The following is a 72,089-nucleotide window of genomic DNA, read 5'->3' on the forward strand; positions in this document are numbered from 1 at the left end:
AGCAGCGAGGAGTTTGCGTGGGCGGTGGGGAAACTCCTCGCTGATGCCTGCCAAGAGGGGGAAGACCTAGGGAAGCCGCCCAGCAGCTGATCTGCCCGGCGCCATCTACGCATGCGTGCCCATAGAAAAAAAGGGCACGCATGCGCAGATGGTGTTTTGACTTCCGGGTTCAAAAATCGCAAATTAGCCTGTTCGCAATGGTCGGGAACGCAATAACCGGGGGATCACTGTACCACGTTTTTTCAAAAATATTAATTAAAAAATACTTTGCAGTTTCCCCTATACCACGGTTTTTCCCGCCTGATGACGTCATATGTCATTGCCAAACTTTCGTCTGCCTTTCAAAAACATTTCTTTTAATAAACTTTAATAAATAAACATGGTGAGTAATAATCTAAATGGTTGCTAAGGGAATGGGAAATTGTAATTTAGGGGTTTAAAGTGTTAAGGGAAAGCTTGGGATACTGTTCATAGCCAAAAATAGTGTATTTACTTCTGCATCTCTACTTCACGGAAATTCGACTTTCGCGGGCGGTCTCAGAACGCATCCCCCGCGAAAATCGAGGGAACACTGTAGTCTTCTTCATATAACTAACTACAATTTAAATTTTAAAAAAGAGAGCTTTTCTTTATATAAAGTGTCAATAGACAACTCAATTGCATGATTTAGGCGAGTTAGGAAATAAGGATTAGTCTTGAGGCAGTCGAGCTGTGTTCTACATCACAGAAACATGTTAATTGTATCTTAGATTTGGTCAGGTAACCTTACATTCTTCAAGGCTTGGAGGCAATGGCGAAGGGGGAAGGGCAATGGCAAGGACAATGGTAATCACATGTGAGAATTGTAGTCCTCAATAACTAAAAGAAACCAAGTTGTTTATCCAATTCTGGATACAATTTACCATTGGACAAATACTTCAGCACTGCTAAAGCAATGTATTTGTGTAGAATTACCAGCAAAAAAAAAAAAAAAGCACCGCGAAGCTCTGCTCTTTCATAATTTCATTTCAAATAGCAGACAATAAAGAACAGTCTTCTTCATTACCACTTTTTCTGGAACTGTTCATTTGTTTCCTTCTTTCACCACTGAAGATTACCATCACTTCAGCATATATATCGCTATGAGGCATATTCAGACCACACAAGCACGGTCCTATTTGACAACAAATTGTCCACCTTTCTAATCAGGATTTAGTTCAAAGCATGGTTGTATTTCAGTCTGTCTTTTCAGATTTCTCTTTTTCTGTCATGCAACGGCGAATAATTCTGTCAAAACCTGCTATAAAATACAGGCTGACCAAGCGAAAAAGGCCCAGGAAGAATATCTGTGAGAGAAAGAGTAACATTTAATTCAACATAAAATTTTATTTATTTTAAATGCAAAAACCACACATTTCATTATATGCAAAGGAAATATATGACATATTTTGCCTAAATAGGCATTTCAATTGAATTCAATTCAATTTATTAGATTTGTATGCCGCCCCTCTCCAAAGACTCGGGGTAACTCACAACAACAATAAAAAACAGTATAACAATGGAACAAATCTAATAATAAAATTACATTACAAAACCCCAACAATTTAAAAACCATACAACACATACATACCAAACATAAAATATAAGAAAGCCTGGGGGAGATGTCTTAATTCCCCCATGCCTGGCGATATAGGTGGGTCTTGAGTAACTTGCGAAAGACAAGGAGGGTGGGGGCCGTTCTAATCTCCGGGGGGGAGTTGATTCCAGAGGGCCGGTGCCGCCACAGAGAAGGCTCTTCCCCAGGGGCCCGCCAAACAACATTGTTTGGTCGACGGGACCCAGAGAAGGCCAACTCTGTGGGACCTTATAGACCGCTGGGATTCGTGCGGTAGAAGGTGGTTCCGGAGGTATTCTGGTCCAATGCCATGAAAGGCTTTAAAGGTCATTACCAACACTTTGAATTGTGATTTTACCCAGCGGTTTCATGTAAATATTAAATAGACAATTTCACAATTCTTACAGATTAAATCAGGTGTAAAGAAATAAAAGCCAAGAGATTAATTTAAATCCCAATTTCCTTGGTGAATTGGAAGATATTATACTAAGTAATATCTATATCTCTATGCATGACTCTTTCAGTTATTCTTTCTTCTCTTGTACAGATTAAAAATACATGGCTAACCTTCTTGGTTCTGCCCTGTACATGTTTTGTGCAGGAGAACCCTGGGATGGATGGAACAATTCTTAAGTGGAGAGGAGAGGCCTTAACCTACAAAACCAAATATTCTATTTTCCTGAATTAAGTGATGGTGTTGTTGCTAAAAATAAAAAATAAAACTGCCTCAATTGCGGTTGAGAACATATTTTATAAATTTGAACTTAATTCAATCAAGAATAAATGGAGCACCTTATCTTTCACTGTAAGCTATGAACTACTACTTGAAAAGATTCAAATTAGAGGAAACCAAGAGGAGGTTTCATGAAAGTTAATAAAAAAGATCAACCCTAACTATAAATGCTGGATTTACTCCCATCATTAACTTCGACCATTACAAAGCATCACAATAATTCCAAAAACAATGCTTCTATCTTGATTTTTGTTTCTTACCGACTCTAGGATTTCAGCAATGGAAGAAGCTGGGGCCATTCCGTTAGTCAATATTGTTAGCATGTGACCCTCAGCACCAACAGAACTGGTAAATTTTCCTTTCTGTGGGAAATCATAAAACCAAACAAAACACCAATACATTATCAAAACAATTCCGTTATCATATGAAGAACTTTGCTACCAGTTTGCCTTGGTTCTGGAGAACTGGTAGCGGCAGAGGGAGAGTCTGCCCTCCCACCTGGATGTGATCATGGATGATTTGCGCATGCACAGTAGCGCCAAACCCGAACAAAATACAGGCACACGACATTCATTCATAGTTTCGAACCGGTAGCGAAGGTAAGTGAAACCCACTACTGGTACTCCTCCTTTGATATTTTTATATATTAGCTTTTGATACCCTTTGGAACAGAGAGTTTTTTATTTTTAACAATGTAAGACACTACATTTCTGATGCTACTCAATACTGTAGTATTAAAACCTTCAATTTTGATAGTTGAAGAGAAATGTTACTATGCATGGAATCAACTTTTTGTAAACTATAATTGTTTTGTTTTTTTCCCAACTAACAATCCACTCATGTTTGCTCGTCATCCAGGAAAAATGCAGTATTTTACTTACAACAGCATCCTTAACGATAACTTTGCCAACATGGTCAGGTTGACAGATTATTGATGATTCTGAAATAAGCTTGGTTTCTAACACCTAAAATAGAAACACAAAGATCATATGTAAATAAATAAATTTAATTTAATTTATTTGACTTCTATGCCGCCCAATCCCAGTGGAACTCACAGTGGCTTACAACAATAAATAGTACATACAATAAACAAGTCAAATAATTAGTAATAATAACATTAAGAAAACCATAATAAACCAAAATAATAATAATTATAATAATAATAATTTATTAGATTTGTATGCCGCCCCTCTCTGAAGACTCGGGATGGCTCACAATAGCAATACATAATATACAAATTCAATATTAAAAACAATTTAAAAACCCTTATAAAGAACAATCATACAACCAGACAAACCATACATAAATCAGAACAGCTAGGGGTATATCAGTTTCTTCATGCCTGGTGACATAGGTGGGTTTTCAGGAGTTTGAGAAAGGCAAGGAGGATGGGGGCAGTCCTAATCTCCAGGGGAACTGATTCCAGAGGGCTGGGGCCGCCACACAGAAGGCTCTTCCCCTGCGTCCCACCAGATGACATTGTTTTGTCGACAGGACTCGCAAAGGCTGACTCTGTGAGACCTAATCGTTTGCGGGTATTCATGTGGCAGAAGGCGGTCCCGAAGGTATTCTGGTCCGACGCCATGTAGGTCTTTATAGGTCATAACCAACACTTTGAATTGTGACCGGAAACTGATTGGCAGCCAGTGCAGGCCGCGGAGTGTTGACGAGACATGGGCATATCTAGGAAAGCCCATGATTGCTCTTGCAGCTGCATTCTGCACGATCTGAAGTTTCTGAACACTTTTCAAAGATAGTCCCATGTAGAGAGCGTTGCAGAAGTCGAACCTCGAGATGATGAGAGCATGAATAACTGTGAGCAGTGACTCCCTGACCAGATAGGGCTGCAACTGGTGCACCAGGCAAACGCCCTCCTCACCACAGCTGAAAGGTGGTGCTCTAATGTTAGCTGTGGATTGAGGAGGACGCCCAAGTTGCGGACCCTCTCCAAGGGGGTCAATAACTCCTCCCCCCAGGGTAATGGACGGATAGATGGAATTGTCCTTGGGAGGCAAAACCCACAGCCACTCTGCCTTGTCAGGGTTGAGTTTGAGCCTACTGACACCCATCCAGACCCTAACAGCCTCCAGGCACCGACACATCACTTTCACTGCTTTGCTGACTGGACATTGGGTGATGTACAACTGGGTATCATCAGTGTACTGATGATACCTCACTCCATGCCCTTGAATGATCTCACCCAGCGGTTTCATGTAGATATTAAATAGCGGGGGGAGGGGACCGACCCCTGAGGCACCCCACAAGGGAGAGACCTATAGGTCGACCTCTGGCCCCCCACTAACACTGACTGCAACCGACTGGAGAGGTAGGAGAACCACTGAAGAACAGTGCCTCCCACTCCCAACCCCTCCAGCCGGCGTAGAAGGATCCCATGGTCAATGGTATCGAAAGCCACTGAGAGGTCAAGAAGCACCAGGACAGGACAAGCCCCTGTCCAGGGCCCGCCAGAGATCATCCATCAGTGCGACCAAAGCAGTTTCCATGCTGTAGCTGGGCCTGAATCCTGACTGTTGAGGACCTAGATAATCGGTTTCCTCCAAGGACTGCTGGAGCTGGAGCGCCACCACCTTCTCAACAACCTTCCCCATAAAGGGAAGGTTGGAGACTGGACAATAGTTGTTAAGCACGGCTGGGTTCAGGGAAGGCTTCTTGAGGAGGGGGCGCACAAGTGCCTCCTTGTAGGGAGCCGGAAAGGACCCCCCCTCCTCAAAGAAGCGTTGACAATCTCCTGGACCCAGCTATGTGTCACCTCTCTGCTGGCCGAAATCAGCCAAGAGGGACTTGGATCCAGCAAACAAGTGGCGGAACTCACAGCTCCAATGGCCTTGTCTACTTCATCAGGTGTCACCAAGTCAAACTCCTCCCAGACAGGTGGACAAAGATGGGCCCCAGTCACCTCGACTGACTCGTTGTCAGCCGACACTGCAATCCAATCGGAGTCAAGGCTCGTCCGAATCTGAGCAACTTTATCAGCGAAAAATGAGTTAAATTCCTCGGAACTACTCTGCACGGGCTCCCCAACTGCCTCCCTGATTAAGGAGGGAGCGGGTCACCCTAAACAGAGCAGCCCGCCGGGATTCCGCTAATGCAATCAAGGCGGCATGATACGCGCATCTTGCTACCTTGAGCGCCACTTTGTAAGTCTTAATGTGAGCTCTTACAAGTGTTCGATTAGACTCAGATTTGCTTTTCCTCCATTGCTTCTCTAGACATCTCTTCTGGTGTTTCAACACCCAGAGTTCCTTGGTAAATCAAGGAGCCCTCCGGGGTCTAGTGCCACAGAGAGGTCGCAACGGGGCATTCCGGTCAAGAGCCTCTGTCGCAGCCTTGTTCCAGGCCACGGCAAGTGAATCTGCCGAACTGTGTAAGGGGGAACCTGGTAAAACCCCAAGTGCCGTCTGAAAGCCCTCAGGGTCCATCAGGCGTCTGGGGCAGAACCACCTAGTCGGTTCCGCCTTCCTGCGGGGGAGGATTGGAGCCTCGAAGTCAAGCCATAGTAGAAAATGGTCTGACCATGACAAAGGCAGAACACCTAAACCCCTTAGTCTCAGACCATTGCTCAATTGCTCCGATAGAAATATCATGTCAGGTGCGTGCCCCCCTCGTGAGTTGGACCCTGTACTACTTGAGTCAGGTCCATGGTGGCCATGAACTCCTCTGCCAGTCCAGAGGATTCACTGAGTGACGGTAGATTAAAGTCCCCCAAGACAATAAGTCTGGGGAGCTCTACCGCTTCCTCCTCGAGCAGCACAGGCAGGGCTGTTGACACACAGCTGGGAAGCAGGTACGTGAGCAACAAGCCCACCTGAACCCTTAGATCCAACTTCACAAAGAGGGACTCACAACCTGCAATCTCAGGAGCAATGAGTCTACATAGGCAAAAAAATCCACAATTAAAGATAAATGCATTGACAAATCTAGCCACAAAAAAACACCAATCTGAAATCTTTCTGTTACATAAAACAGATGCATCAAGAATGATCCAACAGTATATATCTCTAAACCCTAAAATATATTGGTTTTTTTGTAGTTTCTGAGAGTAAAACTAACAATGAAGTGTTTTATAGTGCCCACTGACCATTTCTATAATCATATACCTGTACTCAGGGATAATTCCCTTTTTTTGATTTGGCAAGCTTTTTTATTTCTTTTTTTTAAAAATAACTTTTATGTTTTATGGTAATTTTATTAAACCTTATAATTAAAAGTATAAACTAAAAATACAAATTCATTTTAAAAATAGAACCCAAAAAATAGAAAAAGCAGAAAAAGAAAAATAGACTCTGGCCTTTACAGTCACTAGACATGATAATTGTAAAGTGAGTTACCCATATGACCGACTGATTTCACAATCTTTTTGTGTATCAATCATTAAGCAAAGGTGGGGGGAGATAACATTTAATATTTACTATCAGGGGTCTGCAACCTTAAACACAAGTCATTTCGAGCCGTTTCCTACAGAAAACAAAACATCGGGAGCCATAAAACCTGCCACCCATTCACATGACTCCCCCCAGACACACCTATCCAGGTTTTGTGGCTCCGGTGTTTTCTGTGGTAAATGAGTTTGTCTGTCTGTCTCCCTGATTCCTCCCCTGCCCCCCTCTCATTTCTCTTTTTCTTCTCCCCAACCTTCTGCCTTTTTCTTTCTCCTACCTTCTCTGTTTTCCCATTCTCTCCCTCGAGTTGCCTCTCATTTCTCTTCCTCTCTCTATCCCTTCTCTCTTTTCTGTTCCTTTTTCCTTTTTCTCCCATTATTTTTCTCCCATTAACTACGGCGCCTAAAACACGACTTGAGTATTGCCCACAAGATCATATACTACAACCTCCTACCGGTCAATGACTACTTCAGCTTCAACCACAACAACACAAGAGCATGCAACAGATTCAAACTTAATAAGAACCGCTCCAAACTTGACTGTAAAAAATATGATTTCAACAATCGAGTTATTGAAGCGTGGAATTCATTACCGGACTCAATTGTGTCAACCCCTAACCCCCAACATTTCTCCCTTAGACTCTCCACGATTGACCTCTCCAGGTTCCTAAGAGGCCAGTAAGGGGCGTACATAAGTGCACTGGTGTGCCTTTCGTCCCCTGTCCAATTGTCTTTTCTTTCTCTCACTTATCATATATATTTTCTTTCTTTCATATATCCTCTCCTCTAAGTTCACTTTTACCCTTATATATATTACTACATGTCTATTTTTCTTCCTATGTATTTGTGTGTTGGACAAATGAATGAATGAATGAATAAATAAATAAATTTTCTCATCTCTCATTTCTCTCTCTTGTTTTTCTCTCCTTTTTTCCTTTCTTTCTCCTTCTCTCTCATTTGTTTCTCCCCTTTTCCTCTTCATTCGCTCCATCATTTCTTCATATCTCTCCCTTTTCTCTCACTCATTTCTCTCTTATTGTGCATGAGTGAGGATACTCTGGCTTTCTCCGAGCCTGATCCTCAGGTTGAGCGTACAAGGTTTGGCACCTTTCCCTGCTGCCCTGAGCTTCTTGGCCTCCAGCTGAGTGGTACCGCCAGCAGCATTGATTGAAAAGGGTCCTCCAAGCAGCTTTAAATCTCGCATGGGGAACTTTCGACGCCTGGAGGAAGCTTTTCAATTACCTTGCCAGCAGCACCACTCAGTTGGAGGAGTAAAGAAGCTCAGGGCAGTGGGAAAAGGATGCTGGCCCTGCAAAACCTCGCCCGCCTACCGCAGGGATCAGGCTCACAGAAATCCAGAGTGCCCTTGCCAAAGACTCTCACCTGCCCGTCCTGCGCTTCTTCATTACACTTTGGCTGAGTCCAGCCTCTCGTTTGAGGGTATCCCCGCTTGAGCATGCCATATCCCCGGCCCCATATCAGCTGGCCAGGGGATCACATGAGGACAAAGATCATCTTTGGGGAAGCCACCACCGTGGCTCGTGCTTGCTCAATTACAGGCTTCTCCCCTTTCTGTCGTACCCTCCTCCCAGATCCCATTCCCACCCTGCCAGCCCTTGCGTTAGTGAGGTTGGCATCGGCCATGGCCGGGTTGGGGCAGAGTGTTGGGGTGGAGAGTAGGTCGCGCAAGGTCAGCAGGAAGCTGTAGGAAATGGGTCAAAAAGTCACATGCAGCTCCGGAGCCACAGGTTGCCAACACCCTCACTAAGTGAATGGCAATAAGTTAAGGACTACCTATATAGAAAGCAAGTCTACTTCTCAGTCATTCATTCTACTATAATCACGGACTCTCCTCCATTTCTTCCTGAAAGTCCCATGCAGTGAACTTTCAATGCTCAGCAGAACTAAGTTGTCCTCTCCCTTTTCATGAAAAGCATTTTGTATTAACTTTCCTTATGCCCAACAGTACACTCCCTCCCATTTAATTAACACTGATTGTAGTTTTCTTTGTAATGTAAATACAACTTGGCGTGTTGTAATACACCCACTTGGGTTTTCCTCTCACAGATCCTACTGTGCATATTTCAAAAGTTATGTAGGTTAGGATCTCTGCCAAACAGAAAACTGAATAACCCAGAGATGAGGTAGAGAATGAGAGATACACATGTTATCAGAGATCTTGTCCATGCTTCGAGGGATAACCATCTTGAAAAGCACAATCTGTTCTAACCAAATACTTGGCTCGATGAGCATGCAAGCAGATCTGTGCACAGCTTCTAGCATGTAGAAATATAAAGTATCTCCTACTGTCTTTCCCCTAAAATAAGCCATCCCTGAAAATACCATTTCCTCTGGTTAGGGAGACAGAGTAGGAAATCAGTTAAGGCAGCAAGAGAATCCCCCTTTTGCTCCATACTCACCTCCCCAAAAATAAGGCCAAGTGATTAATTTTGGGGTTCAAACAAATATAAAACAGAGTTTTATTTTTGGGGAAACAGGGTAACAATATTGTCTTTTCAAATTCAAACACTAAGAATATGCTATTGCATAACCTAGTTCATCTGTGAACCATTCCAACACTGAAAAAAGCATAGCTGTACCTATATTATTAAACTTTATGCTATTACAGTAATACCTCATCGTACGAACTTAATTGGTTCCGGAAGTAGGTTTGTAAGGCGAAAAGTTCGTAAGACGAAACATTGTTTCCCATAGGAAACAATGTAAAAGCGATTAATGCGTGCAAAAAGAAAAAAAAATCACAAAATGGCGCTCCGCTAGGTGCCGCCGTCCGGCTGTCATCTTCTGAAACAGCCGGGGGGCTTCTCGGCGTTCTCCCGAACGCCGAACCTGGAAGTTCAGGTTCGGGTTCCGGAGGCCGCCGAGAAGTGCCCGGCTGTTTCAGAAGGTTACAGCCGGGCGCAGCCGCTCAGCGGAGCACCGTTTTTGCGATCAGCGGCAGCGTTTTCGGCCGATCTGGAGGCTGGAAAGGAGGTGGGGAATCCCAATAGGGAATTCCATGGGTGAAGCTTTGACGTCACGAAGAGTTTGTAAGAAGAGGCAAAAAATTTCTGAACCCCGGGTTCGTATCACGAGGGATTCGTATCACGAGGGGTTCGTATCATGAGGTTCCACTATATATGTTATACTCTTCACATCCAAATAATGAGGAGGGAACAGAAATAGCAATCATGGTCAGATGGATTGCAATGTATTGCTGGATTGCTTGGAGACTAATGGAATATGGCAGTGTATAAATACTGTTGGCAAATCAATATAAATAAGAAAATGTACTGAACTTCAAAAACTGCATCCTCCCTTTTAGCAGACCTGAAACAAAAAAATGGTGGAAGCAGGGACATCGGACTGTTTTTTAAATGTTTCATTCCCAAAAGGCATTTTGTGGTAAAGTTGCAGATGGATACACCAGCTACCATCTAAGTTGAGGACTATCTACATATAGAAGCAAAATACAATTTCCTATTAGTTTGAACTTTCCTACCCTTCACCAGTTATATTATTAGCCAAGATAGGTTTGGCTACCCTCAATATTTCAACAATCGAGTTATCGAAGCTTGGAACTCATTGGAACTCAATTGTGTCAACCCCTAACTCCCAACATTTCTCCCTTAGACTCTCCACGTTTGACCTCTCCAGGTTCCTAAGAGGCCAGTAAGGGGCGTACATAAGTGCACTGGTGTGCCTTTCGTCTCCTGTCCAATTGTCTTTCCTTTCTTTCACCTATCTTATATATTCTCTTCCTTTCATATTCCTCTCCTCTAAGTTTACCTTCACCCTCTTTTATATTATCACATGTCTATTTTCTTCCTATGTATTTATGTATTGGACAAATGAATAAATAAAATAAATAAATAAATAAAATAAAATAAATAAATAAAATAAAATAAATAAATAAAATATGTTAAAAAATAATCTACTTGTATATACAGGTCATATAAAATCAAAAAACAGCAGAGCAAAGGGTTGAGACTAATGTAAGGCGGTCCACTTAACCTCAGAAAGCTGGCCTGGCTGAGGTGATGTTTCCATTGGGTGGAATGGTGGATACTGAGGAGACATTTGCTCAGTGGTTCTCAACTTTTCTAATGCCGCAACCCCTTAATAGAGTTCATGTTTAAGCTGATTGGCAGGAAGGTCAGAGGGACACTCCCACTGTAAATGCCTGATTGGTCAGATTGTAAAAATACGTTCCAAAAGTGCCAGAATAGAAGCTTTAGTTCCTAACACCATGGGAAATTTGTCTTTTCCCATGGTGTTAGGTGACCGCTGTGAAATGGTCGTTCAACCCCCAAAGGGGTCCTGTCCCCCAAGTTGAGAACATAGAGGCAGAAAATACTTCTTGTCCTTCCCTTCCATTTTCTTATTGTTTTTCTTTTCCCACATTTATGTAGCTCTGGGAGAAGAGAAAATGGTATGTATGTCTGAAGTCTCTGCAGGTCTAATTTTTCTTTTTTAAAAAAAGTTTTATTCACTTTTTAATTTGCTTCACTTTTTCTGTAGGTTTTTTGTTGTTAATATATCTATAGTGGCCTCTAATTTTGTCATTATTATATATAATCTTCAGATTAAGTTTTTCTTGTCTAAATTAATTATTTTGTTAAATAATATGGAGCTTCAATTATAAGAAATATGTTGCTTATAACTAAATAATTAAATAAAATCATATATTTTTCTTTCTTTAAATATATAGGCTTTTGTAAATCGAGAATGTTAAAAAGAGTTGAAAGTTAGATATAGAAGAAAATCTTTTTGTTGCAAAACCTCTAAAGGTCAGGCATTTTTTTGGGTTTTTGCAAGAAAACTCCATTTTTTTCTGACAAAAAATATTTTGGGATTTTGGAACAGAGATACAGATTTGAATTCATGGTAGAACAGATACTTGCAGCTATTACAGTATACAGTTGTGGCACTAATAATGGGGGAAATTGTAATGTTCACTAATTAGAGATACTTAATATAATCTTTTTGCAAATCTTTTTATTTGCAAGTAAACCAAATACCTGTGATATAGGATTTTACTTTAGTTGTAGATTAATCAATCAATAAAAGTTTTCAGAACTGTGATGAATGTGGTCTACATAATAAGAGTTGTTATGCAACATAAAATGAGTTTGGAGAAAAAATGTTGATGTGTCTATCAGGAATTTGATTGAAAGAAACTAAGAACTTACCCTGTTCTGACTTTCCTCTGCAAAGCCAGGTGTGTCTGTATCTGGAGGATAGGCAATGGTCACGCATATATTATATGGCTTTACCTATTGAAAAAGATAATCAGTTATAGTAGTCTGAGAGTTCCATGCTTACTAACTTTACATAAAAACAGATGATGAAATGCAAGAAAAGGCATAAACTTGCCTCATATGTTAAGAATTTGGTAATACTGTACTCCAAACCTACTGCTTAGCCTACACTCTGTACAATTATTACATATTTTATTCTAATAAGACATTTGCTGCTACCAATCAAATCAGTAATGCAAGTAGGATAGTACTGGGGCTATAAGACATATAAATCCCACTAAAACCTGGGATGTTTACTGTAAGTTATAAAATAATACAGTAAAACTATGAACTTAGAGTTGAATGTGAACTATAATTTCAACCTATATTCTGCTTGTTTAAGAGGTTATATTGCATTCTTTTATCATAAGAAATGATGCTGACTTATGAGGATACAGTTATTCACAGTTATTTATATATTCTATAAAAAGAAAAAAGATCTTACTTTTGAACCTGGACATAATGTTGGCATGACTATTTCAATACATCTATAGAACAGGAAAAGCTTATTTTCATGCCATTAACAGCAACTACTTTTGAAAAGTCTCAATATTCTGTTGCCAGACTGAGACAATTAGCATTGCTATGGAATGCATAGAAGGGAAGAGACATAATTTATCAATATTCTGTTAAATGAACAACTAAATGAATTACATGGTAATTCAGAAATATTTCATAAATAGGATAGTTCTAGTCTACAGTATAAATTACTCTAAGCAACCATCTCCATCTAAGGATGCTATTTTGCTTCTGGTTTAGCCTTTACTTATTACTTGGTTCTTATCCTTAACTTCTGAGCCTTAAAAACTTCTGGAAAAGAAAGAGGGTTGATGGTCTTCAAAGTAGAATAAACTTCTACTTTGTGTTCACCATAAATCATTCAAGTACAACTGAAATAAATCAGTTTTGCTTTTAGCCATAAACATTTCAAAAAATAATATTCTTCAGTTAGCCTTACTCAGGGATGTACAACTCACAGCCTGGGGACTTGAAGGGAGAAAAAGTTCTGATAAATCACATGATGACATGAGTTTGACACCCCTGACCTAACTGTATCAAATGTTTTCACATTAAATGGTATAAGAGCTGCGGTGGGGCAGTGGTTAGAATGCCGTACTGCGAGCTAACTTGCTGCTCACTGCCAGGAGTTCAATTCTGAGCAGCTCAAAGTTGACTCAATGTTTCATCCTTCCAACGTTGGTAAATTGAGGACTCAAATTGTTGGGGGAAATGTACTGACTCTGTAAAGGTTAGAGAGGACTGTAAAGCACTAGGAAGTTGTATGTAACCTAAGTGCTATTGCTATAACAAGCTGTATCACTATTTTCTATAAGTACAACAGATACTGGTGAAAGATAATCATACCTCCATATATAAAGATTCAGCTAATCCTCGGAGAGCGTATTTTGTTGGAGAATAAGCTGAATAGCCATAAACACCAAGTTGTCCAGCCTGAGATGAGACAAACACAATTCTTCCCATTCTTCTTTCCTTCATTTTACCAAGTACTGCACGAGTTGGGTAAACACTACCCAGATAGTTGATAGCCATTAATTGCTGTAGATAAATATACATTAGTGTCAGCTGCTTTCATAATAACATTGGCACAGGTTGTATTAATGCATAGGTAGATTAAACAGGTGTGGTGCTGGACTGTAACTTCACATTTAGGTTTCAGCAATCTTAATCTAAATTACATAATGGCATAATCCTATAATAAAAAACCCACAAAATATTGCTCCATGCAATATGCTGACTTTACAATCTTGTAAAACACTGTGTGTTGCACTCAATTCTATACCCAATGGGGTATATATGTATGTGTGTGTATGTGTGTATGTGTGTATTCAACTTCTATGCAGCCGAGTCCCAATGAGACTCAGAGCAGCTTACAACAATATAAAAAATACAATACAATAAAAACAAGTCAAATGTTAGTTAGTAAACCAATAAAAACCCCAATTATAACACCCCCCCCCCCAAAAAAATAAACCAATCTAATATGCCATTCAACACAATTTGGCTGTGACAGATGGTAGTAGTCATGGCTCCCAGGCCTGCCTTTTGGAAGGCCAGTAGGATGGAAGCAGTACAGACACAGGGGGGAAGTTGATTCCATAGAGCTGGGGAAGCCACAGAGATGCCCCCCCCCCTGCCCGTGGTCCTGCCAATCTGCGTTGCTTAGTAAAGTTGATGGAACCTGGAGAAGGCCCACCCTGTGTGATCTTATTGGTCTCTGGGAGGTATGTGGCAGGAGACAGTCCCATAAATAGTCTGGTCTTAAGCCATGTAAGGCTTTACAGGTAAATAACCAACACCTTGAATTGTGACCAGAGGCTAATAGGTAGCCAATGCAGCACCTGGAGCATTGCTGTTATATGAGTGTGCCAAGATACACCCATGACAGCTCGCACGGTTGCATTCTATGAACACTCTTCAAGGGTAGCCCGATGTAGAGCGCATTGCAGTAATCAAAACACGAGGTGATGAGAGCCTGAGTGGCTGTGTATATATTATTGGGTTTTCTACCAAGACGAAGAACCTTTCAAGAAAGCATTTGAAAGTGTAGTTCTGGAAAGCCACTATTAGTCAGTTTCTCATGTTTATCGGTACAGTTACAAGCAGCCTAACTTCATTCTCGACAACTAATTGAAGCAATGTGAAAGTACTATACAGTGTCTACAAGGCCTCATCTTTTAAAAATGACGCTGTTATATTTTTTCTTAATTAATATACCACACATCCGCAAAACATTTTCAACAATTAAATTGTTGCAACACTTTACACATAAAAGTATCCAAGGTTATGTTACAATGTAAGTAGGAAAGAGTTGACCTTATTGGATATAAGTAGTAACAATAGAACAAATCCCAGATATGCTTTGCATCAGGCATGTCAAAACTTTTGGCTTGCCTGGGCTATATTGAGTGAAGAGGAATTGTCTTAGGCCAGATATACAATATAGTTCAGGGATCCCTGGGCCAAGGCTCACTATTGGGCCTTGAGTCTTATGGAACCGGGCTGTAGAAATGGTGGACGACCGCAAATGAATGCACACCCCCACCCACGCAAACAGTGGGTGACCACATGTGAATTCCCATCTGCGTGAAGAGTGGGCAACCGTGTGCATCCCCTCCCGTGTGAGCAGTGGACAATCACATGCACACCCCCAGTCGCGCAAATGATTGTGCATGTGTCTACTGCTCGCACAAATGGAACTGCGTGTGCATAGGACTATCCCCTCTCTCCCTCCCGTCAGTCTGCAAAACCAAAAAGATTGGAGAGCTCTGATATAGTTAATGTATATAAATACACATCATCATGTTAAAAGTTTACAATTGTGCGGGGCTCATTACTAGCTAGTAATCCACAGGCCACGGTTGGACATACTTGCTTTGTATAAAAATTAACATTCAATATTTTATTTCGTATAATTTAGATACAGATACATCTATATAAGTTATATTTAAGGTCCTTAGTTTTAATTTTTAGTAACTTCACTTCCATATAAGATATAGAGAATGCTGGCTGGGGAATTCTGGGAGTTGAAGTCCAGATACCTTCAAGTGGCCAAGGTTGGGAAACATTGATATAGTGTAAATAATCAATATAATGCAACAGAAAAGGATTTATTTAAGACTTAAGCTAGGATCACTTACCTCAAACGTAGAGGTATCAATTTCTTCAAATTTTCCCGTCATTGATGTTCCAGCACAATTAACAAGCATGTCAACAGGACCCAATCTTTCTTGAGCCTAAAAGACATTGGTGTCACAAATTATATGCTACCATTTGAACAGAATATCTCTAGCATAACATGAAAATATGAGTTTTATAAAAACCAGCAGGTCCCTTACTTGTTTAAGCAACTTCTCCACATTGGCATAATCTTTGGAAACATCGAGAGAAATAGAATGCACAACCTATATGAGAAAAAAAAATGAAGAATTATATGACACCATTCAACTGAATGTAATGTGGAATTTTGTTGATTTTATAATTTACAACCATTTGAAATTACCATTTTATTTGTTTTGAATTATTTCTACTTTCCCAAATGCCATATCATGTAACAAACTATAGAATTATTTGAATTAAAAAAGCCTCTTATAAAATATATACCGTATTTATATATATCGTACTATAAGAAGCACTTAAATTTTGAAGGGGAAAACAACAACAAAAATTTTGGGGCCTCCGTTCACCCCATTTTCGGGCCTTTTCCAGTCTTTTTCTGGCCATTCTGTCAATTTTTTCCTGGCCATTTCTTCAGTTCGTTTTGGGCATTTGTTTTGCTTGTTTTCAAGGCTTCTTTGGCTCATTTTCAAGGCTTTTATGGGGCCCAATTTTGAAGGCTTTTTCCAGCCCATTTTTGAGGCTTTTCTCAGGCCATTTTTGAGGCCTTTACCAGGATACTTTTGAGGGTTTGAGGGTTTAAAAAAAAAATGGCCCAGAAAAGCCTCAAAAACAGCCTGAAAAAAGCAAAATAATAATAATAATAATAATAATAATAATAATAATAATAATAATAGCCTGAAAATAGAATAGAATAGAATTCTTTATTGGCCAAGTGTGATTGGACACACAAGGAATTTGTCTTGGTGCATATGCTCTCAGCGTACATAAAATAAAATATACATTTGTCAAGAATCATGAGGTACAACACTTAATGATTGTCATAGGGGTCAAATAAGCAATGAAGAAGCAATATTAATAAAAATCTTAGGCGGTGTGTTAAGCCCCACCTCAAAAAAAGCTGGTGAGTGGGCGGGGCTTCAGTAATATTCAGTCTATAAAACACATAGACATTTTCATCCTCTTTTGGGAGACAAAAAAAGTACATCTTGTAAGCCAAAAAAAATACGGTATTTGGGTTACCATATTTAAATATGAAACAATATTTATTTGTTTATTTTATTAGATTTTTGGAGATCTTTTAGGTCAACCCACTGCTCAGGCAGGAAGTCCCATACAGTGTTGGCATACCTTTTAGAGATCGAGTGCTCAAACTGCAACCCAAACCCATTTATTTATCATAAAGTATTAACACGGTAATTAAACCCGAATTTTGAGGTTTTAGTTTAGAAAAAACAACTCATACATTAACATGCAAATAATTATACATTTACTATAAATTTAAGGAATGTAGAGATATAATCTTGGGACTGATTAAATCCTATTGACAACTGGTTTTATTGGTGTTTATAGAAAATAGAGATATTGAAAATGTGGCAAAACACTGAATAATATTTATAAAAGTAAAATATGAGTGATTTAACAGGGTTAATAATTACATCATATAAAGAAATGTTATTGATATACTTTTGGAGAAAATGATTAAAAATCACAAAGAGAGAATAGTATTGGTTAGAGATAATGAGGTGAATATAGAAGAACCCCAACATAAGGGAAAAATAAATAAGTATAAATTGGGAAAATAGTATAATATAAATTGATACATAAAAGAATATATTATAATTATAATGAGCACATTAAGGTTAGAAGTTGGAAGATAAAAATTCTGTATATGTTACTATACTGCTCAAAAAAATAAAGGGAACACTCAAATAACACATCCTAAATCTGAATGAATGAAATATTCTCATTGATACTTTGTTCTGTACAAAGTTGAATGTGCACAATAGCATGTGAAATTGATTGTCAATCAGTGTTGCTTCCTAAATGGACAGTTTGATTTAACAGAAGTTTGATTTACTCGGAGTTATGTTGTGTTGTTTAAGTGTCCCCTTTATTTTTTACAGCAGTGTATATTAGTACTGTGAGCACTGCGTGAAACCCAGTCATTACACTGTCTACAAACATGTTGGTTGTTAAAGGAAAACTTCAAATAAAACATATGCAAAAAAAAAGTAGCAACAGCAATGGATGGAAACTAATCAAGGAGAGAAGCAATCTAGAACTAAGGAGAAATTTCCTGATGGAACAATCAATCTGTGGAATGACTTCCCTCTGGAAGTTGTGGATGCTTCAACATTGGAAGTTTTCCATACATAATATTCCTTCTCATCCTATTTCCCCCACCCCAACAATCCTGTGAGGTGGTTTGGGCTGAGAAAGAATGGTTGGTCCGAAGTCACCCAGCTAGCTTGCATCTCTGAGGTGCAAGCATATGTCATTAATATACAGTGTTCCCTCGATTTTCGACTTCGCGAAAAGTCTCTACCACAGTTTTTCAAAAAATATTATTAAAAAAATACTCTGTGGTTTTTTTGCACACCAAGGGTTTTCTGGGGCTGCCCGATGTACAATACTGTGTGTTTTAACTCTCCTCCTCCTTGCCCCCCTCCACCTCAGCTGTCCTGCTTCTTTAAATAAAGGCTCCGTTTCCGCCCCAGCCTTCCGATCCCACCCCTTTAATTCTCGGAGCGTTGGTATGCTCCAATTGAAGCCGAGCCTTACTGCCGCCCCCCGCCGCCGCAGCGAGCACAGCAAAGCCCCCTGCTTGCTGTTCCTTTGCCCCTGTGGGTTCTGGGAGTAAGTAAAACCAGGAATGAAGGAGGGAGGGGGAGGAAGGAAGGAAAGAAAGGGAGCATCTCTACTTCGCGGAAATTTAACTTTCGTGGGCGGTCTTGGAACGTATCCCCCGCGAAAGTCAAGGGAACACTGTATACCAAACTGGCTTTCAAACAAACAGACTTTCAAGAAAACTATTTGTGGGTAGCAGATGTATGCTTCCCCAATGTGTCACTGATGAGTCACAAAAATTAACATTCATGCCTTGAACACTACTAAAACTAAGCTGGCATCATCCTGAGTCCACTCCTCCTTCTTTGAAAAACGGGTAAGTGTGGTAGCAAGCACAGATTTTGGCTAGTCATTAAGACATTAGGTAAAAGTATAAGCTTTATTTTATCTGGACGAAGATTTCCTGCAGGATGCAACTATTGTATCAATGAAAATCGCAGTTTTGAACAGCCTCCTGGAAATAGCTGCTGGGAAAAATGAATAGTAAGGTTTTATTATGTAGAGATCTTATTTATGGGCTTCTTATCAATGTAGGGCTGACCATTGTAGGAATTTTTATTAGATAGGGTTGGGCTAGCTCATCTGTTGTTCTTTACATGGCTAAATAACACATTTAATGCCAAAGTCATTGTAAACCATTCAATGCATTCTAAAATCAAGAAGCTCAGCAAAAGGTTTGCATTAATAGACAGCTATGAGTACTCAAATGTATAATGCACAGTGAAGAGGAACTAAAAAGCCCCTTGATGCGGGTGAAGAAGGAGAGTGCAAACATTGGCTTGAAGCTCAACATTAAGAAAGCTAAGATCAAGGCATTCAGCCCTCTCTATTCCTGGCAAATAGATGGGGAAGAAATGGAGGTAGTGACAGATTTTATTTTCCTGGGCTCCAAGATCACTGCAGATGGGGACTACAGTCAAGAAATTAAAAGACGCTTGCTCCTGGGGAGGAAAGCTATGGCAAATCTAGACAACATACTAAAAAACAGAGACATCACCCTGCCAACAAAAGTGTGTATAGTCATAGCAATATATGACTGCGAAAGTGGCACCATGAGAAAGACTGAGGGCCAAAGAATTGAGGCTTTTGAATTATGGTGCTGGGGAAAACTCCTTTGAGTCCCTTGGACTGCAAGGTGACCAAACTGGTCAGTTCTAGAGAAGATCAAACCTGACCGCTCTTTAGAAGGCCAGATCTTGAAGATGAAACTCAAGTACTTTGGGCACCTAATGAGAAGGAAGGACTCACTGGAGAAGAGTCTAATGCTCCAGTGAGGGCAAAAGGGGACAACAGAGAATGAGGTGGTTGGATGGAGTCACTGAAGCAGTCGGCCTGCAATTAAATGGACTCTGGGGGGTGGTAGAGGATCGGAAGGCCTGGAGGAACATTGTCCATGGGGTCGCGATGGGTCGAACATGACTTTGCAATTAAAAACAAGAACAACAAATATATTCTTATTTTTCAGGGCTCATTATTCAGGGCTTAAATACTTATTATTCCTTTTTCTAACTAATAAGAAATTCATGCCCTTAGCATTCAGGTAGCGTATTACAGCGCACACTTCGTACTTGGTGGAAAACGGAATGAGGATGCTCATCCCTAACCATCTCTGCAATGCCAGTCAATGATCTACTGACCATTGGCACTGGTCGTTCTCTTTCGCTGGCTTCCCGCCACACGATAGTAATACCAACTTCCCCCATGAACATTCCCCGTAAGAACTATGTGCCTTGTAACCTTACTTTCTGGATAACCCTCATATTTTAATAAAGAAAAACCTTCTTTAAAGATAACAGGTTTTTGTAACTCTCCAGAAGAATCACTCTCCCGTTTTATATTGCTGTTTCTTTTACTGTATTACAGCTCTTCAATTCCTGTTTATTTCCTTATCTTCTCCTCTCTAATAATCTCATTTTATTATGCTTTATTTACATACTTGTCTTCTTTGTGTTGTCTCCCTTTTCTTTATTCATCTTGGCATCCAAAACATATCATTGTTTCAACAATCACTTAACCATTACTATACATACAGTACATATTTGTTCTGTATGTATAGTACAAGTTTATGCATCATTCTAAAACATAATTAGAATTGAATAGAATTATTAGATTAGATAGTAGATTAGAATTGCCCCCACCCTCCTTGCCTTTCGTAAGCTACTTAAAACCCACCTCTGCCGTCAGGCATGGGGGAATTGAGATCCTCTTTCCCCCTAGGCCTTTACAATTCTATGCATGGTATGTATGTATGTATGTCTGGTTTTTATATTAATGGGTTTTTAATCGTTTTTAGTATTAGATTACTATTGTACACTGTTTTATTATTGCTGTTAGCTGCTCCGAGTCTCGGAGAGGGGCGGCATACAAATCCAATAAATAAATAAATAATCTGGATTGTGTAAGTGTGATTCGTCCAGCGAACCAAAAATAAGGCAAATTATGACTTTTTACAATATAAAACCAACCACCATGCATTACACTGATCAACTGAAATGGAACTGGGCATTTTATGGCCTGCAGGCCACATCTAGCTCTTTGGTTGCCACTGTCTGACCTGCGGTGGCAAGTGGCAGATGGAGTGGTGGGAAGGCAGTGGCAGCAGAATGGTGGCAGCATCCTTCCCGATTTCTCATGTGGCCCTTTGGGAAAATTAATTGCTGATATATAATGTAGAAGAGGTAAACTACAACTCGAGTAAATAGAGTGAAGCCTTCCTGAGGTCATAGGAAGTTACCTACCTATCATCAACTGCACCTTGACCAATAATCAAAAATTGTAATTCAGTGAAATAATCAATAACGAACGAATGAATGAATGAATGAAACAGTGAATAATGAAAAATAGTAATCCAATGAAATCTAAGAGTCAGGGGGTTTCCTGTTTCCTTTGAATTACATGTATTCATGTAGTCATCATCCACTATATGCCACTGTAGATTACTCTGCTGTACTCGTTGATTCTGCTTACAAGGAATGTAAGAATTGACTAATAAATACCTCTCTGATTTCAAAACATTTATTTGGTGGATATAAGGTAGTAAGCTATGAAGATCTCCAAGGTTTTCTGCCACCCACATGACTGACTTGTGGTACTTATTATGGGTTATTCATTCCAAAGATATAACATAGGTTAGCCTATTACTTCTGCCATGAATAATATAATTATTCTGGGAACGCCCTATGCCTTAAAGACATTGACTGAAGGATGTAAATCCCATTAGTTTCAGAAAATATACTGCTATGAACTTTTACATGTCTCCCTCAAAATAAATGTGTATTTCTACCTTCTGGCTGCTATATAATTAAGGACTTCCTTTTCCTTAACAAACAAGCTTCAGATTATCTGTGAAATCATTTGCCACTTATGAGGAAACTATTCCATCAAATTTCATCTACAATATCTGATAGTTAAGGTAGCAACACTTCATTTATAAGTGTGTGGAGGAGGAGGAGGAGGAGGAGGAGGAGGAGAAGAGGGGAGAGGTGTGAATGGGAGAGGTGTATTGTTAAAAGTGAAAGTGGAAACTTACCTGCTTCTCATTAACTGAAAATGACTCAATTTCTTTCTTGGCCTCCAATAGACGTTTCTGGAAATTAAATAAGCACATCTTGGACTTGCAAACATTATTTAAATTTTTATATTTTAAATTATTTTAGAAATTACCATCTACTGTGTTTCCCCCAAAATAAGCCCTACACCGCAAAATACCATTTCCTCTGGCTAAGGTTAGGGAGATAGAACTGGAATATGGCAATAGGAGACCGTCTTGCTCCATGTGCCCCAAAATAATAAGACCTCCCCAAAAATAATGTATTGCATGTTCTAGGTCAGTGTTTCCCAACCTTGGCAACTTGAAGATATCTGAACTTCAACTCCCAGAATTCCCCAGCTAGCGAATGCTGGCGGGGGAATTCTGGGAGTTGAAGTCCAAATATCTTCAAGTTGCCAAGGTTGGGAAACATTGTTCTAGGTAACGTCTTCAGCCAATTAGGACTAAATCAACCATTTAAATCCATTTTCAGAAGTTTGACAAGATATGTCTACATTCATGTGCAATACCAGCCCTTCAATGCATAGTCAGAAGTTTCATTGTGTTTCATGGGAGTTATTCAGATGTAAAAGTTTACTGTAGTAGAGTAACCTTTCTTCTTAAGATCTCTACTTCCCAACAAGAAAGACATCATCATTAGGCATTCACATGACATATGTCATTCCAATGCCAACAGAAAAGTAACAGAAATGCAGGAAGTGGTAATTGGCCCTTTAATTAAGAGTCATTATTATACCTGAACCACATGCTTACATCAAGGTAAACATTGAGGTAGGACAATGGCCTTTGCAGAAGTCATGGTATGTTCTCGGGACCTCCTTAACTCAAATGGTTTCCTGGGCTGATGTGGCTACCTTCTGAGCCCAGGAAGTGATGCACCTACTTCAAGCAATGCCAAATAGTGAGATGTACTGTACATCTCTTTTTTATTAGTCTGTAAACGACACAATGTCACCAACACAGGACTATAGCAAATCTGTTAAAAGCTGGAATTCTAGGCAATACTGTTCAAGACTTTTTTAGAAAAACAATATTTTATTTTTTATTTTTATTTATTCGATTTTTATGCCGCCCTTCTCCTTAGATTAAGGGCGGCTTACAACATGTTAGCAATAGCACTTTTTAACAGAGCCAGCATATAACATTGTAGCATCAGATACACAACAGTGCAAACAAAAAACTTTTACATTTCATTTTAACGTTTTTAACTATTTTATTTTCAGCTCTTAAATTGTTACATTTGTTTGTGCTTTTGTACTGATGCTTGTTCCATTATTAATGTTTTTAATTAAAGTACATTTGTGCTTCTTTGATTCAATCATAAAAAGCTGGAGGTTGCAAAATTCCGAAATAAAAATTAAAAATATTTTTTTTAATATATAATGCACAGTAAGTAGCTGCATAACACTAAATGAAGTCCACATAATGTTTTCAAACCCACAAAACAGCATACTGTATTTTTGGAGTATAAGATGCAGCCAGTGAAGGGCTACCAAACTTTTTACCACCACATTGTGGGTGTGATTTATGCAGGATGCCCTGCATTTTGTTTCAACATCTTTCTGTGCAAATTTGGTTCTCTGGGGGTGGAGCTCCATTTTCACTACCTCACTGTGTTCCTCCCATCCGGGCAGCAGCCCACCCCTGGATGCAGTTTAGTTTTGGGGGAGGAATTCTGCCTACCAATGTTCTTAGTCTGGTCAACTTCAGCACATTAGTTCGCTGGTTGTTATACAAGCTATATACTCACGACTTTACATTGTACCCAAGTGTCATTTCTTCAGTGTTGCCATATGAAAAGATATAATTAAATATCTACAAAATGTGTGGGGGAATACTCTCTTTTGTGACATAGTGTCCATGTTCACTGTCATGAAAGCGGGATAAAAATCTAATAATGAATCAACCTTTTCCAGGTTTTGTGTTGCAAGGGGAGATGCCATCTATGGCCTTGGAACAGATTCCAATGTTCTTTGATGGTTTACTATATAGAGACTAGATAAGGGGTGTCAAACCCAAGGCCTGCAGGCTGAATCTGGCCCGCGGGGTGCTTAGATCTGACTTGTAGAGCCGCCCTGGAAACAGCAAAGGACTGGCCCACAGTGCCTCTGCCAGTGAAAATAGAGCTCAGGAGGTCTGCATGCAGCCCGCCCGTACTCAATTTTCACCCACAATGGCCTCCTCTGCCAGCGAAAACAGAGCTCGTGGAGGCTGCTTCTTCAGTTATGAAACCAGAACTAAAAAAGCTTTCAGAACCGAGAAAGCTTTTTGGATGAAAATCAAAACAGCTTCAAGCAAAACAGGAAAGCCCTCAGGCCAGGGCTTTGTTTTTGCTGGCAGAGGGCTGCAGGAAGCCATCGCTGCAGAAAATGTAACCTTGATGAGTGATGTCGAAATGGCCATGCCCATCCTGGCCATACCTCCCTGGGCCCTCAAGGTCAAACAGAACTCTGGTGAAATTGAAATTGAATTTGACATCCCTGGACTAAATGTACTTATTATGCTGGCTCTATCTCTGTGAAGTCTGTTTGCTCATGATATCGTTCAACCTTGCAGAACTGTGGTTATTTTTCAGTAGAAATGGACACAATTTATTTGAGTCTATGACTAATGTCACTTCATGCCTGAATGAGAAACTCTGTTTCATATAGAAATGTTTCAACAGCAGTAAAGCAGCTGATTTTGAACCATTTCGCCCTTAAGCCTTGTGGAACTATAGTGAAAAATTACAGAAGAGAACTTCTGAATTCCACCAATAAAGATTTTCCCATCTCCATAAACAACACTGAAGTTTGGCAGTAGACAGTAGATTAGGACTAGTCACACATAAAAAGTATACCAGCAGGATAACAAACACCTGTGCCTTGTCTTCTGGATTGCTGAGTTTCATGCACAAAGAAGTATAAGATATTGCTCCTTGTACACTTGGTTTTCCCTCCTCAAAGGCCAATTCATGTTACTTGAATGACTGACACTGATGTGATCTTATCCTGATTTTCCTACATCTGACCCAAATTTACAAAAGTAATGTCTTTATTTTTTTAAAAACAAAACACTAGAAATGCCACAAATTCAGGTACAGTTTGCTATCACTAAATTTAATTTCTATTTGTTTCAGCCGTCAGTGCTTGATCTTGAATACCAGAATGCATTTAAACAACAGTGCCATATAGTCACTGTTGTTTAATAACCTGCAATTATCTTAAAGCATGACAATTACTATATAAACAAACTTAAAAATTTACCTCGTTTCTTGCAATCAGTGTTACGAAAGCACCCTGCTTGAAGCATTCAATCGCAATGCTCTTCCCAATGCCACTGGAACCACCAGTTACCTTTAAGTAAAGGAGATACGGATTAAAGTCATGAAGTTGGTAATCTGTCGTTGTACAACTCTTAGAAATAAGAACTCCAAGTAAGAGCCACACACTTGCATGCACCAGCATTTTCCTTCCATATACAATGGGACATTTCTGTTCCATGGCTAACACTAGAAAGATGGTAAACAATAATATAAATGCTTGCAGGTTGCCTCCGTGGATAATCAAGTTCATTTAAAATGTAATTATTTAATAGAGTAGTGCATCCTAATCTACTAATAATATATCTACATCCTGTATGGTGTGCTCAGGGAGGGGTAGCACCTCTGGTGTAAGATCATGTCGTGTCCTTTTACAGCAGCTCATTTAGGGCAGCTTTTAGGGCAGCTCGTTCACCTTTGGTCCCCACCTGTCATCAGTTCTCACCTGTGGCCCCTAGTAGCTGTAGCACGCGCAGCGGCCACACCCCGGGCAACAGCTTTGACAGGCTGGCCAAACCAGGCTGAGAGTAGCCGATGGCGAGATAGGGACTTGTCTCTCTCGAGCATGTGAAGACAGATTCTGGTGGACCGAGTGGATGAAACCTATTAGAATAGGTCAACGGTCATGAAGCTGGTCTCTGCAAGCGATGTGGTACGCTAAGAGCATGGCAAGACACAAAAGATGCCCTGGTCAACCACTAGGAGAAGGGAAACTCTGTCTGCAAACCTCCACTGCCTTGTGGCTATATCCATCATTGGAAAAGGCTTCAGGAGTAAACCTTGGGGCAAAATCTGGAGCCGGAGTCTCAGAAGCGTTTCGTGACTATGTACAGCCATGTTCTGATAACTCCTGCGACGTAGTTGGAACCAATTGTATTGGCCTTTGCCATTCCATTGGAATATTTTTTTTAGAGACATGGAGATGGGGGATCTGCTGCTTGGGTAACAGTCTATCCTCTATACTAACTGTTCTGCCAGGCTCTCTGGTAGGAGCCTCCTGAAAATTCAAGGGTACAAATTTCAAACACACACACGTTTGAAAATTCAAAGAAATGTTCTTTATCACAAAATTCAAAATAAACTAAGCACTCTTTTTGTATTGCAGAGCACTCGTCCCAAAACAACCGGGTAGTCTGTACAATTTCCCTTAAGCAGTCATTAAGTACTTAGCTAGCAGCTGTGAAGAAACTTCACACCCCTTCTTCTTCCAACACACACACACACACACATACGTTGCTCTGCTTTGGTTTCGAAGGCGTGAAAAATCAACAAACAAAGTTGAGAAAACAGCAACACAGTATTCCTGACGAACTGCGATCAGATACTCTTCCACAATGGCCAAACCCATATGCTGCTATTTATAGCAGCAGCCCTAATTACTGAAGCCCCACCCAAACACAGGTGGCCTCTCTTATCTCCTGTAATATGTCCTTACTTGGTCTCTTCTACGCATAATTCTGCGCTTGCATGGGTCCAAGACTTCTTCATCCGAATCAATGGAAGATAAGGGAGATTGACTGCCTGGGCTGTGTGCCAAGCCCCCCTCTTCCAAGTCACTCCCACCTTCTTCTTCGTCCGAGGAAGCTAAACTCTGAACTGACTATGTCGGCAATAATACAGGCCTATGACATGTTGAAGTTTCCCCTGCATCCACCTCCACATTCCTTGGAGTAGGAGCTGGGCCAGAGCCAACCACAATACTAAGCTACCCAGGCTTCATGCTCTGGGGAATCCAGAACATGATACCATAGTCTTTCAAGATTGAAGGATGCCAATGCAAATCTACATCCTAATCTACTGCAAGTCATAATATGATATAGTTGGGAGATATTTCCACATCATTGCATTGAGGTATTTCTCTGCAACTCTAGATAAGTAGGCAGGTTGACATAAAGTTATGTGACCACAAATTAGGAATCTAAATAAAAATTCACAAAATAAAAAAAAGTGCAAGAAAAAAATAAAAGGGAAATGATAAGGCTTACATATTGACTTTGCTTGTCAGAAGGTAACAAAGGTGATCCACTAGAACCGGGAGTGGGTTCCTCCTGGTTCAGACTGGTTTGCCTGAACCAGCAGCGACCCGCTAGTGATGCCATGATGATGTCACTGACCCAGTTCGGTTGGTGTGGTTCGTGGGCGCCACCATCTTTTTTTAATTTTTTATTTAATTCCCCCCCCCCCTTCTGAGCACTTTATTCCGGCACTGTGAATGCGGTCACCATCTTTTTTCTGGCTTTGTTTTTTCCAGATTTTTTTTCTTACTGCGCATGTGTGTGTCTGCAAAGCGCCCACGTGGCATGGGAGAGTGCAAATCGGCAGCAAGGTAAAGTGGAACCCACCCCTGACTACAGCCATAAAGAATATGAACCAGTTTCTAAGAATATAAATTTTGATCACATAACCATGAGGATGGTGCAACGGTTGTAAGGGTGAAAAACAACCCCGAGTCACATTTTCAGTGCCTTTTGATCACTAAACAAATGCTTGTAAATTGAGAACTACCTGTATTTCTATCGTTAAATTGATAAAATATCATTTCACATTTTTTTTCATTTAGCAGAAAGTTCATTTAAGTTTTTTAGTCTTTAAAAAAGACACACATTGTTTTCTCCGATAAATTATGTCAGTTTTGCCATTTTCACTAATTTTGACATTTTTACAATCCATTTCTTCATTATAGAAATTTCCTTCCATTTTTCTGCATGCACTGTTATCATACATAAAATTAACCTTTCATGAATCTTTTCCAGTTTAATATCCAAATGTCCTAAGGAAAAAATTCAGTTTCCCCCCCTAATGGTGCTATAGATGTAGCAGATTCAAGGATGTTTTTGACTATTTGTTCAGTTTGGTCTGTAATATTCATATCTTAAAAATCTTACAATACAGCAAAACAATTTGATAGATTAATTTCAAAATCATTGTTCTCGTCTATCAGCTTCTCACTCTTTATTTTTATTTTTCGTGACATCTTTCCCATATTCATAATTTTTAAAAAATATTCGTACATGGGGGGGTGTATCATGTAATATAATTTTTAACTTTTCTTTAATTCATGGATTCAATTATGTTCTTAAGAGATAGTATATTGTCATTATATGTGTTATCCATGTCATCAGTTTGACATACTCAATAACTGATCTATAAACATTCAAAATGGCTAATTATAATTATGTGCAACTTCTGAATTTTGTTTTGTCCTGTTTATTTTTCCTCCTACTCCAGACTTCTTATATATATTCTCTTTGGCAAAGATAATATATGCATTTGATGAATGATATTCCATAACACAGAGATATCAGAATACTTGTTTTCCTGCAACAGGAAACTACCATATTTTTTAAAAAAATATAGAATTTCATATGATTTTAATTTTTTCAAAATTTAATTTGGATTTTAAAGTGGTTATTTTATTAATTAAAATAAAAACTCTTGGCCAATAAAGAATTCTCTTCTAGCACAGATGTAATAGATGTTGTACATTTGTTACCAAATGCTGAATATTTATTTTTGGGGAATATGATGAACATTCAGCACTGAGTCTAAATAATTCCTTAGGGCTTAGGTACATTGATATTCTAAACTTAAAGAAAGTTTGAAGAGATAAATCTATTAAAACAGTTCTGAAAATCTGCCTCTGCTTTAAAAGTTGTTTTCTACAAAACTCCTATGAATATTTGGGCCTATAAAAAATAAGGGTATTTCTTTAAAGAGAAAAAAAATCTAAACCTGGTAGAAGAAAAGATTATATTTGTTTAAATTCCAGCCTTTATCTTTTTTAAAAAAAGAGCATTAAGATCAAAAATAAAAAAAAATAAATGTAATTCACGAACATCACAATTTTTCTCAGAGTAAAGTGCTAACATGCAATGGATTTTACGATAAAACTTCCTGAAACATAGTCCTAATATTGCAAACTGATTTTAGAAGCAAATCAGTATTCCTTTAAAGTTCTAAACTAAAGAAATAGGAAACTGGTTTTTTAACCGTAGTCAGTCAACAATAGTTATAGTTGAAATAACCAAAAGATGGGTTCTTAAGAGTATTTTTGTTCAAAGTAAGTTCAAGTCAATTAATATAATAGCTTACTAACTATAAGTAAATATTCTAAAAGTAGGAAGTAAATGGATGTTTTCTTTCCTGTGGCATGCCTTTCTTTCTGCTGACGTACATCCTCTCTAGGAGATTATTTCAGAATATATACTGTATGCTTGAAAACAATTTTACACTCTAAATTAAAAATACCTATACAGATTAACCCCTAATTTGTAAATAATATTGCACTATTTTAAAATGGTGATTATTTAAATGTTATGTGTATGGTTATTGTAAGTTAATTTTTTTAAAAATTCTAGTGTTACTATGTGCCTTTAATAATTTATTTTCAAGTATTATTACTTTAAACTGCTGCTGGCTATTAATTTTGTGGTTCCCGACAATGGAAAAAGGCTGTAAACGGTAATATTTTTCATTAAAATTTTAGCCACCAAACTATCCAGAAACTCTGCAACCTTTCTTCTTAATTTATTTTGTTTATTGTGGTTGGTATCACTAAGATTATAAACAGAAGCACAAAATCAAACATGGGTTAATATGTCAGAGCCCTGGTCAGAAAGTAGAAGTGACAAATAAGCTTCATACTTTTGCCAGGGTGTTTCTTCAGAATGGGATAAACGTCATCCAAGATTTCCTGTCTAGAGAGCAATAGAGGATAGAACATCCAGGGGTATATGCTGATGTAAAGGGATATTTGGAAGTTGAATGGAGGAAAGATGATGATAAATATCTTATTTGAAAAAAAAAATCTGCAAACTGTGATATTAGATAACTAGCCTTAGACTAATTTGGAATAAGAATATAAGATTCAACAAGAGATACCTATTACATTTAAGTGATATAAGGTAAAGACAAATAGGATGCCTATCAGGTCCACCATTTGATACATATTTGCATATTTGTTGTGCAAATTCAAAAATCAGAGAAATTTTTAGTTCCTGACATGGCTGAGAATTTTTTTGTGATGTATCTTTAAATGTTAAACCTACCTCAAAGCATTATTATAAATATGTTGTCTTACATTTCTTCTTCAAAGAATAATTATTTACAAGGCCAAACATAGAGGTTAAATGATTTCTTAATACACCCAAAAGGGTGCAAATTCTCATTCTGATACATCAGGAAACGATGTAAGAGAGATTAATAAAGTGGGCTGACATTTACTTTTCAAAAACTTTGCAGACAGCTTGCAATGTATATAAGGGTTTCATGTTATATATATGTTTAGCAGAATATTTTTTCTTCATGTTATTTCTGAATATAAATTGAAAAAGGTTGCATTTTCTGTACTTGTAAACTATGATACAAAAATGTAAAAACATTTCTGAAAATAGCTGTTAAATTATAATTAAGATAAAATAAACAAGGTGAAACAACTTTAAAAAAAACAATGCCACATGCATTAAAATTAAAGGAACAAAAAACAGTTATAACATGGCAAAAAAGCATCTTTCTATAATACCACAGAAATATAAACTCTCAAAATAAAACTATCAAGTTATCCAACTAGTCATAAGTTGAAAATTACCTGTATGCTAGGAAACTCTAAACTCTCTGTTCTAAGGAGAATGTCAAGGTCTCAGGTAGCATCCAAATTTAAATCAAAGTCCAAGTCAAGGCATTCCTTAACGTTCCAATTTATTTCTGAAGCCATCCTGGCATCTACACCGGGGAACCCAGATCTGAGCTTCCCACACAGTTGAAAGTTCACATGCCTTGCCCCGCACCCACAAACTTGTCACATTGCCCACTCAAATTGTGCCAGCATGGCAACTCCATCTTCCGCTTCCGCCCAGGTGTGGACATATAATGGCCTTGAATGTCTCGAAAAATGCTTTGTGGCTGCATCGGGAACTTCTCGAAAGAATGGTTTCTGGCTGCATCTGCTCCATCATGAAATCAACCCTCCCAAGTTCCCATAAACATCAGGCCTTCTACAGATAGTGTGGCAAACCGTTGATTTATTACCAACTTCTGTACCGATTTGACAGAGAAAACATTACATAGGTTGCCTTGAGCTCCTGAATAAAGTCTGAGATATAAAAATGATAATAATAAGTACAGTGTTCCCTCGATTTTCGCGGGGCATGCATTCCGAGACCGCCCGCGAAAGTTGAATTTCCGGGAAGTAGAGATGCGGAAGTAAAAACACTATTTTTGCCTATGGACAGCTATGTTCACCCTAAGATGCGTGGCCGGGCGCCCAAAACTACCCCCCGCGCATCCTTTTCCAAGGCAGTGCAAGGAGCCAGGCTTGAAATTGGGGGCGGGGAGCGACGAAAGTGCGGAGGCCAGCGAAGGTTGTTTTGAATGTCGGCCCCCCCCCCCCAGCGCCTCCGGCCCGCTCACGCCCTTGGCTTCTTGCCGCTGCCCCCCTGCCCGCCCAATCTGCCCCTCTCTCCGGCTTTCTTGGGGCGCGGCTCCTCCCGCAGTGACGCTGGCAGCTATGGCTTCTCGTCCTCCTCATCCGGCCGCTAGCTGCTTCGAGCGCTTTGGGAACGCCCGCACCACCCCTCTCACAGTCCCTTAGATGACAGCGCTTTTGTCCCGGCTGTCAGTGAGGGGGCTGCAGGAGAGGCAGGGCAGGCATTCCTCTCACAGCGGAGGCCGGCAAAGGTTAGTCTGAATGTCGCGCGTGCTTCCCATCCCCTTGCCAGCCCCCCCCCCCCCGGAACATTCAAAATAAGAAGAAAGGAAGAGCGAGAAAGAGAGAATGAGAGAGAGAGCAACAGACAGAGCGAGATAGAAAGTGAGAAAGAGAGAGAAAGAGGGGGGAGAGAAAGAAAGATAGCAAGAGAGAGAAAAACCGTGGTATATAGGCCATTCACGAAGTTCGAACCTGCGAAAATCGAGGGAACACTGTAGAAATAAAACCTCTGGAGATCCTGGGTTCTCTCTGAGCTTACTTGTTTTCTTGCAGACATTTCATTATCCAGTGCTGGTGTAATAAAACCTCTGTCGGGTATCAATCCATTATACTGAATAGAATTCTATTATGTAATACACATGAGAAAAAAACTGGAATCCTATACATGAATATAGATATATCCAGGAATTCATTTGTGTATAGTTACCAAATTAAGAGAATCATCCTCTACCACTCACCCTTTCCTGAATAACAGTCATTTTCCAAATTATATTTTAAATAATCCAGTTCAATAAAAAAAAGTCTCAGGAGGGTAGATTTGCACTGTTTTGGGGGGGGGGGGAATAGAATAGAATTTTTTATTGGCCAAGTGTGATTGGACACACAAGGAATTTGTCTTGGTGCATATGCTCTCAACGTACATAAAATAAAATATACATTTGTCAAGAATCATGTGGTACAACACTTAATGATTGTCATAGGGGTCAAATAAGCAATGAAGAAGCAATATTAATAAAAATCTTAGGATATACGCAACAAGTTACAGTCATACAGTCAACATGGGAGGAAATGGGTGATAGGAATGATGAGAAAAACTAGTTGAATAGAAGTGCAGATTTAGTAGAAAGTTTGACAGTGTTGAGGGAATTATTTGTTTAGTAGAGTGATGGCGTTCGCAAAAAAACTGTTCTTGTGTCTAGTTGTCTTGGTGTGCAGTGCTCTGTAGCGACGTTTTGAGGGTAGGAGTTGAAACAATTTGTGTCCAGGATGTGAGGGGTCAGTAAATATTTTACCCGCCCTCTTTTTGACTCGTGCAGTATACAGGTCCTCAATGGAAGGCAGATTGGCAGCAATTGTTTTTTCTGCAATTCTGATTATCCTCTGAAGTCTGTGTCGGTCCTGTTGGGTTGCAGCATCAAACCAGACAGTTATAGAGGTGCAGATGACAGACTCAATGATTCCTCTGTAGAACTGAATCAGCAGCTCCTTGGGCAGTTTGAGCTTCCTGAGCTGGCGCAGAAAGAACATTCTTTGTTGTGCTTTTTTGATGATGTTTTTGATGTTAGGTGACCATTTTAGGTCTTGAGATATGATAGAACCTAGAAATTTGAAAGTCTCTACTGTTGATACTGTGTTGTCTAGTATTGTGAGAGGTGGAAGGGTTTCTCTTAAAGTCTACCACCATTTCTACGGTTTTGAGTATGTTCAGTTCTAGATTGTTCTGGTCACACCACAAGGATAGTTGTTCAACTTCCCGTCTGTATGCGGATTCATCGTTGTCTCGAATGAGTCCGATCACTGTTGTATCATCTGCAAACTTCAGTAGTTTAACAGATGGGTCGTATGAGATGCAGTCATTAGTGTATAGAGAGAAGAGAAGTGGTGAGAGTACACAGCCTTGGGGGGCACCTGTGCTAATTGTACATATATCTGATGTGATTTTTCCTAGCTTCACCTGCTGCTTCCTGTCTGTTAGGAAGCTTGTGATCCACTTACAAGTGTGTTCAGGTACCGCTAGCTGATTTAGTTTGGTTAAGAGAATGTCCGGTACGATGGTATTGAATGCTGAACTGAAGTCCACAAAGAGGACCCTGGTGTAGGTCATTGGAGATTCAAGATGTTGAAGGATGTAGTGTAGAGCCATATTAACAGCATCATCCGTTGATCTATTTGCTCGGTATGCAAATTGCAGGGGGTCTAACAGTGGATCCGTGATGGCTTTCAAATGGAACATCACTAGCCTTTCAAAGGTTTTCATAACTACAGATGTTAGAGCAACTGGTCTGTAGTCATTCAGTTCCTTGATGAAGGGCTTCTTTGGCACTGGGATGATAGTCGAGCGTTTGAAGCAGGAAGGAACATAGCACAACTCTAGTGATTTGTTGAAGATTTGGGTGAAGATGGGGGCCAACTGGTCAGCACAGACTTTTAAGCAAGAAGGAGTTATCTTGTCTGGGCCTGGTGCTTTTCCAGGCTTCTGTCTGAGAAATAGATCTTTCACTTCCGTTTCTGTGATCACTAGGGGTTGTAAACACAATGGGATGGGTTCAGTTGTAGAAGATTTAGCTGTTGTTGGTGTGTCTGGGATGGAGGTTGTGCACATAAGTGGTTGAGGTTTCTTTTCAAACCTGCAGTAGAACACATTCAGGTCATCTGCCAATTGCCGATCTTCAGCTTGGGAAGGTGGTTTGCTGTAACAGGTGATGTTTTTGAGAGTTTTCCACATGTTTGCTGGTTCATTTGTTGAGAATTGATTCTTTAGCTTTTCAGAGTAGTTCCTTTTTGCTGCTCTGATCTCCCTTGTTAATATATTTCTGGCCTGATTGTACAGCATTCTATCACCTTTTCTGTAGGCTTCCTCTTTGGAATGACGTAACTGCTTGAGTTTGGCTGTGAACCAAGGTTTATTGTTACTGTATATTTGCAAGTTCCTGGTTGGTACACATAGGTCTTCACAGAAGCTGACATATGATGCTACAATATCTGTGAGTTCATCTAGATCTGCAGAGGTGTCTTTAAAAACATTCCAGTCTGTGCAGTCAAAGCAAGCCTGTAGCTTTAACTTTGCTTCCTCAGTCCAAGTCCTCACTGATTTAATTATTGGTTTTGTGGCTTTAAATCTTTGTTTGTAAGCAGGTACAAGGTGAATCATGCAATGATTAGAATGGCCCACAGCTGCTCTTGGTAAAGCCCTGTAAGCATTTTTTACAGCTGTGTAACAATGGTCTAAGATATTATTGCCTCTGGTGGGACAATGTACATGTTGCAAGTATTTTGGTAGCTCATCTCTTAAGTTTGCCTTGTTAAAATCTCCCAAAATAATGGCCAGTGAATCAGGGTATTTGGCGTCAGCCTCCATAATCTGATCAGCTAGGGTTTTTAGTGCCTTTTGAACAGATGCTTGGGGAGGGATGTAAATTGTAGAAATTAAGAAGGAATGAATCTCACGAGAATAAAAGGGTTTGCAATTAATAATTAAAGACTCCAAGTTTTCATCACAGAAGTTTTGTATAATGGTGATGTCTTGAGACCAGCTGTTGTTGATATATATACATAAGCCTCCTCCCTTTCCCCCCCTGATAATTCTGCATTCCGATCAGCTCGAAAAATTTGAAAGCCTGGTAAATGCATACTATTATCATCAATTTCCTCGTTTAGCCAGGTTTCAGTAAAGTATAGGGCAGATGCGTTGTGAAAATCAGAATAGCATCTATTTAAGAGCAGTATTTCATCCATCTTGTTGGCAAGTGAACGTAAATTGGTAAGAAAGATAGAAGGGAGCGGTTGTTTTTTAATTCCCTTGTTCCTTAGTCTATTTAAAATTCCTGCCCTTTTACCTCTTCGTCTCTGCCGGCTGCGTTTGTTTTTGGTGATCCATTGTTTTTGGTGATCCATGGTTGCCGGGAAATGGCTTCCTCCTGTGCTAAAATCTCCTCCACATTTGTAAAGACAGGTGGGGTTGAAGTTGCAGATAGCTGCTCCTTAAAGAAATGTTCTTTAATTCTTAGCAGATGGTCTCTTGAGTAGGAAATACGTTGAGAATTGCAGGGAATAGTAGAAAATGAAGAAACTGTTTGAGAGCATTTCACCGAGGCAGCCTTTGTCGGCGCCATCTTAGAGCAAAAGGAACAAAGGGTATCTGTTTCATTAGTTGGAAAAATAAAAAGCATAAAGTTGGAACAAAGTTATCTCGTAAGGTAACACACTGACCGGCTTTTTATTTCTGAAAATTCAATCAGCAAACGGCTATCCAACTACCTACCAGTCTTCAAGATACTAAGTCAGGGGTGGGCAATTAATTTTGCCATGGGGCCGCATGAGAAATTGGGATGGTTTTAGAGGGCCGGACTAATATAATTGACTCAGTTCTACCCAATACTGTAAAGACCTAGACCCTGGCCTGACCTAAACACCCAGACCCACTCTACAGACCCCTAATTGTTTGCTTTATGGCAACACGGTACACCACAGTCACTATGCTGGAGTGTTTGCGTGGTTTCTGTGCTTGGCCACTCTCGGTAGGAGGACGGGGTCAACTCCAGTGTGAAGATAAAAGAGCTCACCGCGTCTGCCAGGACTCCTCTGGTTCCTGCTTTCCTCATGATTCGCACTGGAGCGGACCCCGACTTCCGTGGACCGGTCACAGATAGCGGGCGGGCCGGTCACAGACAGTGGGCGGGACGAATGCGGCCCATGGGCCACCCCTTGCCCAGGTCTGTAAAGTGATACTAGAATATAGCAATTTTGATTCTGGCAACAGAAACTCGCCCCAAAGGTCATCCCTAAGAAGGAACATTCAGAGTTTAACATTTTATTTTCTCTAAGAACTGTTGTAAGGCAAACAGGCAGACATTTCTTGCTTTCTTGCTATCTATAGAGAGAAGTAATATCCCAAAGTTTTAACAGGTTTTTGTTTGTTAAAATTATATGCTCTGGTTTCTGAACTCTGGACAGCTTAAATAGAGTTAGTCACATATAATGAATGCAAATTAAAACAAATCTGACAGCAAAACAATGACCACTAGTGAGTCATGTTTGCTTCATAAAAACAACCACCAATAACACAAAGAATCAAATGAATGTGACACTGAATATAGTCTGGATGCATATTAACACAATAGTTTGAGGGGGTCTGATATTGCACAAGTATCCTTGATTTACAACTGTTCACTTAGCGATTATCCTAACAGCACTGAAAAAAGTGACTTATGCCACTTCTCACACTTACTATTATAATGACAGGTGATCAAAATTCGGGCGCTTAACCATATGTAAGGTTGCAGACCTCCAGAATGACCTCCATTTGTGACTTTTTCAGCCAGCTTCTGACAAGCAAAGTCAATGGAGGAAGCTGGATTCGCTTAATGTGATTCCTTTAAGAACTACAATCATTCACAACCATGGCAAAATGTAGTAAAATGGAACATGATTTACTTAATTATTGCCTTGCTTAGCAATAAAAAACTTCGAGCTTAATTGTGATCATAAGTCGAGGACTATCTCTATGTCAGAATGAAATCCCCATGAAAAAAATTGTATAAACGTTTTGTAATAATATCTAAGATTAATATAATGGAATTAAGTGTTTAAAGAACTTCTTACTCAGACCAACTCTTAATGCCAATTTGACATCTTGATATTCTCAGTATTTACATCTTATCATCTGACAATTTATGCCATCAGCTAATTCTTGCATTCACTAAGTTTTCGTCTAAAGTTTGAAACAAATATTTGATTTTTACATCGGTCTTGACCGTAATACTTTATATGATTCCTTGATTTTGTGTTCAGTCCTTGAGACTAAGGAAGGAAATTATAAATAGCATTGCTTTCAATGTTCTGCCAGGTTTGACTGCTGCAATTCAATCCAATTTCCCTAAATAATTTCAGTTTATGCTGGTATTGCTGCTCCTACTGGCCGGGTTTGAATGAAACAATGGGGGGAAAGAGCAGTTACTTAAGACCCCATTCAACTATTACTCCAAAGCTTCACTCGGTGGCTTGTCTGAGTGAGACAAGATGCACATCTTATTGCAAACATAGAAGCTGGCAGAGACTGTTATCAACTGTCTGCTTAGTAGATCTTTAAAAAAAAAAAAACAAGTTCTTTGGTGTGGGGTGGAGATCTGCATTACTGTATGCTTTCTTCTGCAAACTATATCTATTAGATAAATGCAACAGTATGTATACATGTAATTTTTGCACTACACATGTATTAATATGCTGATGAAGTTGCCGGTTATAAGTTGGAAATGCAAATCAGTTTTTTAATTAAAAGTACAGTACTGCAAAACCAAATGAACAACACTCCAAGACACTAGCGGCTTTCAGTATAATACATGCTTTGTTTTCATGAGAACTTGACTTCAGTGAATATATTATATAAAATTCTAGTAATTAAACTGAACTGAAACCTGAGAATCTTCACTTCTTTCTGCTTTTGACTTTGTTATAAGTTTCAAATAAACAAAGAAATTAAGTACCAAGTGAGCTAAACTAAAACCTAGGGATGGAATCCAGTAGGTTCTGGAGAACCAGTAGTAGAAATTTTGAAAAGTTCGGAGAACCGGTAGCAGAAATTTTAGTAGTTCAGAGAACCAACAAATACCATCTCTGGTTCGCCCTGGGTTAGGAATGAAGATTTTGCAATATCCTTCCCCCAGGAGTGGAGAGGGAATGGGGATTTTGCAGTATCCTTTTTCTGGAGTGAGGTGGGAATGGAGATTTTAAAGTGTCCTTTCCATCACACCCACCAAACAATGCCATGCCCATATAACCGGTAGTTTAAAAAAAATGGATTTCACCACTGCTACAACCTGGAGAATGGAACAGAGGTAAAGACTGTATTCTATCATCTAAACGCCTATGGTGAGAATAAGACTTGGCACATCCACAGCCCAAATGGTATCATTTAATAGTAAACTTCTTAATAACCCAAGAAAAGGGATTTGCATTGTGTTCACACATATACTCTATATTATCCTAATTGTTTAAAAATATATACATTTTTAACCAAATGCCCAAAATCTTGTCAATTTTGACTAACTTTAAATGTCATTTTTCTTTTGAGGGACATCTTTGTTATAGCATAAAACTATGTAACGATTTGAGAATTTGAGTATGAGTTATTACTGCATTTGTTCACTCCTTGCCTTAGTAAAAAAAACACCTTCTTTTGAGCAGATGGAATTAGGGGTTTGTTTGCTATCAAATATCTGTTGTTTTAAGATAATCCATATACAGAGCAAGAAAATCCAGTTTGATTCCATCACACCTCCTTAGAGAAATAATGGAGTGGGTGTCACTGGTGTGTTGGTGTACGTCCATGTGGAATATAAAGTGGCTTCAGATACTTACTATAAAAATATAGTAAAAGAATCTCTATTAAACGTGGCAAATCAATATAATAAGTATACTGCTCCAAAAAAAAAAAAGGAACACTCAAATAACACATCCTAGATCTGAATGAATGAAATATTCCCATTGAATACTTTGTTCTTTACAGAGTTGAATGTGCACAACAGCGTGTGAAATTGATTGTCAATCAGTGTTGCTTCCTAAGTGGACAGTTTGATTTCACAGAAGTTTGATTTACATGGAGTTATATTGTGTTGTTAAGTGTTCCCTTTATTTTTTTGAGCAGTGTATAAAGAATAGAATGTGAGAGCAGGAATAAAATTATTGCAACATGAGCTCTTTTGCAAGGATTTATCTCATTTATACCCATTGCCGTAGCTTCTGACTTTTGTTTAGCTCGAAACCAATTTTTTTCTTAAATTATTAGAAACGCCTGCTCTTCTATATATGTACTGTATATACTATATTCATGTAAATAAAAAGTCTACACATGCTGTTGAAACATGAATAATAACATTTTGAGCAGGTTCTTATTATCATGTTCTTAATATTCAGTTTTCCCAAGTCTAGACATTTCACTTGTGTGATCTTTGCTTCCTCCAATCCACACATACATAATCCACACATCCACACACAGGAAAAGGAGAAAGTAAAAATATATCTGTGGAAAAAAACCCTTTATATACTAAGATCTCATGAACTGCCTACACTACCACAAGTACACTATTTTGTTTTGTATTGTTCGGATGCATACTGTAACCCAGGAGAGTCTCCTTGATTGTGGCAGAGAAAAATTCAGTAAATGAATAAATTAGTGTGTGGGAAAATTTATGTGGAGGTCTAGATCATGCAAGTATTATTCCTCCTCACTTATATTATGCTTTCAATTCATTACACCTTCTCGGATAATGGTTGTATATAAAGCAGATTCTTCAATATGGTACCTTCCAGATATGCTGAGATTTCTCATTTTTGTCAGCAAAACAGTGCATCCACTTCTTTACGAAGCCAATTATACATTACAGTAATATTGTTTATAAGATCCCTTGAGGCCTTATAATAAAAATAAAAATAATAAAAAAGAAACAGTGAAGGGAAACAATTCTCAGGTCTGCAACATAAATTCATCCCAAGAATCAGGTTTGACCTGAAGGCAATTCACTTTCCTACATGCCAATCTACATTCCTTAAACTCTTAGGATGGTAAAAGAGGCATAAAGTGTATATGCATCTTAAACATATTTTTTTATAGTGCAACACCCATATCCCACTTTGTTTTATAAAAACAAAGTCATCTGAAGTCCAACACCCATATCACTAAATAAAGACTGACTTATTTTAAAGCATGTGTGACACTGTCTTTAAGATCACCAAGCGTTCAACATTAAAATGTAAACTGCTAAGAAGTGTTTGGTTAGGATTTACAGCTTGCCTTCCCTTCACAAAAAAAAAAAGCATTTTTAATAACAATTTTTTAAAAAGCTCTTACAATTCTGAGTATTTATTTATCGAACTGGAACATTAGAAAGTATAAACATGGGGGACTCTTGAAAGAAAGGGGAGGGAGAACCAGCAAAAAACCTCAAACACATCAACATCCTGTTCATTTCCTTAACCCATTCACATTTTTTTCTTTAAGAATGAATTCGGAGGAACACACCTGTAGCATTTCGCTTTAGGCTAAAAAATAACACAGGCCATTCACGCCCTTTTCGGCTTAATAAGTAAACCCCAAAACCATTCCAGAAACCAGTTTTTATTTTGGAAGGCTGCATCTTGAAACCGATGCTCACCTCCCATAGGATTATGGACAGAGTTTAAAAAACAACCACAGAATCAGCAGGCATCTAATACTGGGATTCCTAAAGCCTGGAAAGAGAAGCGGGAAAAGAATAGAAGAGGGATAGAATTCTGTATTGGCCAAGTGTGATTGGACATACAAGGAATTTGTCTTGGTGCATATGCTCTCAGTGTACATAGAAGAAAAGATATATTTGACAGGAATCATGTGGTACAACACTTAAAGAGTATAGATGTCAAATAAGCAATGAGGAAACTATCAATATTAATACAAATCTTAAGGATACAAGCAACAAGTTACAGCCATTAGTGGTAGGAAATGAGTGATAGGAATGATGAGAAGTTTGATGAAAAGAAACCACTGTCAAGGAGGACCATAAAATGTCATCATTTCTTACCAGCCTCCACCCCACCTCCCCAACTCTGCAATCATTTCGGCTTAAGATTCTCACCACAACGTGAGCCCCGGACAACGACAGCGGTTTGGGATGGTTGACCGGCGACATTAGGTAGAGCAGCAGCAGGGCCACCACGAGAGCGACCCCCGTGCCCGCCAAAAGAACCGCGTCCGGCATCACTGCGCCCCGACTGAAGCACGTCGCCCAAGCCAAGAGCCGGTTCTCTTCCCGTTCTCCCCCCTACGCCGCGCCTCGAAGGTCCCAGGCGACCGAGTGACCCGGGTCAGCCGACCAAGCCTTCTTTTTCAAGGAAACAAACCCCGGGACGAGGGGGCGGGAAGAAAACCGGAGCTGCTCTCTCATTGGGAGGGAGATCGAAAAGGAAGACCTGATTGGTTGCGCGCGCGTGTGTGTGTGGCGGGAGGGGGGGGAAATAGAAACGGAGCGCGATTGACTTAGCCGCGTGACGATTGGCCGGCCTGTCGAACCCGAAGGAGAGCGGACTTCGGAAGGGTTGGCACGCGCGCGGGTGGGTGGGTGGGAGGGGAGAAGAGGGCGGCAGCTGAAGGCCTCGCCTGCTTATTTGTTTCGTGTGCTTTGGTTCTCATTCCCGCCGGCGCCGTTGGAGAAGGAGGAGGAGCGGCTGGAGGAAACCCGGCGACGGTGGCGCGGCTGGTCTTTCGCATTGCAAACAGGGCGGCGAAGCGACTCTTGCTCTTTTCTATGCCTGCAAAAATCATTCCTCCAGAATGGGACCAATTCCCAAATTCAGATTTTATTTGTTAGCTATTTCTTAAATTTCGATGCCCCCCTTCTCACAGCGACTCAGGGCCGCGTAAATATAACTATACATAAAAAGAAAATAATTTACTTTTAAAAGACTGATATAGATTACTAAAGTGTCCAAACATACTTCCAAAGATATTCCAAAGATACTTCACCAGAAGAACTCTTCACTCCTCTACCGGAGACAGAATACGAAACTAGACTTACAATCCTGGGTCTTGAAAGCTTAGAACTATGACGCCTTAAACATGATTTAAGTATTGCCCACAAGATCATATGCCGCAACGTCATGCCTGTCAAAGACTACTTCAGCTTCAACCACAACAACACAAGAGCACATAACAGATTCAAGCTTAATATTGACCGCTCCAAACTTGACTGTAAAAAATACGACTTCAGTTACTGAGTTGTCAAAGTGTGGAACTCCGTAGTATCATCCCCTAACCCTCAACACTTTATGCTTAGACTATCTACAGTCGACCTCTCCAGATTCCCAAGAGGTCAGTAAGAGGCGTACATAAGCACATTAGAGTGCCTTCTGTCCCCTGTCCTATAGTCTCCTATATCACCTACATCTTCTCTTCTATTCCTATATCCTTTCTGCTATTCTCTCATAGATAAATTTTATTCCTATTTTCTCCTTTCTCTAATACATTTCACTCGAGTATATCCTCTATAACTTTCATTGCGTATTATTGTGTATTGGACAGACTAACTAACTAATTAACTAACTAACTAACTAACTAAATAAATAAATAAATAAATAAATAAAAAGCAAGTAAGTAAGTGTTAAAAACCCATATACAGACACACACACTCATCAGATTCAATCATTCATAATATTGGCCGGGAACAGTCTCATCGCTCATGGCCCCCATGCCCACTGGCAGAGGAGGGAGGGGCTGTTGCATACCTCCAGAGGGAGTTTGTTCCAAAGAACCGGGCTGCCACAGAGAAGGCTTTTCCCTTAGGTCCGGCCAGACGACATTGTTTGGCCAATGGGACCTGGAGAAGGCTGACTGGGACTTAACCGGCCGCTGGGATACATGAGATAATGATTTCAGGGATAAAGATAATGCTGTTAGGATTGTTGCCTTAAATAACTCCACAAAACATTTTTCTCCCAGGAGGGAACTGCACTTTCTTGTTTTCTTTCTTTGAAGAAGTTTCACTGCCACCCAAGAAGCTTCTTCAGTTCTGATTGAATGATGGGGAATGGAAGGAGGTATTATTATTCCTTGCAGATTGCTGGTCAGAGCTGAAGAAGTTTCTTGGATAAGAAGCCAAAGGTCTTCAAAGAAAAAACAATAACAAGAAAGTCCAGTTGCCTCCTGAAAAGCACCTTTGGGACAACCATGACCTGGATGACTCAGAATCTCTATAGACTTCCACACATGATTTATGTTGGTCTGATTTACAGCTCATTTTAACAGGGATGTGTAGACTTTTTATATTTATTGTATCTCAAGTGTGTACCAGATGCCTTCTAGGTGTTGCCTGTTCGGTGTCAATATCCCAGGTGTTGTCTGTTTTGTTTTATCTGCTCAAAGAATATGGAAATCTGATGTTTTCCAGTGTTATGGAAGATAATAATAATTTATTTTATTTATTATTTATTTATTAGATTTGTATGCTGCCCCTCTCCGAAGACTCGGACAATGACAATAAATGTAATAATACATTTATTGTCATTGTCAAAACAGCGAATTGTCATTGGCAACGAAAGTCATGTGACACCCAAGGACCAGTCCCACGTCATTCTGGTTGATGGCTGCCTTTGCCTCAACATCTCATTTTAAGACTAAGGGAGCAACTAGATCATGGCCTCTAGCAGGCAGAAATTTTTGAAGTGTTCAGTAACACATTAGATTCCACAAATCTCAAAGGATAAATAACTCGTTATATTAGGTTTTGAATTGTGTCCAATGAGACCAAATTTCATTAGAAATTGGCCTGACTTTGCCAATACAGTGATTTCCCACCCCACATCCTTTAATCAGACCTTTTCTTTTCACATCTTTTTAAAAAATATATATTTTTATTAAATTTTATTACAACAAACAAACAAAAAATACTTAAAGAAAAAGTGCCCAACACCAATAAACCCCACCACCATTTAGGGGGTTAAATTATTTGCAATAAGTTTCAATTTCTTCCTTAGCTCCGGTTTACATTTCTTTACATACAAAAAGTGATTGGAATTTATTTTTCACATTGTCGTCATAAATTCTACTTAAGATATAATTTTTCACCTTATTCCATCATGCCATCAGCTTCTCCAATTTATTTTCATCAAAATTATTTAATCTTATTTCCATAATTTCGAAATGGATATGGTCCACCATGTACCAGTACCAATTCTGGATTGTCCATTTATTGCTATCCTTCCACCCTAATACCACTACTGCTTGAGCACTTTCCAAAGCTGCTGTTTTGATTTCTTTAAATTCTCGTAATTCCCCATATTGTAGTGTTGCTAATTCTTTCGTGATTATCCGATTAATGTTTAGCATATTGTTAATTTCATTCTGTACTTCCTTCCAAAATTTTTGAACTTCAATGCATTCCCAGAGCATATGCATAAAAACTCCTTTTATTTGGCAACCATGCCAGCAATTTCCTTTTCCTTTCCTCTGGAAGTGTGCTAGTTTTACTGGCGTGAAGTACCATTTATGTAAAATTTTCCTTCTCATCTCTCTAATTCTTGTGTTCTTTATCTTATATATATTTTCTACTACTTCTTCCATCTCGCTTTCATTAATCCGTAATTCATTTTGCCAGTATCTTGTTAGGCCTTTAATCACTTCCTCTTCCACTTGTAATAACATGCTATAAATCTTACTAGCCTGTCCTTTTGAATCATTGATCTTTTCTTTCAATATTTTCTCTAGACAGTTTTCTTCTCTCAAAAATGCTTCTTTAATCTCACTTTTATTCAAATATTTGCATATTGCATTAATCTGCAACCATTTTTGTTGGCCCACTTTTCTTTTCACATCTAGGGCAAAGACCTGATCAAGAATCTGACCTTTCTGGCCAACTATGCATTGAGATAACTCCATCACGAAACTACAAGTTGGACTATTCAATGCAACCTTATCATTAATACAGGTAATCCTCAATTTACAACCATAATCGAGCCTTTCTGTTGCTAAGTGAATTTCACTTATTAAGTGAAATTTACCCCATTTTACGACTTCTTGCCCCAGTTGTTGTGAACTAGTTACATTGTGGTTAAGTAAATCAGGTTTCCCCATTGACTTTGTCCCCGACACACTGCAGCCATCATAAATATGAGTCAATTGCCAAGTGTCTGAATTTTAATCATTTATTTATTTGTTGTATTTGTTTATGAAACATGTACAAGATAGCAGGTATAGGTATAAACAAAGTTAGCACAAATAAAGGAGGACAATAGGACAGTAAAACAGGGACGGTAGGAACGATGGTGCGCTTATGGGAGAGCAAGTATGGGAAAGCTTAGGGAAAGCAAGTAGGATGCTTGGCTGCATAGTTAGAGGTATAACAAGCAGGAAGAGGGAGATTATGATCCCGCTATATAGAGTGCTGGTGAGACCACATTTGGAATACTGTGTTCAGTTCTGGAGACCTCACCTACAAAAAGATATTGACAAAATTGAACGGGTCCAAAGACGGGCAACAATGATGGTGGAAGGTCTTAAGCATAAAACGTATCAGGAAAGACTTAATGAACTCAATCTGTATAGTCTGGAGGACAGAAGGAAAAGGGGGGACATGATCGAAACATTTAAATATGTTAAAGGGTTAAATAAAGTCCAGGAGGGGAGTGTTTTTAATAGAAAAGTGAACACAAGAACAAGGGGACACAATCTGAAATTAGTTGGGGGAAAGATCAAAAGCAACTTGAGAAAATATTTTACTGAAAGAGTAGTAGATCCTTGGAACAAACTTCCAGCAGACGTGGTTGGTAAATCCACAGTAACTGAATTTAAACATGCCTGGGATAAACATATATCCATCCTAAGATAAAATACAGAAAATAGTATAAGGGCAGACTAGATGGACCATGAGGTTTTTTTCTGCCATCAGACTTCTATGTTTCTATGCATCATCTCCATGTAGCATCTCCATGTGATCATGTTACTTTTTTCAGTGCCATTGTAACTTTGGATGGTCACTGAATGAACTGTTTTATGTCAAGGATTATCTGTGTTTAAATCTTCATAACAAATGTCCTTGGGAAGTTTAGGCAATAAGCACGTTGTTTCAACAACTTCTTTCAAAATGAAAGTCAGTTCAGAAAATAACTTCTGTCAAGCAATGACTGGCTAAAAACATGAATTTCAGATTTCTCCATGGAATTTTAATAGAATAGGTCCCTTGCTTGGTTTAAATTCCTTCAGAAAATAAAGCAAGATGAAACCGGACAGGAAATTGTCTCGCACACTATTCACATTTAAAGTCTATTCTCTGGTAGGATGCACATTACATTTCCAACCAGGATTCACATTTCACAGTGCTTTACTACTTTGTATGTAAATGCAGCTGCGAGAGCAATCATGGGCTTCCCTAGGTATGCCCATGTCACACCAACACTCCGCAGTCTGCATTGGTTGCCGATTAGTTTCCGGTCACAATTCAAAGTGTTGGTTATGACCTATAAAGCCCTTCATGGCATCGGACCAGAATATCTCCGGGACCGCCTTCTGCCGCACGAATCCTAGCGACCAGTTAGGTCCCACAGAGTGGGCCTTCTCCGGGTCCTGTCAACTAAACAATGTCGGTTGGCGGGGCCCAGGGGAAGAGCCTTCTCTGTGGCGGCCACGGCCCTCTGGAACCAACTCCCCCCAGAGAATAGAATAGCCCCCACCCTCCTTGCCTTTCATAAGCTCCTCAAAACCCACCTCTGCCATCAGGCATGGGGGAATTAAGATAATCTTTCCCCCTAGGCTTCTACAATTTATGCATGGTATATTTGTATGTATGATTGGTTTTTTATAACCAAGGTTTTTAGCTGTTGTAGTATTGGATTTTTTTCATTCTGTTTTTTGTCACAGCCGCCCCGAATCCATGGAGAGGGGCAGCATACAAATCCAATAAATAAATAAATAAATAAATAAATAATAAATAAGTATGTTACAGCCCAAAGGATTATAGATTTCATTCCTCTTTAACTCAAGACTTTTAAAATACTCTAGAGCAGCGGTCTCAAACCTGTGGCCTGTGGGACAACTGCGTCCCGCAGGACAATAGTTTGTGGTCCCCGCCTCAACATCAAAGTGTAATGTTAGTGTGTCTCGAGGAAGTCTTCCGCTGGCAAAGGTTTTTTCTCGTCCGAATCTCACGTGCACGCGCGAGCTCCCATTCTACTGCCAGCCTGCTATGCGCCTGGGGGGGGGGGGAGGCTGAGCGCTCCGCCGCGAACTTTAAAAAGAAAGGCAGAGTCTCTCCCAGCATCCGCAACTTGGAGGCTCGGCACTGCCCCATCCATGGCGGGTGGCCACGGCTCCCTCCTCCCACCGCCTGTGTCTACCACTGGCGCCTCCCACCAAGCCGGTGGCTGTCGCTGTGGGTTCCTCGAGTGGGAGCTGCTGCTTCCCTCCAGGCAGCCTAGCCACGTGGCCATAGAAAGCGCAGAAGTTATTGCCGCCGCCTCTGCCTCCACTCAGGGAGCCACTGTGGTCGCAGTGCCTTTTCCTCTCGCTCAGCCCGATCCCCCCCCCTTCAGCTAAGAAGAAGCACCTTTAGGACTCATTTCTCTTATCTGCTCAAACTCATCCTGTAGTCTGGGCAGTGCAGAGAACTCAGCGTAGCTCCCAAACTGTAGGTCAGAAGTGGAGAGAAAGAAAGAAAAGGGAAAGAGAGGGAGGGAAAGAGAAGTGGAGAGGTAGGAATGAAAGAGGGAAGGGAGGGAGGGAGGAAGGGGTTATGACCTTCACAGCAGCCCCATGACCGTGTGATCAAAACTTGGCCTGCGTTTCATATTTATGACCGTTGCTGTGTCCTGAGGTCATGTGACCCCCTTTTGTGACCTGATGCGGCCCAGGCTCACTCAGACTCTACCTCCAGCGGCCCCTGGGTAAATTGAGTTTGAGACCCCTGCTCTAGAGAAAGGTTTCAAAATGCAGATTTATAGGAAAATAAAATAACTATGGGATATTTCACTACAAAGTTAAGTGAAGAAGTGACTACAGAAATGTAATAGGGAAATTAGATAAGTGCCTCATCTATGGCATAAACTAGCCTCTTAAAAATGAAATCAAAATACATTTGTAGGCAATGAAGGAAACCTTTCTCGTCATTGTTTAAAACAGCTTCTCTTTTTCTGGACAAGTTTTGAAACGAGATGTTTTGGCCTTGGGTGGGGAGATTATCATTATGTGCCACACAACCTCAATGGGAGAGGACATTTCTCCTGGCAGAGCAGGTATGCTGATTGAATGGGAAACAAAGGTAACTTTGGTGATTGAAATCTTCTGCCTCTGCATAAATCCACTTTGAATGCTTAGTTGTTTAAAAAACAATGGTAGGGGAAATAATGGCAGAAGTGGGAGATTAAATTATGTGCTTAAACCACTTAAAGACATAGAAAAACAAGGTCTAAAATTGAATTGGTTTATGTATTTACAGTTACAATCAAGATTGGAAAAAGATGTCAAAACAGAAGGTATTAATTTACAAAAAACAGAATTAGATCAAATCCTATTGGGTCAGGATGGTAACCTGATCAAAAATTTTTATAAATACTTTTTATCGATTGAATTAGAATTAGAATTTGAATTAGAATTTGAGCAGGTTAAGTCTCAGAATCCTCGGAGAGGGGCGGCATACAAATCTAATAAATTATTATTATTATTATTATTATTATTATTATTATTATTATTAAGGATACAATGGTAAAATGGATGAGAAATATAGGCCATACATATTGCTGCCATATATATATATATATATATATATATAGAAATAAGACGCCTTAAACAAGATCTAAGTATTGCCCACAAGATCATATGCTGCAACGTCCTGCCTGTCAGCGACTATTTCACAACAACACAAGAGCACACAACAGATTTAAACTTAATATTAACCGCTCCAAACTTGATTGTAAAAAATATGACTTCAGTAACCGAGTTGTCGAAGCGTGGAACTCATTACCGGACTCCATAGTGTCATCCCCAAACCCCCAACACTTTACCCTTAGATTATCTACGGTTGACCTATCCAGATTCCTAAGAGGTCAGTAAGGGGCGAGTACAAGTGCACTAGAGTGCCTTCCGTCTCCTGTCCTATTGCTCTCCTATATCTCCTATACCTTTCTTCTATTCCTATATCTCTTCTTCTATTCTTTCATTGATATGTTCTATTCCTATATCTTCTTTTCTATTATCTCTTAAATATATTTTACTATGAGTATCTCCTCTATAACCTTCATCATGTATTTTACTATGTGTATATAGATATATACCCACTAAAACCCTCATTGTGTATTGGACAAAATAAATAAATAAATAGATAGATAGATAGATAGATAGATAGATAGATAGATAGATAGATAGATAGATAGATACCGGTAGATAGATAGATAGATAGATAGATAGATAGCTGGCAGGAATTATGGGAGAGAAATTATAAAATGACAATGTCAACTGTTTTTAAGGAAAATATGTATAAGATATTTTATAGATGGCATACACCGCCACAAAAGCTAGCTAAAATGTTTCAGAATTTGTCAATGAACTGTTGGAAATGCAGCGAGTTACCTGGCTCATTCTATCACATGTGGTGGACTTGTCTGGAAGTACGTACATTTTGGTCGCGAATACAACACTGGATTCAGAAGATTTTAAGAAAGACTATTGAACTTAAACCCAAGATATACCTTCTGGGTATTTTGCCAAATAATTTTGATAAAGAAGAAAGATATTTAATTATACATATAATTACTGCAGCTAGGATTGTATATGCACAAAATTGGAAATTGAACAGGATATCAACAGAAAGGGAAGTTTTGAGAAAAATTATGGATTGTGCAGAGATGAGTAGACTGACTTTGAAACTTAAAGATAAAAAAGACTCGGATTATTATAAAATTTGGGGGAAGTTTTATGATTAGATAGAAAACTAAGAGATATGTATGTATTAGTAATTGGCTAATTTAGGGAAAAAATTGAAACATGAGAATTTGATCTAAATCCTGGAAGCCAGATGGCGAAGATGAGAAATAGTGGTAGCACTATATAAAGATATAACATAAAATTTACTCATTGTTTAAATATATAGAACTTTATTTTATGAAGTAGGTGATGTACAGTGATCCCCCGGTTATTGCGTCCCCGACCATTGCGAACAGGGTAATTTGCGATTTTTCAACCCGGAAGTCAAAACACCATCTGCGCATGCGTGCCCTTTTTTCTATGGGCACGCATGTGTAGATGGCGCCCGGCAGATCAGCTGCTGGGCGGCTTCCCTGGGTCTTCCCCCTCTTGCTGGCGGGAGGGCGAGCAGCGGGCATCAGCAAGGAATTTCCCCACCACCCACGCAAACTCCTCGCTGCCGCCCTTCGCCTGCCCACACCGTTCATTCTCGCCGCTTTGGAGCTGAGTCCTGAAGCGAATTCGCTTCAGGACTCAGCTCGAAAGCGGCGAGAGCGAGCACGGACAAGCTGTTCGCTGGCGCTAGCTCTCGCCGCTTTGGAGCTGAGTCCTGAAGCGAATTCGCTTCAGGACTCAGCTCGAAAGCGGCGAGAGCGAGCACGGACAAGCTGTTCGCTGGCGCTAGCTCTCGCCGCTTTGGAGCTGAGTCCTGAAGCGAATTCGCTTCAGGACTCAGCTCCAAAGCGGCGAGAGCGAGCGCGGACAAGCCGTTCGCTGGCGCTAGCTCTCGCCGCTTTGGAGCTGAGTCCTGAAGCGAATTCGCTTCAGGACTCAGCTCCAAAGCGGCGAGAGCGAGCGCGGACAAGCCGTTCGCTGGCGCTAGCTCTCGTCGCTTTGGAGCTGAGTCCTGAAGCGAATTCGCTTCAGGACTCAGCTCCAAAGCGGCGAGAGCGAGCGCGGACAAGCCGTTCGCTGGCGCTAGCTCTCGACGCTTTGGAGCTGAGTCCTGAAGCGAATTCGCTTCAGGACTCAGCTCCAAAGCGGCGAGAGCGAGCGCGGACAAGCCGTTCGCTGGCGCTAGCTCTCGACGCTTTGGAGCTGAGTCCTGAAGCGAATTCGCTTCAGGACTCAGCTCCAAAGCGGCGAGAGCGAGCGCGGACAAGCCGTTCGCTGGCGCTAGCTCTCGCCTGCCTGCCCGCTAGCGAGGAGCCGCCTGCCGCCCACGCAAAGGGGGAACCCCGATCTTCGGCTCCTCGCTGCTGCCGCGCTGCCGAGCAGATCAGCTGCTGGGCGGCCGAAGAAACCTTCCCTGGGTCTTCCCCGCCGCCCACGCAAAGGGGAAACCCCGATCTTCAGCTCCTCGCTGCTGCCCGCCTGCCGCTCGCCCGCCCGCCCGCCGCCCGCCGCTCGAGAGCAAGAGGGGGAGAGATAGAGAAAGAGAGAGAAGGAAAGAAAGAGATGAGAGAGGGAGGAAGAGAGTGTGGGAGAGGAAGAAGCAAGATAGAGAAAGAGAGAGAGAAAGAAAGATGAGAAAGGAAGAGAGTGACGTCATCGGGTGGGAAAAATCGCGATATAGCGTTTCGCGAAGATCGAGATCGCGAAAATCGAGGGATCACTGTATATATGATTGCTTTTAAACGTAGTTGTGTTTATAACTACAGTATATATTATTTTATTTTATGTTGGAGAAAATATAAAAAATTATACCATAAATTATGTGCCTATTAATGCTTTCAACCAGTACATTAGATTACATTCTTGCACAGAAAGATCATTATGTGCTTTGTAATTTAAAAAAATATAAAATAGACCATCATCTTACTATAGATCAGCGATACATTTTTACATCTTTGAAACAGAAGGTAGATAAGAGTTCAGAAGTCAATATTGAGCCCCCAAAATAGAACAGGTGAACATGTTTGCACCGATAATTTTGTACTCTGTATTTGAAGCTGCATGTTTCTTCACTTGAACTATCTTTATGGTTTTTCTGTGGGGAAGGGCGTGCTTTCGAATCGGCTTTGAACCTCGGCAATCACCTGAGATTTTTGCTGCGAGAGCAATCATTTTTATTTATTTATTTATTTATTTATTTATTTATTTTGTCCAATACACAATGAGGGTTTTAGTGGGTATATATTAATATACACATAGTAAAATACATGATGAAGGTTATAGAGGAGATACTCATAGTAAAATATATCTAAGAAAGAATAGAAAAGAAGATATAGTAATAGAACATATCAATGAAAGAATAGAATAAGAGATATAGGAATAGAAGAAAGGTATAGGAGATATAGGAGAGCAATAGGACAGGGGACGGAAGGCACTCTAGTGCACTTGTATTCGCCCCTTACTAACGGTAGATAATCTAAGAGTAAAGTGTTGGGGGTTTGGGGATGACACTATGGAGTCCGGTAATGAGTTCCACGCTTCGACAACTCGGTTACTGAAGTCATATTTTTTACAGTCAAGTTTGGAGCGGTTAATATTAAGTTTAAATCTGTTGTGTGCTCTTGTGTTGTTGTGGTTGAAGCTGAAGTAGTCGCCGACAGGCAGGACGTTGCAGCATATGATCTTGTGGGCAATACTTAGATCTTGTTTAAGGCATCTTAGTTCTAAACTTTCTAGGCCCAGGATTGAAAGTCTAGTCTCATCGGGTATTCTATTTCGAGTGGAGGAGTGAAGGGCTCTTCTGGTGAAGTATCTTTGGACATTTTCAAGGGTGTTAATGTCTGAGATGCGATATGGGTTCCAAACAGATGAGCTGTATTCGAGGATGGGTCTGGCAAAAGTTTTGTAAGCTCTGGTAAGTAGTGTGAGACTGCCAGAGCAGAAGCTATGTAGGATTAGGTTTACAACTCTTGAAGCCTTCATGGCTATATTGTTGCAGTGGGCTTTTGCACTTAAATCTTTTGTTATTAGTATACCAAGGTCTATAACCGAGTGGGGATTATCTGTGATAATTTGATTATTCAATTCGTATTTGGAGTTCAGATTCTTCTTCCCAATGTGTAGGACAGAGCATTTGCTACTTGAGATTTGGAGTTGCCTTGTGTTAGACCACTCAGAAACAGCGTCAAGGTCTTTTTGGAGAGTAGTTGTGTTTTGTACTCTGTGGTGTTGAAGAGTTTTACATCATCGGCGAAGAGGATGGGCTTCCCTAAGTATGCCCATGTTACACCAACACTCCGCAGTCTGCATTGGTTGCCGATCAGTTTCCGGTCACAGTTCAAAGTGTTGGTTATGACCTATAAAGCCCTTCATGGCATCGGACCAGAATATCTCCTTCTCTGTGGCGGCCACAACCCTCTGGAATCAACTCCCCCCAGAGATTAGGATTGCCCCCACCCTCCTTGCCTTTCGCAAACTCCTTAAAACCCACGAAATTGATTCCCCTGTGCCATTTCCGCTTTACGTATAGTTTGTATGTATTGGATTTGTACTGTTTTGTTGTTGTGAGCCGCTCCGAGTCTCCGGAGAGGGGCGGCATACAAATCTAATTAATAATAATAATAATAATAATAATAATAATAATAATAATAACAACAACAACAACAACAACAAAAACATTAGATCAGAAACTTGCCTTCTGCTCTCTGCTAGGATATTTTTCAACTTCCCAGTGCAGCCTACAACCCTGGTAGTTGCAAGTTGTATTCCATCCAAGTATTAAACCACTTGGAGCCCTAATAAAATCATCCAAGTGCTCTCACCTACGCAAGCATAATGTTTTTGGAACTGAAATTCTCATACATATTCATTTCCCCACTTTTGAGACAGGCCTACTATTCCTTGCTTAGAAGTTGCCAAAGTGTGACTGCAGGCCTTTCTATAAACCAAGAGCTCATATTGTAAATAACTTCAATTTGTGTTCAAGGAAACTGTTCCTCCCTGTTCAGGTGAATGAACTGATAATGATGCTTTTTAATTCATGACAGGTAGTCATGTGAAATAGTATGATCAGTCACTTGCTACTGATTGCATAGTGACCGTTCTAAATTACAATGATCCCATATGGGGGTACTTATGACTTGTATTCAAAGTTAGAATGGAACCCCCACCCCAATGGTCATGTGACTGAACTTTGGCCTCTTGGAAACCAAGCTGCATTTATGGCTGTTTGCACAGTCCCATGGACCATGGCTGTGTTTTATTATGCTTTTGCCCAAAATTACATCTGGTTTTCAGCAAATTGCACCCATGGTAAACTACTTGTTTGCTTAATGACTGCATCATTTGCCTAACCACTAAAAAAAAAGAAAGCCTGTAAAATCAAACTGGACACATGAGCTATCTACATGGGGCTACCATTGAAAAGTGTTCGGAAACTTCAGATCGTGCAGAATGCAGCTGCGAGAGCAATCATGGGCTTCCCTAGGTATGCCCATGTTACACCAACACTCCACAGTCTGCATTGGTTGCCGATCAATTTCCGGTCACAATTCAAAGTGTTGGTTATGACCTATAAAGCCCTTCATGGCATCGGACCAGAATATCTCCGGGACCGCCTTCTGCTGCATGAATCCCAGCGACCGATTAGGTCCCACAGAGTTGGCCTTCTCCGGGTCCCATCGACTAAACAATGTCGTCTGGCGGGTCCCAGGGGAAGAGCCTTCTCTGTGGCGGCCCTGACTCTCTGGAACCAGCTCCCCCCAGATATTAGAACTGGCCCCACCCTCCTTGCCTTCCGTAAACTCCTTAAAACTAACCTCTGCCGTCAGGCATGGGGGAATTGAGGCATTCCCCCCTCACCCGGGCCTATACAATTTATGTATGGTATGTCTGTGTGTATGTCTGGTTTAATAATGGTTTTTTAATTTTTTTAAAAAATTTATTAGATTTGTTGTGAATTGTTTTATTATATGTTGTGAGCTGCCTCGAGTCTATGGAGAGGGGCGGCATACAAATCTAATAAATAAATAAATAAATAAATAAATATCTTGTTTTTTACCACTGTCATGAATTATGACTATGGTGGGCAGGCTCCATCACAGTCATAAATCGAGAACTACCTGTATAGCAATCCACTGAAATGCTTGGCTTTGCATTTATGTTTATACCATGGATGTAAATGTAAATGTAAATGGTAGATAGCACTAGCACATACTTATATACTGCTTCACAGTGCTTTACAACCCTCTCTAAGCAGTTTACAGAGTTAGCCTATTTCCCCCAATAATCTGGCTCCTCATTTTACCGATCTTGTAAGGATGGAAGATGGTGTCATCCTTAAACCAATGAGAATTGAACTGCTTCCAATACTGCATTCTAACCATTCCACCACCACAGTTCTTATATATTATATCCACTTTATCTATTACTATTCTTGAAATGATCAAATATCTGTATATTTAAATTTATTGAAAAAGTTAAAAAAAAACAGTGAGGTGTACTTAGATTTGCGTATGACTATAATTGAAGAAATTAGATCACTGAGTTCATACAACACATTAAGCCATAATTTAATTGGCATCCTGAAACTTGTTCTGCCTTAAGTCAAAGGTAGAAAATTTTTCAGTGGTTGAGGGCTACATTTCACAAATAGTTTCAATAGAAACTAAAAATTATCTTGCAGATTAGATAATCTGCATAGAGATTATTACAAATTCACATCACTATGTTGAGTTGCTATGCAAGTAACCTAATTCTAAATAACAATGTAGTAGGTTTTGGGTTAAGAATCTTGAATTATTCATCCTCTTTGGCCTATATTATTATATCCCATATTTTATATATATTTATATTCAATCTTTAGAAGCTTTATGATAGCAAAAATTCATGAATCATTTAAGTTTTAAGGTTAACTCAGAATTCCAGAAGAAAATTCTGAGAATTAGAATTAAGCATAATAATGCTTAATATCTTAATATTAAGCATAAACTATACAATTTAAAAAAAGTCTGTTTCTTCTCTTGTTATTTAGCTATGGGCTTTCCTTCCTTTCACCTGTTTGTTCCCTAGCAACATCTCTTCTGCTGGTCTCTCAAGGCCATTCCCACATACCACTACAGTTGTCTTCACACCCAGACAAGTGACTTTCTTCCAGGATGTTTTGATAAACTTCGCAAGTCCAATATATAGCCACAGATTTCCTGACAGCCTGCCACCAAAATACTTAACCATCTAAATGCGAGTCTTCGGAGAGGGGCGGCATACAAATCTAATACATTGAATAAATTGAATTGCTTTCTATCTCCTTTTCTGTACTTTCTTACCTAAATTCCACAATATGAAAATAACCTTATTTCAGAGGAAGACCAGAAAGGGAAGGTACACATAGTTCTCAGCTTACAACCATTTGTTCAATGTTCAAAGTTAGCACAACACTGAAAAAATGGACACACAACCAGTTCCTCAAAAGTTCTGGCCATTGTACCTTGCAATCACACAAACACAATCCAGGTGCCCAGATACTCAGCTCATGACTTCTGCATTGCAGAGCACTGAGGACATGCGATTGCCATTTGTTACCTTCCCTTCTGGCTTCTCACCAACAAAATCAAATCCCACTGCAGGAAAGATCTCAAATTGCTTGTGTCACTCGCACTTGAAATATCTTACCCTCCACATGAAATTGACCTTCCCCAACTCATACCTGACCTTTACTGAGTCTCCCACTCTTAAAGTCTGTTTATCCGAGACTCCCATCTCTTCCCACTTGGCAACCTCCATGTCCTGCGGTTGTGAGAGCTGCTGGGTCAGCTGGGATTGCCATCACTGAGATGGTCAAGTGACTTGGTGCTTTACGACTGTATTGAGAGGTAGTTAAATTCATAAGTCTCACACCCTCAATTCTAAAATTGAGTTGAACAGTAGTCAGAACAATCTTCTCACTAGCCAGGCATTATCCACCTCACTGATGCTAAAATAAAGACTACCAAGTTACAAGAAACTGCAAATTTGAACAGAAGAAGGATTGAATGTTGCCTTGCCAACTGCTTCTTCATCCGTGGAGAAACAGAATGAAATCCTACATTTTGGAAGGTTCCAAATTCTATAGTCAATGGATGAAAAAAGCTAGTGGTGCTTGCTGTATTGGTACTCAGAATTTTTGGGTAAAACTCTCACTTGGAAATCACTTTGGCTGAAAAAAAATGCAGTAATTTTATCATAAATACATATTTAATACCAAATTTATTTCAGTTTAGATTTTATATCATTTGAGAACTTTGGTGACCTACAGTTTTCCATGTTAAAAGTGCTGAATATTTAGTAAATATGCACATATAGCAGTATTGTAGTGAATCTTTATGAAATTTCATAGCTGTTTTCAAGACCTTGTATTTTTCAAAACAAATATATTGCAATAGGCACAGGAAGCAAGCTGTGAAAAATTGAAGGAAAAATGGCAGGATATAGGTTAGGAAGACTCAGTTCAAAATCCCACTCCATACAGAATTCACTGGGCGATTTGGGGCCAATCATCTCTTTCAGCACAATCTACCTCGCAGGGCTGTTCCTGGGATATTATGAAATGTGATCCTTGCACTTTGGCTTGAGTTCCCAGAGAAAAGGCAGGGTATAAAGGCAATAAATAAATGCATAAACGGGGTAGTAAATAGATCTGACAAAATGACATGATGATAATGTACATGACTTTAACAACTTGGGCATGTTCTCAAAAGTTCCTTTCACGAGATTTTAAAGTATAATTTGTACAGTCATATTGAGCAAAATTGTCCATATATTTAACATAAAGGTATATATGATTCTAACATTAGAAATGTAAACTAATGGTATCTTGCAACTTATTTCATTCAACGACAAATTTCAACCGTTCCTATGATTTCAGAAAGTACACAAAATACATACATGAGAAGGGAATAAAACCTCTAAGATGACCATATAGTACTTTACACAGAAATTTGCAACACATAAGCATCTACAAGATACATTTCATAACAGAAATGCAATCTGTGTTACACAGATATTACAGCACTCACTTATCTACAACCAGGGCAAAATTCCAAGGCACAAATTCAGTGCTGTCATGGCTGCATTTGAACACAATTTGATATGATGAGAACAATGTCCTGGATTTGCATATTTCCTTTTCCTCCCTCACAACCATGGCCAAAATTTTGGAAGTTTCTGCTTTTTATTAACCAGAGGCTATTGTTTCTTGAATCTTAAATTCTGATTAATTTTAATTCTGGCATATTCAATAAGACAGCTTCATTACCCATGATTTGAAGCTTGCTTATTTTAAAGCATGTATAGGATTAATTATAATTTGTTGATTTTGGATAACAAGGCAGACTGCAGTTCAAGTAATCCAGAAGTACCTTCTGTAACTGCACCTTTTGTTACATTATGTGGAAGGAGGAAGACTTTAAGCCTGAGGTTCAGTAAAACTTTTTATTAATGTGATGTTGAAACTGGCCGCTGTAATGTTTATAGATCACATTAAGAATTTCTTTAAAATGCATACTTTTTAACAAAACGCTTTGGGAATAAAACATGCACTGTGCTTAATTTTTAATATAGTGTATCTATTAAACTAACAATATAGATTTTATTTCTAATTTTTAAAAGGTAGATCTTGAAGAACACCATCTCCCCTGAGCATCCTTGGGAAGTTCAGGCAATAAGCACATTGTTTCAAGAACTTCTTTCAAAATGAAAGTCAGTTCAGAAAATAACTTCTGTCAAGCAGTGGCTAGCTAAAAACGTGAATTTCAGATTTCTCCCTGGAATTTTAATAGAATATGTCCCTTGCTTGGTTTAAATTCCTACAGAGAATAAAGCAAGATGAAAACAGACAAGAAACCGTCTCACACACTATTTACATTTCAAGTCTATTCTCTGGTAGATTGCACAGTGAGTGTCTGAATTATTTAGAACAATGTTTGATGTTTTTAAGGCAATACCATATTGCAGAAATTTAAAAAAAATCAAAACTTCAATTCTGCACTCAGTTAAGTATTGACCTTCAGTGCCTTCTCCCTTCTGAAACCCTAATTGATCGGAACATTTTAATAATATGCATTGCCAAGTTCCAGATGATAATTCAAGAGAGAACATTTGTTTTGCAAGCAAGTTCACCGATTATGAAAATCAACACTAGACGACCAAATAGAATTCAGTTTAAAAAAAATACTCTTGAAGTATGTTTTAGGCCAATAGGAGCTTATAAATACTTCTGATTAGGGGTAGCATATATAATTTGTTGCTGAGAAATTCTCCAAAGGGGCTGCCAAATGTTTAAATACCACATTTGTCCATTTATTTATTTATTTCGGCCAACAAGTCCTATTTTCATGCTCCTGGTAAATGACATTTAATAGATGCTTTTGGAAAGTGATATACATAAGCCCAAAGATCTTTGCAAGAGGCTCTTTAGTTCATATGCAAAAAAAGGAAATGAGCAATCTATTTATTGGCAACATAGAGGCCATAATGCCAAATAAAGAAATAATAGGATTAGAGAGCTTTTCAATTAGCCTTCCTGTCCAAAGTCTTCTGTGAACTTCTTTAGTTTTTCCAGGTCCTGCTCGTTTACTGTTGGTTTTGTGTTGCCTAATGACCTCAGCATATCAGCCTGCAGATAAATGAAAGGAGAATTAAGAGTTGCACATTTTTCCATCATACATATTCATATAGACAGCACGCACACCACAATTATCTGAGTTATGGCATAGGAGAAGAAACTCAAAAGAAGCTATAAAAACAAAGAAACCATAACAGCCTCTAACATTTCTAACCTTTCCCCCCACAATTATTCAAATAATTACCACAAATTAAAGTCTAACAATATTATTGAACATCTTTCAATACAAGATACCATGAAATATATCACATTTGCTTTGTATTATAGGTACAGGTAGTCCTTGACTGACTGAAAAAAGTAAGTTACGACTGTTTTTCACACTTATAGCTGTTACAGCATCTCCGTGGTCACATGATCAAAATTCAGATGCTGGGCAGCTGGTTCATTTTTATGATGTTTGCAATCTTAAGTGATTCACTTAAACTGTGGCAAGAAAGGTCACAAAATGGAGCAAAACTCATTTAACACTATTTCACTTAGCAACAGAAATTTTAGACTCAATTATTTTCTTAAGTCGAGAACTAACTGTGTTGCTAATATAATAATTGCAGTGATTCACTTAACAACTGTGGTAAGATCGTAAAATAGGACAAAATTCATTTAGCAAATATCTCACTTAGCAACAGAAATTTTGGATTCAATAGTGGTTGTACATCGAGGACAATTTAACTAACAATAGAGCCCTTTGCCTCTGTTCAGAAACAATATTCACTTAAATGGGTTACTTTCAAGTATTTATTTATGTACACTGTACTACAGCCTAAACATTTCCAATCAGCATTCACATTTCACAGTGCTTTACTACTTTGCACTACACAGTGCTACTACTACAAGCCCAAAGGGTTGTCGATTTCATTCTTCCTTAAATCAAGACTTTTAAAATACTCTAGAGAAAGATTTCAAAATGCAGATTTATAAGAAAATAAAATAATTATGGGATATTTCACTATTGATAGTTAATTCTATTGCAAACAAAGTTAAGTGAAGAAGTATCTGCAGAAATGTTATAGGGACACTAGCTAAACACCCCCTCTATGGTATAAGTTAGCCTCTTAAAAAATGAAATCAAAATACATTTGTAGGCAATGAAGGAAACCTTTCTCGTCATTGTTTAGAACTGCTTTTCTTTTTCTGAACAAGTTTTGAAAACAGATGTTTTGGCCTTGGGTGGTGGGATTATTGTTATGTGCCACGCAACCTCAATGGAAGAGGACATTTCTTCTGGCAGAGCAGGTATGTTGATTGAATGGGAAACAAAGATATGTGACAGGTCATTTAGGTGATTCAAATCTGTTGCCTCTGCATAGATCCACTTTGAATGCCCAGCTATTTAAAATAACAATGGTAGGGAAACTAATGGCACATGTGGGAGATTAAATTATGTGCCTATTAATGCTTTGAGCTAGTACATTCAATCACATTCTTGCACAGAAAGATCATTCTGTGCTTTGTAATTTAAAAAACATAAAACAGGCCATCATCTTGCTACAGATCAGCAATACTTTTTTAGATCTTTGAAACAGAAGGGAGTTCAGAAAGTCTCTGTTGAGCCCTGAAGATAGAACAGGTGAACATGTTTGCACTGATAATTTTTTACTCTGTATTTAAAGCTTGCGCTTTAAATGAAGTGCTGCATATGTTTCTTCTCTTGAACTCTCTATGTTTTTTTCTGTAGGGAAGGGTGTGCCTTCCAATCGGCTTTGAACCTCAGCAATCACCTGAGGTTTTTAAAAGACTTTTACTAGTGTTTTCCTCCTAGAGAGGGAGTGACCGGACTAAGATATCCTACTGGTTTTGTGCCCAAGGCAGGGCAGGGCAAGAACTGATGATTTCCCAATTTCTAATTTGGCGCTACTATCTCAATAAATACTTAGTGTCAGTATATAGAATGACAACCATTATTTATCATTTCCATTAGGTTCCAGAAACTTTATTTGAAAGCTTAGTTATACTTTGGTGCACTGAAATCAAGAGGATGTTAGATTGAACTATCTTAAAAGGGCTAACTTTGATGAAAGTTGGAACACTATACTAAGCCATAATTTCTTAAGCATCGAGATACACACACACACAAAGCATAAATTACACTATACAATTAAAAAAACCCAACCCTATCTGGTGCCATACCTGATTTGTGTAAAAAAGATTTTCAGTTCAATTATTAGTATTTTCAAAGACTCAAAAAGTCTTCATTTTGAATCTTGAATTACTGATAAGCCAGAGCAATTAAATCTACATTAAATGATCAGATAACTATTTTGACACAATATGTTCCTACGTATTTATACAGTACATAAACACAAACTGTATGTAATATAAATAATCAGTTTGATGTAGTGATAAAGGTGTTGGCCTAGAAACAGGATACTTAATTCTAGGCCTATTCTAGGTATGAAAACTATCTGGGCGACTCTGTGTTTCTCTCAGTCCAAATCACCTCAAAGGTTGTTGTGGTAGGGAAACAGGAGGCAGGATTATTAAGTAAGTTCACAGTCATGAGTTATAATTAAAATAATAGCAATAATAAACCCAGCTTCAAAGTTTTGTCTATAGGGTGATTGTGAGCTAAAATAGCAGCCATTAGGATTTATAGATTGATACAGAATGACAAACATACACAAAAGTTCTTGATTTTCAGATACTGTATAAAAAGGGACATGAATTGAAACGCAAGAAGGAGGTGCTTAGCTCTTGCAGGGTATATCAGGATAAGTAAAGAGTTCCATTTGTTCTGAGCCAGGCATGTTTTGGAATCTGTCATACCACTGTTGCACTGTTAGAAGATACTGGAGGCTTCTGAAAATAGGCCCTGATTAAATCTGCGATCTTTATTCTAAGATACTACAGCAGGCCAAAGTCAAAACATTCATAGTCAACAAACACTGACCATGCAAACAACGGGTTCCAGAAGTTTGTCTCCTGGTACATCCATCCATGTCATTTCAATGGCACTGGGTTCCCCTGGAGAACACGGGGTTAAGAGATCTACTAGAACATTGGGATCTGATAGCGATGGTCCTTTCACCTTTCAAACAAAACAAAAAAAATTAGGTCAGGATTGAAAATATTTAGAGGGGTATACAATTAAGAGGAATAATGGTTGTTAATCAATACAGGCATCTCATCTTATTTCTAACCAGCTTTAACATTGCTCCTAAAAAGATTGACTACATAGAAATGTCTTAGACAAAAATAGTAACAAAACAAATAGAAGCAGGGGATTGGATTAGAAGACCTCCAAGGTCTCTCCCAACTCTTGTTATTCTATAACAGATCAATTTTAAAGATCTTTTGAGTCAGTTGTACACAAAACTTTTCCACATTCAGTTATTTTCAATGTTCTGAAATCAGCAGCACTGCTACAAGAAAACCATGGAAGTCAGGGAGACATCAGAATTTAACTAAACTTTAAAATCTTCTAAGTCAGTGATGGCAAACTTTTTTTCTTTGAGTGCCGAAAAAGCGTGGATGTATGCTATCACACATGTGCAAGTGTCTGCACCCATAATTCAATGTGTTGGGAGGGCAAAAACAGCTTCCCCCACCACTTGGAGGCCCTCTGGAGGCCAGAAACAGCCTGTTTCCCAACTTCTGGTGGGCCCAGAAGGCTCATGTTTCACCCTCCCCAGGCTCCAAAAGTTTCCCGGGAGCTGGGGGAAAGTAAAAATGCCCTCCCCCATCTCCCCTGGAAGCTCTCTGGAAGCAAAATACACCCCCCCAGAGCCTCTGTGCGAGCCAAAAATCAGCTGACCAGCACTCACATATACAGTGGTACCTCTACCTAAGAATGCCTCTACTTAAAAACTTTTCTAGATAAGAATCGGGTGTTCAAGATTTTTTTGCCTCTTCTCAAGTACCATTTTCTACTTACAAACCCGAGCCTCTGAAACTGTAATGGGAAAAGGCAGGGAGCAGCCTCCGTGGGGCCTCTCTAGGAATCTCCTGGGAGGAAACAGGGCTGGAAAAGACAGGGAGAAGCCTCTGTGGGGCCTCTCTAGGAATCTTCTGGGAGAAAATAGGGTCTCCACCCTCCCTGTGGTTTCCCCAATCGCACACATTATTTGCTTTTACATTGATTTCTATGGGAAAAATTGCTTCTTCTTACAAACTTTTCTACTTAAGTACCTGGTCGCGGAATGAATTAAGTTCGTAAGTAGAGGTATCACTGTACATTGGATCTGAGCTAGGGCAACAGCTCACGTGTAAGCAGATATGGCACCGGTGCAATAGGTTTGCCACCTGTGGCACCTGTGCCATAGGTTCGCCATCACTGTTCTAAGTCATACTGAACATTTAATATGAACATTTAGCAGTTTCTGTTAGGTACAACCTTCTACATACAACTCAGTTGAACCAAAACAGGTTAACGTCTGTTGTTATTATTAAATAGAAACAAAATGTGTATATAGAGATAGAACAATTTCAGAGGAAAAATAACATCAAGAACACCGCAAATGTTATACTTAGAGAAAACTGGTACAACATGTTTTATTGCTGGTATATCATTCAAATCATAATTGCTGAATGAATAGCTCTTCCTCCCCCTAAAATGCTGGAAATGGAAGATAATCTGCCACGTGGGGTAGTAATATTGTAATGCTCAATGATATTAGAAATTAATTTATTGAAGAATGGAACAAATTTTAAAAGTAGTCATTCCAATCTAACCAAAGACATTTTGATTAAACTTCAGTTTTAAGCTTAAGAGTAAATCATGTATATATTGATATATATTGGTATCAACGTCTCTGCCATCTTTATACTATGCCATTGTACATCGCCAAAAATAGTAAACACTAATATATTTCCAAACCAAACATATTCCTCTAGTAGTAATAAAAGAAATAAGAATAGATGGAGGTTGGGAAAGGCAGGATAGTATTTTATTTAACTTCCTCACTAGCATCTCCAACAATTCCTTTCCCAAGGGATCTGAGATTTATAAACAGGCCCTAATTCTTAAAACTGAAAAAAAAAGATGGAGATGAGGAAATATTGAGTTCATACTGCATTTAAGAAAGATAGAAGAAGAAAACAGGTCCCTTAGGCAGTACTTTTTTTTAATTCTTGGCAAAAAGAAAAGGAATCCAGCTACTCACTTTTTTAAAATGTGTTGCTGATTGAACTTTCCTAACTGGTTGCATTAGAGCATCACGTACTATGATGCTAATATCAGCCCCTGAATAGCCATCAGTTCGCTTTCCAAGATCCCGATAATCTGATTCAGACAAGGTATTTTTAGTAGTCCCAAGATGAAGCTTAAACATTGAAGCTCTTGCATGATCTTCAGGTAAGGGAATATAAATCCGCTTCTCAAACCTTATTTTAAAGAAATCACAAATATTACCTTTTATCCATGCCCATAATACAGCATTGAAATGCTGAACATGACAGTTACACTCATCTATTAATCTAAATTAAACAAGTTATCAAAACATTTTTTTTTGCAAAATAGCAAATTAAGAACTAAATCCAAGGAATCATTTAGATGTATAAGTGCAGGGTATAACATTCCTCGATCAGCAATCAGAACTTGGAATAGGAATCAAGGCAGAATATTTCCAGTATTATTTGCCAAGTTTGAGCTTCAGTTTTCTTGTAGTCACTGCTTCCTGCTGTTTTTAATAGAGAAATTTGCCTATTAAATGGAACAAAGAATTATATCCTTGCACTGTGGTGGCGCAATGGTTACAATGCAGTATTGCAGGCTCATTTTGCTTACTGCCAACTGCCAGCAGTTCAATTCTCACCAGCTTAAGGTTGATATAGATTGTTGGGGCCAATAGGCCGACTCTTTAAACTGCTTAGAGAGGGTTGTAAAGCACTGTGAAGAGGCATACAAGTCTAAGTGCCATTGCTATTTATTATAAGAATGTAATATGTTATGCTACCCTGGTGCCCTTTTTGATGTTGTTGATAAAATAACACCTCATTTATGCTGATGTCAAAAAATCTGCTTTAACTATGATGTAAAATCACCGTTTTCCAGTCCAAAATGCTCTGAAACCACAAGCCATTCTGGCTCAAATCGTAAGAGAGAAGTCAATTCTTTACCTCCTTCTTATGGCAGAATCTAGAACCCAAGGGATATTTGTAGCTCCAAGAACCAAAATTCCTTCATTGTCTGTTCCAACTCCTAAAAAACAAATGAATTCATAAGTGCCCATTATGCAGCATAAAGAAATTACAAAATAAATATACCATAAAACTCCACATTATATATTAAACACGCTGATTCATGTAGTCTCATTAAACACTGTATTTTATAGCCATTACATAATATACACTCATACTTTAAAATACTCTAATCAACTACTTTAATAACCTTACCTTGCATCTGAACCAAAAACTCTGTTTTAATTCTCCGAGCTGCCTCACTTTCATTTTCACTTCGGGAACCACATAAAGAATCGATTTCATCAATAAAGATAATTGAAGGTTTATTTTCTCTGGCAAGTTGGAACAGATTTTTCACCAGCCTAGGAAGCAATTTAAATTATATTAAAGAAAAGGCAGTGATAAAGCATAGCAGGACAACCACTTTTTATGTGTGTAAAATGTTAGTTTAAATGTTAATCTACCATATCTAGGAAGGCATTTAAAGCTTTTGCAATTAAATTTTAGTTAAAGTATCAGTCATTCAGATAAAAATTACTTTCATTGAATTGCTTTATACATGTTTTTGCAAATAAAACTGTATAGTCACAAATTCTTGGACAGTTTTTAATGATCACTATAGCAAACATCAAACTGCAAAGGAGTTAGATAATCAGTGATAAATAGTTGTTGTAGGAATTGGATGGTCTTAAACATTTCTAAAATAAATAATAGCGAAAGACATCTATTTATTCCCTTGTCTTATCTGTCGATCATATAAAAATTGCACAATATGTACATTTAATTCATTTCACTGTTTTATCAAATATGGACACTGAATGGTTAAGGGGACATTGGGCCCAAAATACTAAATCTGCTGAAGATATTATGGAACAGTTTATCTAAAAGTAATGCTCTGGAGCGCAGAAGATGGTATTTGTTCTTTTCAAGCAGAAAATAAAATTGTAACAATGTCTAGATTTGGATCAAAATCTAGACAATGTTGTTCAGACATTGAAAATTGCTGGTCAGAGAGTTCCACATTGTTTTGCTAAATAGTGTAAGAAGACAAAAAAAAAAGAATTAATTTAGCTGTTCATCCAGCTCTGCTCTCAATTCCCCCCTGCCACAAAGAAGATATCTTAGATCCTAGTCTTGTCCCATCAATGAGCATCAGCCATCAAATTTTCTTTACACTTTACAGATTATTTTATAAACATCACTGTTTTTCTTCCTCTTCAGTAAGAAATTCAGGATAATAAATCTGATTTTTTTTTCTTGATTTGTTTTTATGTACCTGTCATTGAATAATTTTAAAAAAATAGTTAACTATTATAAAACAGGTCTTGCTGCTCTGAATGATACATGTGATACATAACAGAGCAATGGTGAACAATAGAATCAGTCCTCATAGGGATAAATTAACTGGATATACCAATAGTTCCCATTCTTAGGCCTTCGGCATAGATTGAACATAATAAATTGGAGTGGAGGGAGGAAGAGAAGCTTCATGCCAGACTATTGCAATTCTACTCAGGTATCAGTGGCAACTTGCCTTCCTGGCTGCACAGTGCAATTATTTCTATATCTACTTTGAATATTTTAGGTTAGGCAAAATTTGGCTATTCAAATTCATTTATGCGTTTAAGATTCCAAATGTTTAAATTGTTTGATCAGTTACTACTCACTTTTCACTCTCTCCCAACCATTTTGAGACCAGATCTGAAGATGATACAGAGAAGAATGTAGAATTGTTAGCTTCTGTTGCAACAGCTTTTGCCAGGTAGGATTTCCCGGTTCCTGGAGGTCCAAACAGAAGGATCCCCCTCCAGGGAGTTCGCTTCCCTAAAAATAAATGAGTGACATGATATGTATGTTTTTTTTAAAAAATCTAGTAAATTGCACGTAGAGTCACACTTTTCAAAAAATCTTTTAGCAATTAAAAAAAAATCCCTTTGGAATTCCCTTTTTGTGCAGGCTTAACCTGGACAGCTTGGTCACCCTAGTGCAGGGGTATGCAAAGTTGGCTCTTCTATGACTTGTGGACTTCAACTCCCAAAATTCCTGAGCCAATCATGCTAACTCAGGAATTCTGGGAGTTGAAGTCCATATGTCATAGAAGAGCCAACTTTGTCTATCCCTGGCCTAGTGGCTTTGTTCTTTAATTCCAGCTCAGAACTTAGTTCTAGAGAAGGAAGTTGAGCTGCATTTGTGAATTGGATAGAGCTGATGTCACTAGACTGTGTCTTCACAGGAGTTCTGTGCAGCACTCAATGCAGGCTGGATCATAGGTGTGATTGTGGGAGAGATACTGCAATCCATACAGACATGAACATCCTTAGCATGATTTATTTCTGTCCAAAGGTAACTCCAAGTAGAAATTCATAGGGATAAAGTGGAGAAGTTACTTGTATTCCACATACCAAGCCATGCATATTTTGGAGGTGGAATTACCAAATTTGTATTTGTATTTATTAGATTTGTATGCCGCCCCTCTCCGAAGACTTGGGGCGGCTAACAACAATAAAAAAGACAATGTGAACAAATCTAATGTTAAAAATAATCTTAAAACCCCAATTTAAAGAACCAATCATACATACAAGCATACCATGTATAAATTCTATAAGCCTAGGGGGAAGGGAAAATTTCAATTCCCCCATGCCTGACAACAGAGGTGAGTTTTAAGGAGCTTGCGAAAGGCAAGGAGGGTGGGGGCAACTCTGATATCTGGGGGGAGCTGGTTCCAGAGGGTCGGGGCCGCCAAAGAGAAGGCTCTTCTGGGTCCCGCCAAATGACATTGTTTAGTCAACGGGACCCGGAGAAGGCCAACTCTGTGGGACCTATCACAAAATTTGGGGGATTAACGTCCATACTAAAATAACTCTGATCTGGAACATTATGTTCTTCATCACAATAATGAAATTGTCCCAAATGTCATTAGACCCATACTGTGAGCCATACTGATTAAAATACTGAAACTAATTATCCAATGTATTTCAATAGTACCAGCTTGGGGATGGCTGGTTTAAAACAAAGAATATAGATAGTCTTTGACTTGCAAAAAATAGCCCAAAATTTCTGTTGCTGAGACATTTGTCTTGTGAGTTTTGCCTCACTTTATGACTTTTTTGCCACAGTTGTTAAATGAATCACTGCAGTGTTAAGTTAGTAACATAGTTGTTAAGTGAAAGTGGCCTATTGACTTTGCTTGTCAGAAGATTGCACAAAGGGATCATATGACCCCAAGACACCGTCATAAATATAAATCAGTTGCCAAGCATCTAAATCAGTGGTGAAATTCAATTTTTTTCCCTACCACTTCTGTGAGCATGGCTTGGTGATGGTGGTGTTATGTGACTGGGTAGGCGTGTCCAACTTTTTTTAACTCTTTAAAGCATTTTTTTACTACTAGTTCTCCTGAACTAGGAGTTTAAAAATACTAAGTAAAAAGAAAAATCATCGGAATCTTTTTTTTTTTAAAAAAAACCTTTAAAAAACATTTTACTATCTATTCACCAGAACCGATAGTAAAAATGCTTACCACCCCTTTAAAAAACGTTTTAAAAGCATTTTAAGTACCTATTTGCCAGAACTAGTAGTAAAAAATGCTTTTAAAAAGTTTTTAAAAAAAAGTTCTGATGGCTGTGCGGCACAGCTGATTGTCAGATCCTTAAAAAAAAATTAAAGCATTTTTTACTATCGGTTAGGGTGAATAGGTAGCATTTTTTTACTACCGGTTCGGGAGAACTAGTCCAAACCGGTAGCATTTCACCCCTGGTCTAAATATTCATCATGTCACCATGGGCATGCTGCAAGGGTTGCATGAAAAATGGTCATAAGTCACTTATTTCAGTGCCATTATAATTTCAAATGGGCACTAAATGAACTGTTGTAAGTCAAGGATTACCAAGCACTTATTATTGTAAATTAAGGATTATTTATTTGTGTAAAAAAATTACACGAACATAAATTTACACAAAGTTTATATTGACCAATCTCCTCTACAGTGAAACTGAAACCAAAGTTGAGTGCTTTTTATGAACTTCTTTAAAGATTAAGATTAATAGTTTTTGTAGTCAGAGAAATATTTTATTTAGATGATGAAAAATATTATCACTTTATATTCTTCTCTTCCAGGAACACATTCAGTACCTAATGCCCCTACTCAGCCTATTTTATATCCAAATACAGTTAATTAAGCTGACTGGGAGATACTACTCTAGATGTTTCCAGCCTTAAATCTCACCACAGTGGGCTCTATATTACACACGTTCTATTTGATAGAAAGCTCCAGTATCCAACAAATTCCTCAGTAATAAAGATACAAATCTTGGGCATTGGGTCAAGAATTAACATGAAGAACAAAACAAATATATAACAGCAACAACAACAAAAAACGTAGCTGGAGATTTTTTCTCCATTATGTAGCAACAAAATTCTATAGAGATATGTAACATTAAGTAGTCCAAAAACATACATTCTTATTCTTGCATTTAGCTATAACTATCATTCTTCTTTTGTAAACAAATTTCCTAACTGCATTGCCTCATTTGCATTGTATTTATCTTCCTTATGAAATCTAAATGACCTTAGTTGTACTCTATAGTTCAAACACCTGAGAATGGGCCAAGGAGGCACCGATTGCATATTCACTTGCTTTTCACCTGTAAAAAGGTGAGGAAATTTAATGGGCAATATTACTGCTTCTTTAAGGGCTTCCTTTGCTCCTTCTAGTCCAGCAACATCACTCCATTTTACGTTTGGTCGTTCCATGACAATGGCACCTGTAAAGCAAATGGTATAGGTCAGACCTGTCAAACTGGTGGCCCACGGGCTGGATGCATCATTTACAGGCCACACCCACCCCAGTTCTGCAGATGCAAAAAAAGTGCTACATCACAATATGTCACGTGACATGGTTGAGTTTGACACCCGTGCCATAGCTAACCACATTCCATACTATAATTCCTTAAAAATTAAACCAAAACTTCTTTAAAGTAGAAACTGAAACAAAAATTTTGACGATCAGTAGGATAATGCAACTATAGCATATTTATGGTTTACTTCAGGCAAAAACAAGTGAGCAAGTTATGGTCATTTCACTACTTGAAATACTATTCTAACCAGGAGCGGGCTACCATTCCTGGCTCTACCGGAACGAGACGGGAGCGCCTCCCCGCTCCCTCCCTCTGTAGAAGCTGAATCTCGCACGAGCGCGGTTTCTGGTTTTTTTCGTTTCTATGCATGCGCAGAAGTGATAAAAATCCGGAAATGGGCAAACAAGTAAGTGCCCGCTCGCCGCTTGCCCCCCCACTGCCTGTTTGCCGCCGTTTGCCTCGCTCGCCTCTCGCTCTCAGTGGGGCAGCACATGCATGCCCGGCATCGCCACCAGAGCTAGGCTACACGTTACATGGCCGCCACGGGAACCGCGTTCCCCACGGCTTAGGCTGTGGCCCACCACTGATTCTAACCCAAACTAAGTGCAAATTTCTACAATAGTAATACTACAATTTCACTGAATGATTGGCAAAATGTAAAGATCCTATGTTTTTCTTTAAATCTGAATTTTAATTTGATTACAGTGAACCAAGACATGCTGGTTCACCTTCCAAGTGGGAAATTTCACCTTCCAACAGGGAAAATTTATTTCGAGCCCTTAGATTGCTTGTGAAATCCATAAGAAAGCCTCATATTTATTTATTATTTATTTATTTATTACTTAGATTTGTATGCCGCCCCTCTCCGAAGACTCGGGGCGGCTTTATCTTTTTACACTGCTCACAAAAAGGGGAGACACTCAAATAACACAACCTAGATTGAATGAATGAAATATTCTCATTGAATATTTCATTTGCACAACTATTCCATTTGCACAACAGCATGTGAAATTGATTGTCAATCAGTATTGCTTCCTAAGTGGACAGTTTGATTTCACAGAAGTCTGATTTACTTGGACTTATATTCTGTTGTTTAAGTGTTCCCTTTATTTTTTTGAGCAGTGTATATTATTCATATCAATTCTAATAAAGAATACTTGCAGCTCAGAATTGACATCTATTATTGTATTTTAGAATATAAACTGACAGCAAACTGTACTCCTTACTAGCACTGATGTTATCTGGTTTGGGTAATGAAATGTCTGCAAGCAAATAAGTAAGCTCAGAGAGCATCAAGGACCCCTTGTACCAATTCACCTTAGGTATAGTGATGCTAAAAGGTTTGTTGATACATTTGA

At 39.1% G+C, this 72,089-nt stretch overlaps 2 protein-coding genes across 2 annotated transcripts in view; both read right to left on the reverse strand.

Moving 5' to 3' along the window:
- Positions 1-228: 228 nt before the first annotated feature.
- On the reverse strand, positions 229-41,613 carry KDSR (3-ketodihydrosphingosine reductase). The gene is made up of 10 exons (XM_070749092.1): positions 41,399-41,613; positions 25,308-25,397; positions 22,042-22,098; positions 15,884-15,949; positions 15,686-15,781; positions 13,392-13,583; positions 11,919-12,002; positions 3,209-3,292; positions 2,588-2,689; positions 229-1,325 (listed from the first exon to the last, which is right to left on the reverse strand). The coding sequence occupies exons 1-10, from the start codon at positions 41,519-41,521 to the stop codon at positions 1,215-1,217; spliced, it is 1,005 nt and encodes a 334-aa protein (XP_070605193.1). The 5' UTR covers positions 41,522-41,613; the 3' UTR covers positions 229-1,214.
- Positions 41,614-57,311: 15,698 nt separating this feature from the next.
- VPS4B (vacuolar protein sorting 4 homolog B) overlaps positions 57,312-72,089 on the reverse strand; it is a 23,539-nt gene continuing 8,761 nt past the window's right edge. The window contains exons 5-11 of the mRNA XM_070747136.1: positions 70,519-70,638; positions 67,543-67,699; positions 66,089-66,237; positions 65,813-65,894; positions 64,858-65,077; positions 62,646-62,783; positions 57,312-59,749 (exon numbers count right to left, since the gene is read on the reverse strand). Of these exons, the coding sequence (XP_070603237.1) occupies positions 59,648-59,749; positions 62,646-62,783; positions 64,858-65,077; positions 65,813-65,894; positions 66,089-66,237; positions 67,543-67,699; positions 70,519-70,638 (968 nt within the window). The 3' untranslated portion in view covers positions 57,312-59,647. The remainder of the gene's footprint in view (positions 59,750-62,645; positions 62,784-64,857; positions 65,078-65,812; positions 65,895-66,088; positions 66,238-67,542; positions 67,700-70,518; positions 70,639-72,089) is intronic.

The sequence above is a fragment of the Erythrolamprus reginae genome, chromosome 3 (assembly GCF_031021105.1).
Source record: "Erythrolamprus reginae isolate rEryReg1 chromosome 3, rEryReg1.hap1, whole genome shotgun sequence".
In the NCBI taxonomy this organism is placed as follows: Eukaryota; Metazoa; Chordata; class Lepidosauria; order Squamata; family Dipsadidae; genus Erythrolamprus; species Erythrolamprus reginae.

Excerpts from the sequence above, each read along its gene's own strand:
- KDSR (XM_070749092.1), bottom strand. The coding sequence starts at position 41,521 with ATGCCGGACGCGGTTCTTTTGGCGGGCACGGGGGTCGCTCTCGTGGTG. Across the intron at positions 15,950-22,041 it reads TTTCAGTTAATGAGAAGCAG|GTTGTGCATTCTATTTCTCT; the intron begins GTAAGTTTCCAC and ends TTTCTCATATAG. Across the intron at positions 15,782-15,883 it reads TGGAGAAGTTGCTTAAACAA|GCTCAAGAAAGATTGGGTCC; the intron begins GTAAGGGACCTG and ends AATGTCTTTTAG.